A 72,089-nucleotide genomic window follows, 5' to 3' on the forward strand; every position below is an offset into this window, starting at 1 on the left:
AATATGTGCCTTCCTATGTGATAATAAATTTGAAACCAAATTCCACAGTTTCACTTTCTTTCATGTTTGATGTGCTAGTATCTTTAGGTTATCTTTGAATGAGAGAAATGAAATGATTTGTTTGGTTGGCTTTATATATATCTATATTTAATGGTAATTGGAGATATGTTTTGAGTGATTAGGAATATTAGTCCTTCAGTGCATCTGAGGTTTCTATTAGTAGTAGTAGTTTTAAGTTGGTTAAGTATTTGTGAGGCAATAGTGTGCCCCGAGATCTTATAGATGATGATTGAACCTTCATAGAAAAGGCAAAGATTGAAGCTCAAATCGAGTGCTGAAGCATTAGCAAAAATGAAGGCAGAGGTTGAGTGAAAAAGCAACGGAAAGAGAAGAGAAGTCTGGAATTACATTACAAAAGGTTTTTATCTTTTCTTGCGTTTTCTTTTTGTCCTTATTATGTTTATATAGTGGAGGGTTTTAGAGGCTAGAACACTGTAATACCATATAGTATATACAAAATATGAAACAGACCATGCCATTATTTATTGAACAGGTAAAAAACCAATTATTTTTTTCCTTTTTCTTAAATTAAAGACCATGCCATTAAGGTAAATGCATATTATTGTTAACTATTAATTATATTAACTATTTATTTTACATTAAATTAATGTTTAAACATAAAAAATAAAATAAGAAACAATCAAACCAACTGGTTTAACCTGTGGTCCAGTTTCTTTAACATTGGCATTTATGTCATTTAATGTCGAACTTCTACATTTATGTCTTTCATTTTGAATTTTTAGATGATAGTAGTGTCAATCAATTCTTTGTCCCTTTGTATGCTATTAGTTCCTTTGTTTTGTTTTTTCTTTTTTTCTTTTTTTGCCAAAGCCACTTGTCCCAGGTGTCATTTTTTTTTATGCATTTCCTTGGCTATGGGGTTTTGCTTGGTAGTTATGTAGCTATTTATTGAAAGTTGAAACTCATGCCTGTTTTATGAATGCTTACATGCATGGCAAGCTGTTGTTAGCCTTTCTTTCTATTATGTTTGTTGCTTTGTATTAGCATTCTCTATGCTACTTGCCCTGTAAAGTTCCAAGTTTCCATTTTTATTAAAGATGGCAATCGGGTATTTGGAAATGTTAATTATCTGATCTTTGGAAATTTTTCCCAGCAGAATTAAGCTAATTTTATGGTTCTATCTTTAATTAATGCATGACTGAGCAATGCTTCCTTTACAGGTCAGTTTCCTGTTTCTTTGTCATGGATGGATGTATTTATTGGAAAATGGGACAAAGTAACTTAATACAAAGAAATTTTACATTTGATTTTCTATGCCTTTTAGATCACCTCTAATTTTAAGATTGATTGCAAATGCCTTTTTTCATTTTTTACAACTTTTTCTGACCAACAATTTATTTGTATGTTTTATTTTATTTTAATCGTTAATTGTATGTCACTAATGCTTAATTGTTATAATTTTTTACATAAATGTTTTTTTTTTTTACTCGAGGCTAAGAAGTTAGCATCACAATATCAAAAGGAAGCGGACAAATGCAATTCGGGTATGGAGACGTGTGAAGAAGTAAGGGAGAAAGCTGAAGAAGCACTATCGGCTCAAATGAAATTAACAGCAATGTGGGAAATAAGAGCTCGTCAGAAAGGGTGGAGAGAAAAGGTCGCCAAATCTAATGCATTTCCTTATTTCATTTAAGTTACTTCATTATAATGTCTTATTTTATTGATATTTTTATATTTAATCTAGTTTTATTATTTATTTTAGTTTTGATTCTAAATTTTTATTTTTATTTTAATATTTAAGATAAATTGAGTTCTAACTTTTAGATTTTAATTGTGTTATTAATTTATTATTTTAAATTCTAAATTTAAATTCATTTATTTTTGTATTTAGTTTTAAAGTTAAAATTTTAATAGAAAATTTTTATATTTATATCATTCAATATTTTGATAATGAATTTTAAATTTTTATATTTTCACGACTTTTATAATATTTTATATTTTTTGAATTTCATGGCCTTTAGCGGCGTTTGTGGGAAAAGCACCGCTAAAGGTCGCGACCTTTAGCGGCGTTTGTGGGATAAGCGTTGCTAAAGGTCGCGACTTTTAGTGGCGTTTTTGGGATAAGCGTCGTTAAAGGTCGCAACCTTTAGCGGCGTTTTTTTCAAATAAACGCCGCAAACTTTAGTGGCGCTGGAAATAGCGGCGTTTTTAGCGACGCTTGGAGAAACACCGCAAATAGTTTTAGTGGCACTTAAAAGCGCCGCTAAAGGCTTAAAAAAACGCCGCTAAAAATCAGTTTTGCTGTAGTGTTACTTTTTAAGTTGCACTTTTTGATTTCCAAAAATCATTCATCCAACATTTTAAAAATATTTGTTGGAGCAAGTGACGCAACTTTTTTATTTGAAAAGGCTCACCGGAATGGCCATAATGCTTTTGTTGAATAGAAGTATTTTCAACTAATTTTTAAACAATGTCATCACCATTCAAAATGAGAGTAACTTTTCAATCCATTAATAGACCATTTCCCAAACGTGCATTTTCATTCCATCTTCTTTCTTTCTTTCTTTCTTGCATGATATATATGATATAATTTTATACCAATTATAATCACACATCTCAAAAAGTCATGCATACAATGAACTAGCATTTGAGTTTCTTTTTGTCAAGAAATTGGTGTATGAGCCACTCACATCTCTTGCATAATGCAATTCAATAAACACATGACAATTGAAATCTAATTATGCAATAAGAGTAAAATAATAAATTTGATATATTTTTTCTTGCGAGAAAGATTTCTTCTAAATCAAAATTTGACAAGATCACTGACTTTCATGCAACCACATTTGTCGATATCCATCATCATAGTACCATGCTTGTAGTGGCATGTGAATGCTGGTGAATAGACAAACCTTCTTTAATTACTCATAAATTGCGAAATAGAACCTTAAAATTTTTGGTGTGTGGGGATAAAAATAAACTTATGATAAATTAACGAAAGCTTCAAGGTGTGTATCAATGTCACTTTCTTTAAGGTTCTATTCTTCCCCACCTATATTATGGTATGCAAAAGAGTTACTAGCAAATGAACCTTGAAGATACAATGAAGCCTAATGTTTGTCTACGCTTTGCACTGACGGAAGTCCATTGAGCATTGAGCGGAGCATAGCAAGGATATCAATTTCTCTAAAGAATATTTACAGTAATTCTTTATAGAATAATCAATGAATATAAAATACGATGGGAGAATAGAAAGAAACTTGGTTTCTATGTTTTTGAGTATATCCTACAAATGAAATTCCTCTCCTATTTATAGGAGGTTTCATGTCTATTCATAGGGATATAACTACCCAAATGGATAGTCATATCTTTATCCATAAACATAATTATTCAATAGGTATTTACTTGAATAATTATGACAATTTATTTTTAATTAAGTGGTATAATATTCGGTGACAAGAGACATAATTGATCACTATGAATAGTGTCAACTCTTGCGTAATAACCAAGTGACATTATTTTTGGATCATTTGTATCTTTTCGTTTGTAACTATTGTAACTAAGGTCACTAAACTATTATTAAGTTTATGTTTTGGTTACTTAATTTCAAAAAGTTACAAAATGGTCATTGAGCTATTTGAATGTTTCAATTTAAATTATTGGATTGTTAAAATTACTATTGTATAACATTTATCATTTGCACCACCAACACCAATCTATAAACTAAATCCGAAGTTTCTTCTTCAATCTCTGACATTAACTATCAAATCGACATTAATTTATTTTTTATTCTAAAAATTCCAAAAAATAAAATAAAATATTCAAAAGAATTTAAAATTCATTTTTTATAAAAATACATAAGTTTTTAAAATTATTAAATAAATATATAGTGTTTATCCTCAACACTAACTCTAACTGTATCAACCAAAAAACCGACATCTATATACAAGAAATCAGACAAAATTTGGTTTCACCAAAAACTTACCTTAACTGTGGAAACTAAATCTTATTGTTCTTATTTAATTAAGTCCTGGGCTGATTAATAGATCCAAGAAAAAATACCTAAACTAAGGCCCTTAGTTGAATTGGATTAGCAAACCGCAAGGCCTAACTTATCAAGAGTAGGCGTGATTTAGAAATGGCAGTGAATATTAAGAAACGCCTAAACCTCTGTTTCCTCCATAACTGCTTGGAAAAGGAAAAACAAATACGAGAATTAATTGCTGTCGCAGAGACACTTATTTATAAATTATTATGTTTTGTTGAACTAATAAAAAATAAGTTGAAAGAGTGTAGGCGTGCGTTGGAGTCAAGAGGCTTGTGTAATACATACATTTGAGCCCCTTTTGTTTTTCGAATTTTTTTATTGATTTTTTTAGTCTTAACTGTAGGACTAAATTTATGCCCGAGACCAATAAGCAGAGCCCGGGACCAATAAGCACCCACTAAACTGACCACTAACTCCTAAACTACCCCACTAAGCCACCCCACTAAGCCACCCCACTAACTCCATCACCCTATTAAGCTATCCCACTAACTCTATTACCCTACTTGCCACCATGGAAGGAGGCAATCAGTTGTAAAATTTGGCTATAAAAGCCATTCAAAACTATTGTAAAGAGGGGTTGGTTTTTGGAGATTAATCAAAGATCAAAGCAAAAAAGATTTTTTTTTGTCTATTCTCGTTTTAAGTTCTTTGTTTGTCTATTTTTTCATTTCAATTTTATTTTATTTTATTTATACGAAAGTAAAAATAAAGGGAAGAAGCTTACCCATTTTAAAATTACCGAAAAAGGGTTTTTTTGAGGTTCGGCTGCCGTGTACGGTGGCGCCTATAGTGGCTCATGGGGGTCTGGTGACCGGAGCAAGGTCGGACTGATGGCCGGATTTAGATGGGAGGGGGAGAGTATTATTATTATTATTATTATTATTATTATATTTATTTTATTACTTTTACTATTATTTTATATATATATTTATTACCATTATTTATTTATTATTATTAGTAACATATTGTTATTATTATTATTATTATGGCACTATATTAACTAGTTTTGTACTGTTATTACATTCATCACTTCTGTTATTACTACTGTTCTTAATTTTCTTTATGCTTGCTATATTTTAGGTATTAATATATGTTATTAGGGTTATTATATTGCTATTTTCATATTGCATGTTATCATTTTTTTAGTTTCATTACCAAATTTATTTTATTCAAAGATTTATCCTCGATTGTTTTCAAAATAAAGGCAATGTTCGATATTTAGGATCCACGGGAGGATTGTGCCCTAACTTACTAGGTTCCAATTTTCCTCGTTGAATCTAAATAACCGAGTACCCTTTGTATAAGGTTCGAATAAAAAACCTATTCTTAAAAATTCGGGATGTTACACCCTAACTCATTGGGTGTGGCGTTGCGTTATATTGAGGATAATGATTTCCAAAATCAAGGCAATATTTGGTATTTGGGAGTTCTGAGAGATTGCGTTCTAACTTACTGAGCATCAATTTTTCACAAGGCTCGGATGATCGAATACCCTTCTCTTGAACCTCCTTACATGAATTGTAAAATCGAAGACCAACTTAATTCCGAAGGTCTGAAATGTTGGACCCTAACTTACTGGGCATGGCATTCTTTCCTTCGAAATGAGTAGGTCTTTACATTTTATTCGAATAATCCTGATTTTCTTTCAAATAAAAGGATCGTACTCTAAAATCTTTTCAAATTTCGACATCAAGACATCAACTAATCAAATAGGTACCAATTTCTGGGCGTTACGAGGGTGCTAATCCTTCCTCGTACGTAACCGACTCCTAAGCCCATTTTCTCAAACTTAGCAGACCAAAAAGAATTATTATTTTAATAGGCCCAGATGTTTTATTAAAACGATTGATTTTAAGGTGGCCCAATCTCACCTTGGAAAAGATTGGTGGCGACTCTATTTTTGTTTTTAAGTCGACTCCCGTTTTTCAAATTTAAAATGGTTTTGACAGTTTGGCGACTCCACTGGGGACCATAAGAGAGTCAAGCCGCAAAATTGATTATTTTTTGTCCTTTTGTCGAAAATTTAAAATTTAGTTTTTAACATACTATCATTTTACTGCATTCGTTTTGGTTCAAGTCCCATAGAATACTTTTGCATTGCATTGCATGACCGTTGTGGTCACACCTTTTAAGTGGGAGTGAGAAACTATTTCCTTCAGAGGTTTTCACCTCCGTGCAGGATAGTGGATCGCTTTTGGGATACATCCGTACCTATGTCTTCGTGAGGTTTTCACCTCTGTGCAGCCATAAGGAAATGTATTCCCCTGAACTGAACTCGGTCCATATGAGCCTATAATGGGTAAGGATTGAGGAATCTGCTAGTTCAAGTACCTTTTCTCTAGAACCGAACTACATATAGAGAGACTTAGGAGCCCACCTTAGGTAAAGCCATGTCCAAATTTAGTGGTCACCCCAATAGGTGCTTCATTTGTTATTTTTTTTTGCTTCTGTACTAATGTGTTTTGTTTTTGCTTTGTTTATGACTACATTACATTACATCATTATAGAAATGAGGTGTTGATTCATATTCGATTGCTAAATAGAACAGTTTGTCATGAGAAAACGGATTTCTTGATAAAGTGGATTATAATACGGTTGTCTGAATATGGTCCAAGTAAGCACAAAGAAAGCTGATAGTTCGTGGAAGAAAATAAGACTTTGCCGAGGATTTAAGCTGATGAAGATTGTTTGAAAGCCACCGCATCCCGACTTTCTTAAAGAAGCTAATGAACATTACAAGAATAAGTGAGTATTAGGTCGTGGCCTGAATCAAGCAAAAAGGAGCTAGTGGAGGCATCTATTGGAAGTTTGCGAAATTTGACTTCTACGAAGAAAGGAAATTGGTGTCTTCGCCTGGAACATGAGGGCAGGGCCGCATATGTAATCCGTTTTATGTAAAGGAATTTGTTTTCTAGAAAAGTTGTTCCAATAGAATTGAATTCAGAATCAACACCTTTCTTTTTTTTTTTTTGCATTCATTCCATGCATTTGCATTACATTGCATCATTGCATCATTTGTATTTTATTTTCATAAAAGGACCTTAATTAATTGAAATCATTTCAGTTAATCTGGAAACTGATAAAACTTACCAACCAAGCATCGTTACGGTACCCGTGCTAAGACAAAAGATATGGAACAAAGATTGAAAAGACTTAAACAACTTCAAAGAGATATGTATGACCAGTTACAAATGTAAATGCAAGAACAACTGATGAGGATGCGGCAAGATATGAGAAACCAAGTGCTAGAGTCTCAAAGGAATATGATGAACCAGTTGTCCCAATTACTAACTAAAGGGCTAGAAAAGAGGGAAAGCTCCATGATTAGTGCTGGGGTGGACAATGAGGAGCCTCTTTATCCTCCGGGTTTCACTCCGACAAATGCACAGGCATGTTCGCAAGGTCTACCAATTATCAGAGCTCAGCAAAATCAGGCTAGTACCTCAGCACCAGTGAATTATTTGATAGGCTCAGACTCCAATCCGGGGGGCAATCCAACTACCTTTGTAGTCCCTGATTTGAACAAAATAGGAAAAGCAAAGATGAAATTGCCAAAACAACTCGAGGATCGGTATCGGTGGTTGGAGGAAAAATTCAAGGTGATGAAAAATACTAATGATTATCGTCGAATTGACGTCAGGGACCTGAGCTTGGTTCCAGACTTAATACTTCCCTACAAGTTTAAAATGCCTGAATTTGAAAAGTATAACGAGACTAGCTGTCCAAAAGCTCACATCACCATGTTTTGTAGACGAATGACTGGGTATGTCAATAATAACCAATTACTGGTTCACTGTTTCCAAGAGAGTCTGGTTAGGGCAGCATCCAAATGGTACAGCCAATTGAGCCGTACCCAGATCAATTTATGGAAAGATCTAGCACAAGCTTTCATGAAACAATATAGTTATGTGACGGATATGACTCCTGATAGGATTACTTTACAAAGCCTGGAAAAAAAACCAAATGAGAGTTTCCGGCAATACGCTCAAAGGTGGAGGGAAGTTTTCATACAAGTTCAGCCACCTCTCCTAGAAAAAGAGACTACCATGCTTTTCATCAATACTCTTAAAGCTCCGTTTATTAACCATATGTTGGGAAGCACTACTCTGAGCTTTTCAGATACGGTAATGTCTGGTGAATTGATTGAAAATACAATAAGGAGCGGGAAGATAGATGCGGGAGAAAGCTCCAAGAGGTCAACTCAAAAGGGAAATGAAAATGAAGTGAACATCGTGAGCATGCTTTCCAAATTGGTCAATGTAGGCCAGCCAAGGGTTGTAACCACTAGCTATCTATCCCAATGACATATCGCTGAATCTGAATGATATTTCTCAAGAGGGAACCGGGAAATGAAAATTTCCAAACCCTTATGTACTTGGGAGTGTTTTGAATAATGGGTTTGTGAAAGAGATCCTTGTATTTTTAGAGCTAATCTAAAGTAATGTTCAAAATACGCTTATTGCTTTAAGCCTAGGGGCAATAAGAACCCTTTTGTGAAATAGGTTTGTGTTCAAAGCCTTTATTTCAATCAAAATGTATCTTTTTGAGTAAATGTTCTTTCATTCGTGACATATTATTTTATTCTTTGGACTCTCTTTTGAATATGTTTTATTTTTCATTCATGATCATGCCATATCCATAACATCCTTAGAATCATTTGTTCTTTGGAAATATGCCTTTGTACCTACAATAGGTCTGCAGATATCAACGCCAGGAGCAACACTGTAACTGACTCCATTTTGGGGTGAGATATGTGTTTAAGCGAATCTCGGGACTTTGAAGATGATAGAGATTGTAGCTTATCTCTTGATTTTGTTAAGGATGGTAAAATATGAAAAATAGACCTTACTTTACGAAAAGTCAATGGACATTGTGAGCAGGAGGCAAAGATTGGAGTCTGGAGTTATCGTAAAAACAAAGCGAATCGTCATTGAGTTATTCCAAGAATTCAAAGATGTTTTCTCATAACCATATCAAGATATACCTGGAGATACAGAAAATATCTATATGGGTGTCAGAAGGACATATGTTAATGGCTTCACAGTAGCCACACTAATCATGAGGTTTGGGTACTATTGAGACAAGATCCATGTGCCTCATTTATTTCTTTACAGACTTTCTCTATGTGGGGCATGAATGTTATCAGGTCATTCTCGACTAATATACATTGATTCATCTTGGCAATCGTCGATTACTTCAAGAGGAGGGTAAAGGTTACTTCATATGCCAATGTTACAAAGTCATCAAACCCCCTAAAAAAAACAAAGTGAAAGGCGACCGAGACTTATAAAGATTGGCGTAAAGAAGTTATAATTTACCCTTTTTGTTTATCGAATGTCGACCAGGACTCGTTGGGGCAACATATTGCTCATTGATTTATGGGATAAAAACGGTATTGAAATCGAGATTCCTTCTCTCCCAGCTTTGATTGAGTCGAGAACTGGATGAAGCAGAAGGATTCAATGAACTTAATTGAAGAGAAGAGGGTGAAAGTTACCCGTCATGGTCAAAATATACCAAAAATGAATGATGCGAGCTTACGACAGAAAGGTTCGTCCTAAAGAACTCCACGAGGGGGACCTGACATTGAAGATTTCTATACAAAAAGACTTTATAGGAAAGTGGATCCCAAATTGGGAAGGACCTTATGTAGTAAAAAAAGCCTTTCTTGGAGAAGCATTGATATTGACCGAGACTGATGGCAATAACCTGCCCAATCCGGTGAACTCAAATTTAGTCACAGTTAACAGTTTCAAAAAAAGGGAAAAATACAAAAAAAAGAAAAAGAAACAGGAGAGGCCAAGGCGAAAACCCGCAAAGGGCGCCTTGAGACCTTAAAAAAAATCAAAAAGAATAAAAAAAAAAGGAATACAAAAAAAAAAGAAAAGAAACAGGAGAGGCCAAGGTGAAAACTAGCAAAGGGCGCCTTGAGACCAAAAGGGATTTGAGTTGAAAACCTGAAAAGGGCGGCTCGAATTTGGATCAAAGTGGGACATACAGTAGTCTTGCTATGCTTAAATTAACAATGAAGAAGTATGCTACGTCTGGGGGCATCAACAAAGTGCTCCGGATCCCTTTAATACAGATTGAGCTCAAAGTGGTCCTCAAGAAGTTGGTACAGAGAAGCTCAAGCTGTGATATCTGGGGCACCTAGTTTTTAGTTTACCCATTTTTGGATTTGATATCTTTGAATGTCTTATTCTTTTCAAGATACATCCCAATAAATTTCCTTCTTAATTGCATTTTGCCATCATTGGTTAACTTACTTGCTTCGAGTTATGTTTCTGGTCCGTTGTTATGATATTTTTCAAGCATTTTGCATTTAAATAATGATTAATGGACTAATAACACTTTCATAAAAGGAGTTTCGCATATTACTCTATAAGTTTCTAAATAATACAGGAGCCTGAAACGGGACTATTGTTTAAAACTCACCAAGCTTAAGGGTTGGAAATATTTAAGTCCAAATTGAAATTATCTCATAAGGTTTTCTGCCAAAGGCATTGGTTGAGCAAAAAGGAAATTACATTGGTGTTATAATCCTGACAAAGATTATAAAGAGGATTATTCTCGAGAAAAAGAAAATGGTATTCTGTATTCATGCAGATATCAGGTATATACATCTGTTCATTACACCCAGGGAATGGTGTAACAAATTAAATTGATTGAAGATGATGAAAATCCTATACCTCTGAGTTGCAGCAGGATGGATAGGAAAAATCAAATGATTACTCCCTTGAAGTTACAGTGGAAAGTATAAACTTTATGTCTCAGAAGGTATAGTGGAATATACTTTGAAACTGCAGTGGGGCAAGCCAGTTGAGCAAAATGAGTTGTTTCTCTGGGTTTTCGTTGGAAATGCTAGTTGAGCAAAAAGACAGCGTAATACGACAATGATAGAACTCTGATGAATAACGAATGATGATACTTTAAGCTTTTAAAAAAAGGAATCATTCTCATGACATTTTTACATTCATATAATTCATAGCGCATTTGATTAGGGGCATCTAATTCATTTTAATCATAGCATCTTAATCATTTGGCATAAACATAGGCATATGAGACCAAGTCCACAAGGCATGTTCCCCAGAAGATAGTGTAGCGACATCGGTGAAGATACAGGTTTTGTCTTTCTGAAGTTGCAGGAAGCAGGCCGAAGATTTCAGATCTTATCTCCATGTATCGGCTATAGAGCAGATCAAAAGTGGCGAGTCTTAACTCCATGTATCGGCTATGGAGCAGATTTTAGCCATCAACCTTATCTCTCTGAAGTTACAGAGAGCAGGTTGAAGATACAGGTCTTATCTTTCTGAAGTTGCAGGAAGCAGACCGAAATTTATAGATCTTATCTCCATATATCGGCTATGGAGCAGATCAAAAATGGCGAGTCTTATCTCCATGTATCGGCTATGGAGCAGATTTTAGCCATCAGTCTTATCTCTCTGAAGTTGCAGAGAGCAGGTTGAAGATACAGGTCTTATCTTTCTGAAGTTGCAGGAAGCAGACCGAAGATTTCGAATCTTATCTCCATGTATTGGCAATGGAGCAGATCGAAGATAGCGAGTCTCATCTCCATGTATCGGCAATGGAGCAAATTTCAACCACCAGCCTTATCTTCACTGAGCAGGAGTAGAGCAGGCTATATACTAGATCTTATCTTCACTGAGCAAGAGTGAAGCAGATCAAATTTTGGCAAGTCTTATCTCCATGTATCGGCAATGGAGCAGATTTCAGCCACCAGCCTTATCTTCACTGAGCAAGAGTGGAGCAGGATAAATACTAGATCTTATCTTCGCTGAGCAGGAGCGGAGCAGATCAAATTTTGGTGAATCTTATCTCCATGTATCGGCAATGGAGCAAATTTCAGCCACCAGCCTTATCTTCACTGAGCAGGAGTGGAGCAAGCTATATACTAGATCTTATCTTCGCTGAGCAGGAGCGGAGCAGATCAAATTTTGATGAATCTTATCTCCATGTATCGGCAATGGAGCAGGTTCCAATCACCAGCCTTATCTTCACTGAGCAGGAGTGGAGCAGGCTAAACATACCAGATCTTATCTTTACTGAGCAGGAGTAAAGCAGATCAAATTACAGCAGATCACATCTTCGTGAAGCAGCAACGGAGCGTTTTGAAGCAATAAGGTACGGTGGGTTGTGGCAAAGAAGACAAGACTCAGCCAGCCAGGTAAATTTGGCCCTTCCAAAATCTTTGCTCTATTCTCGTTACACGACAATGAGCAAAGAGGGGCAGTTGTAGGACCAAATTTATGCCCGGACCAATAAGCAGAGCCCAGAACACCAACCATCCAATTAGCACCCACTAAACTGACCACTAACTCCTAAACTACCCCACTAACTCCATCACCCCACTAAGCCACCCCACTAACTCCATCACCCTACTAAGCTACCCTACTAACTCCATTACCCTACTTGCCACCATGGAAGGAGGCAATCAGTTGTAAAATTTGGCTATAAAAGCCATTCAAAACTATTGTAAAGAGGGGTTGGTTTTTGGAGATTAATCAAAGATCAAAGCAAAAGAGGTTTTTATTTTGTCTATTCTCGTTTTAAGTTCTTTGTTTGTCTATTTTTTTATTTCAATTTTATTTTATTTTTTTTATACGAAAGTAAAAATAAAGAGAAGAAGCTTACCCATTTTAAAATTACCGAAAAAGGGTTTTTTTGAGGTTCGGCTGCCGTTTATGGTGGCGCCTATAGTGGCTCATGGGGGTTTGGTGACCGGAGCAAGGTCGGACTGATGGCCGGATTTAGATGGGAGGGGGAGAGTATTATTATTATTATTATTATTATTATTATTATTATTATATTTTATTACTTTTACTATTATTTTATATATATATTTATTACCATTATTTATTTTTTATTATTAGTAACATATTGTTATTTTTATTATTTTTATTTTTATTATTATAATGGCACTATATTAACTAGTTTTGTACTGTTATTACATTCATCACTTCTGTTATTACTACTGTTCTTTATTTTCTTTATGCTTGCTATATTTTAGCTATTAATATATGTTATTAGGGTTATTATATTGCTATTTTCATATTGCATGTTATCATTTTTTTAGTTTCAGCCGCCCAAATTCATTTTATTCAAAGATTTATCCTCGATTGTTTTCAAAATAAAGGCAATGTTCGATATTTAGGATCCACGGGAGGATTGTGCCCTAACTTACTGGGTTCCAATTTTCCTCGTTGAATCTAAATAACCGAGTACCCTTCTCAAATTTAATTGTATGAGGTTCGAATAAAAAACCTATTCTTAAAAATTCGGGATGTTACACCCTAACTCACTGGGTGTGGCGTTGCGTTATATTGAGGATAATGATTTCCAAAATCAAGGCAATATTCGGTATTTGGGAGTTCTGAGAGATTGCGTTCTAACTTACTGAGCATCAATTTTTCACAAGGCTCGGATGACCGAATACGCTTCTCTTGAACCTCCTTACATGAATTGTAAAATCGAAGACCAACTTAATTCCGAAGGTCTGAAATGTTGGACTCTAACTTACTGGGTATGGCATTCTTTCCTTCGAAATGAGTAGGTCTTTACATTTTATTCGAATAATCCCGATTTTCTTTCAAATAAAAGGATCGTACTCTAAAATCTTTTCAAATTTCGACATCAAGATATCAACTAATCAAATAGGTACCAATTTCTGGGCGTTACGAGGGTGCTAATCCTTCCTCGTACGTAACTGACTCCCGAGCCCATTTTCTCAAACTTATCAGACCAAAAAGAATTATTGTTTTAATAGGCCCAGATGTTTTATTAAAACGATTGATTTTAAGGTGGCCCAATCTCACCTTGAAAAAGATTGGTGGCGACTCCATTTTTGTTTTTAAGTCGACTCTCGTTTTTCAAATTTAAAATGGTTTCAACATTAACAAAAATCTAAATAAATTTCTATATATATGAAGACTCATTTTTTTTCTTTCACACACCTCGAGAATTTACAGAGCATCTTGTGTTACAATATATTTTTAAATTTTTGTTTCCCACTCTTAATAGCATTGTCCAACATGCCTCAAATCATCCAACCCATTGTGATAAAACATTTCAACCTTTCTTAAATCAAGAAACTTCTCATTATAAAAAACTACACGATTTTTTAGCTTAACACCAACAGTTTGAAAAACTAAAAAAAAATATATTTGATTTTACTTTTCTTTCACCTAGGGGTCTTTTCGGCACTGTTCTAATAAAGACTTTTTAAAAGTATAATATTTTTATTCTAAATATATTTTATCTATTTTTATAGAAACATAATTTTTAAATTTTTTTCTATCCTATGAAAGTTTTTAATTTCTATTTTCCAGATTCAAGACTTAATTTACAAAATGCATAAAGTTAAAAGCGCTAAACTTTTAGAAGGGTTAATTATATAATTTGTCTCCTGAATTTGTCTCAAGTTATCTAGTTTGTACCTAAATTTTTTTAAACTTAGTTGGTATCCAAAGTATTTCGTCATATAAATTGATATTTATGCACTAACATGATTAGTTTGTGTTGATGTGGCCTTAATAGTTAATCTAATGGTGACACGTGGTAGTCTCTTATCATATTATGTGGCAAATATAAATAAAAAACAAAACATATTTAAAAAATATAAATTAATAAAATTTTTTTTTTCAGGTCAAGAAAAACCTGAAAAATAGCATTAATTTGTCCATATTTGTTCTAGATGTATTTTTCAATAAATTTATTTATTTATATTTTTAATAAAATTTCAATTTTAAAGTTATTAATGTTTTGAAAATATATAAAATATAAATTTATAAAAATATTTAAATATATAAAATCACTAAAAATACACTTAGAACTAGGCACGTTGTACAAGTACATTTTAATTTGGACAACGTGTCTAGATACATTTGAATTTGGGCAATGAATTCAAATTCATTCTTGATGTGATATATATTTTTATACTTTTTATTAATTTATATATTTAAAGAATTTAAAATTTTATATATTTTAGTTTCAAAATAATAATAACAACCTAATATTTTATTAAAATTTAAATATATATAAACTTAATAAAACACATATATGGAATGACTCTAGACAAATGAGTGTTTAGGCTCAGATGTATCTAGACAATCATTTGTTCAAGTTTATTTTTATGAGAAAAATTATACTTTTTTATTAATTTATATATTTTAAAGATATTTTATTTATGTTTACTACATGGCATGTTGAGAGTCTGTCACATGTCACCATCGATTGGACTATTAATGTCACGTTAGGACAAATTAACGGTGTTAATGCGAAGGTATCAACTTGTGTGACAGAATATAAGTCCATAAACCAACTAGGTTGAAAAAAAAGTTTAGGTACTAACTAAGAACTTTGGGACAAATTCATGGGCAAACTATAGATTAACCCTGTTTAGAATTATAACAAAGTTGATAGAATCTATAAACATTAAAGTTGTGTTTAGAAAACCACCTAGAAATTTGATTTGGGTGTAATTGTTTGCAATTAAACAATGACAACATGTTTGGATAACCATTGTAATTGGTGGATTCCACCAAATTAGATATAATCAGAGCACCCCAATTACACTTTTCGATTCTCAAGAGAGGGTGAGAATTAGAGTAATTATGCAGGTATATACACTCAAATCCAATTATAAAAAATTATTTTGTATACAATGTATCAAAATAATATTATAAGCATGAACATGTAAGGGTGCTTTGGGATGGTTATGACAAAAAATTCTTATATTATAAAAATATTTTTTGTATTTTATAAAGTTATAACAAAAAATTATATCAATTAAATCCTAAAATATTTCTAAAGTTATGGTAAAAGAGTTTATCATAAAAAGTAATTACTATAACACCCCATACCCGTACCCGAGACCGGGATAGGATACTAGGAATTACCGATATTTTCAGAATAATTTCAATTAATTTATATTATTTAGTATTCATTTTCATGTTTCATGTAACATCCTTATCATATATTCAATTCAAACATCATATAAAATACGATACAATTTTTAATTTGTCATATTTACATGCTCATTCAAGTTATATGAACCTACCTGACTAAATTACAGAAATACCAAGATTTTAAGGCATTTTGGTAATTTACCATTTGCCCAATTTTCACCCGATCTTAAATTGATAATTTCATTCAATTTATTAATTTAGATAATAAAACAATTCATTCCCTTCAATTTGGTTATTTTTTATATTTTTACAAAATTACCCCCTAAAATTTTACTTTTATTTAATTTAGTCCCTAGGCCTAAAATATGCAAATTAGCCATGCTAGCTGAATATTCATATATATTTTCCTCCTCCTCCTCTCCATTCCGCATCCTTAATTTACATAACTTGCTATAAATAACATTATCAATAATTTTACTATTTACTTATATGTATATTCAAAATTGTCCATTTGAGTCATAGTCACTAAATTATTTATATCTTGAGCTACAGAACTCGAAATTAAGATCCGAAAATTTTCCCTGAAACTAGACTTACATATCTTCTTACCATAAAATTTTCAAAATTTTTGGTTCAGTAAATAAGTACAGTTTATTCTTTAAATTCACCCTTATTCTACTGTCTGACAGTTCCGACCCTTCTTTACTAAAAATTAATTATCTCATTGTACAAGATTTGGATGATGTTCTCGTTTGTTTCTCTTGAAAATAAACTCATTAAGGATTTTAAACATATAAATTTAAGCCCTTAATTGCTTTCTCCAATTTTTTTATGATTTTACAAAGTCAGAATAGGGAAACCCGAAATCATTCTGACCTTGTCTCAATAAATTTATTATATCTCACAATTCACAATTCTATTGCTTACATCGTTTCTTCTATAAGAAACTAGACTCAAATAAGCTTTAATTAAATATTTTTTCGTCGTCTAATTCTATTTTCATAATTTATGGTGATTTTTCAAAGTTAGCCTACTGCTGCTGTTTAAAACTGTTTTAGTGCAAAATACTAATTATTAAGTTTATAACACCCTTATTTTCTTTCTCTACAATATTTCCCTCCACTTTCTCTTATTTCTCCTCACTAATATATCAAGAACATAGAACCATATATAAGAAAACTCTACTTTAGCTTCATTTCCATGCTTTTTCAATAATATCAAACTTAAAAATACATGGAAATCTTGATGCTCTTACCTTGTCTTATTGTTTCCAATCTCTAACTTGATTTTCTCTCTCCTCCAGCTTCTATTTCTTGAATCTAACTTGATATTCTAGCTCCCCATAGTCTTCTTGTCATCCTTCTCTCTTGATGGCTATGGAAATTCTTTTGATTTCTAAGTGAAAATGGTAATTTTTTAGTGAAAGGACCAAATTGTAAAGAAAACAAAACTTTCTTTCTTTCTCTCTTCTTCTCACGTTGGTTTGCATGGGAAAGATGATGAAAATTCTTCATCTTTCCTTTCTTTTTATACTTAATAAATAATAATAAAATAATAAAATATCTTATTAAAATATTAATAAAAATAATATTTATCTAATTAATAATTATAAAATATCATCAACATCATCATTACTTTCTAGATATCTCTCTCTTTCAATTGACCATTTTGACCTTTGTGATCTTTTAAAATTCCATCAATGAATCATCACATAATTTGGTAAAATTATGATTTAGTCCCTCATAATTCTTTTCCTATTCAATTTAGTCCTAATTCATCCATTTTTCTTAGTTTCTAGATCATTCCACCCTTAAAATATTTGCACTATTAGTCCTTCAACTTTTCATATTTACATTTTAGCCCCTCAAATTTGAGTATTTACTCTTGTGCAATAAAATTTTTCTCACTTTTACAATTTAGTCCTTTCTTGAATTATTATATCATAATATACTTATACTTCCCAATGTTAACATAACTCAGAATTTTTCCTTTTTGTCACTTTATTTTCTTATTTTACTATATTAAGGATAATATCTTACTATAGAAATTTTCGGGTGTTACAATTACATATTATAAAAGTGGTATAGTATTTTATTTACAAAATTTATGGTTAAGAAGTATGAATATTAACTTATTTACATGTCTATGCTATATATTATAAAAATATACTTATTCATAAAAAATATTATAGTTTTTTTTATCATAACTTATTGATAAAAAATAACCTTTTAAAATTATGACAAAAATTATAATAGTTATAAGAAGTGTTATGAAAGTTCTTGGAAAATTTATAAAACCTGATTTATAAAGGTTATGTAACACCTCTGACTCGGTCTAAGAGTTTCAACTATGTCAAAGGTGTTATACTTGATCACCGAAGTGATCCTGTTAGCCTTTCCTTTGTTTGAGTTGTAAAAAAAAAAACGCTCATTAATTTAAACTGACTTTGCTTGGAATTTCAATTACAATATGATTAATGCGAAGTTTTGAAATTTAAGAAAATGCTTTTCAAAATTATGAATATTTTATAAAGCATCGGAAACATTTATTAAAATTATAGTTTTCTAAACCACATAGCATGCAATTATTAGAGTATTAATTAAGTGTCATACTTCAAAATAAGTAAACTAAACAATCTCAAACTTAAAATATTAAAGCAAGAATTTAATAAATTATAGTCCCGAAAATAAATAATAAAGAGAAAAAAACTTTAACAGAAACTTCTAAATAATAAAACATGTTGCTAATCTGAAGTCCCTCCGATGCTATTCCAAATCTTAGTCTTCTGCGTTACCTAAGAGGTGAAGAAAAAAAAGGGAAATGAGTTTATGATGGATCAGTGTCAGTCTAATTTTTAAACTATTATGTATAATCATCAAACAGTAAAACATTCAATTCATGACATAATAGCAAATTTTAACATAACATAAGGAACATTTAGAAATTAATGCATATATAGTTTAAGTATAATGCAATGCAATTATAAATTTTAATTTCCCACCCGTTCATCCTATATGCCCTCGAGCATTACTCGACACTTCAAAACCCATATCATTAACTAACCATCTCGGGTTTTTTTTCGGTGACTATGGTTATTCACTTGTCATCTATGACGATGACTTTTACTACACTAATTTATCATCCTGGTTTTAATGACTTTTTAAACTATCATCCCAATATTGTCTGGTTTTTTATGGCTTCTATTTAAACTATCATCCTGGTTTATTCGATTTTGATGACATTGCTGCCTACTTCGTATAGTACTGACTTTCGATGTGGACTTAAATTGCCACTGTCTTCTACGGAACTCCTTTGTCCTTCATACCCAATTTCATGTAATTATGCACATATATTTAGCATGTTTATTTTTTTTTATCATCAATTGATTCTACATTCAATATTTCGTACTTAGGATTTATGGCTTGTGTTTATACATTCATGCATATCAATTTCATATATTTACATATAATTTGTGCAAGTAAAAAAAAAAGTGTCACATGTAAAGGATTTTCATGTAAATTATCAGCCCTAGATATCTAACACATATTTGGGTTCACAGGTAGGGCTCACACCTAGGTACCTACAAAGAAAAAGCATGTAATATTATGACTCGCAAGTATTGACTCGCATGTAATAATATGACTCACAAATATAGTGGTTCGCATGTACTAATCAACAGTTGATTCACATGAACAATAATATAAGGTTTGCACATAATAATTGGGGTTTGCATGTAATGTCCTAAGGTTCACATGTAATAACAATTTAGGGCTCGCTTAATAGTACATGTAGGGTTTGTACATATAAACACATAGAGTTTGCATGATATTCATATAGGGTTTGCATGGACATACTAAGTGTTCGCATGAAGAATCTTTTATGTTCTTACTTATGGTTTCGCTGTAGGGGGTTTGCTAGCAAGGGCTGGCACATATAGGTGGTTTGTATACAAGGGATTTTCTTATACAATGGAGGGTTACATACAAAGGGGTTCACACATGCTAGGGCTGATACTCATACAAATTAATCATATGCCAGGAACCAGATTTGAACTAGTGACACGAGGATTTTCAGTCCTCTGCTCTACCAACTGTGCTATCCCAACCACTACCGACGCATTATCCTTATAATACTAGATAACTTGGGTCTATGTCAATTAAAAATGAAAAAAAAAAGTATTAAATTAAAAGTCTCGAACATGAATTTCTTGAATCTTCAAAAAGAAGAATTGGTAAATTTCCATATGAGTAATCATATGTATTATGAATCATTCAAATAGGTATTCCTTGCTCAAGAGATTTCTATGTATATCATATATATATATATATATATATATATATATATATATCACAATATATCACACTATATCACAAGACTTGTGATAAGAGAACAAAATTCTGCTATGCTAGGATACGCTTGTAAAACGGCAAAGAATAGGATGAATAAGAAACATAAGGAACTTTGAACCACTAACAAAGAGGGTAGGATAAAATAAATAGACAGCAAACGGGCTTTTTGGGGTTAGGGATAGAAGGACTTGAACCCTCACGATTTTTAAAGCCGACGAATTTTCCTCTTACTATAAAATATTCCATTGTTGTCAGTATTGATATTGACATGTAGAACGGGACTCTATCTTTATTCTCATCCGACTAATCAGTTTTTCAAAATATTTATCAGATTATGGAATGAATGATTTGATTAATGACTATTCTATTCAATTCTTTCTTCAACTTGGAATCGATTCACAACAATTCTTTTTATTTTTCATATTTTCATATAATTATAAATTGATTTTGCATATAATATAATAGAAATAAAAAAAATACGGGTTCGGTTTGTCTTTATTGAGATAGTTTTTCATAAGTATACCTATAAAAAAATAGGTATATCTTGCATCCTTTCTAGAGTTTCGATATTCGATATAAGGATTCCTTTACCAACAGTCAACCCTATTTGTTAGAATAGCTTCCATTGAGTCTCTGCACCTATCCTTTCCTTTTTTCTATTCTCGCTTGCTGAACCTTCATTCATGTTTATTTTCCATATCAAGGCCCAATCCAGTTAAGTCTGTAGCATCTACCAATTTCGTCATATCCTCTCTTATGTCTTAAGATCAGGATCTCATTAGGATTCCCCTCCTTCCCTTTTTCTCCCTCCTTTCCCCCCTTTCCCCCTTCTTTCATTTGTTTATTTTCTTTCGTTTATTTATTTGCTTTCTTTTTATGCGAAACCATTGAATTTAGTAGATATAAATATAGATTCTTATATCGAAGGGTCTTTACCTATTTTCTTGTTTGTTTATCGTCTTTCGTCTCTATCGGAGACCTATATTATTTTTTATTTGGTCTAATCAGAAAATATTTTATCATTTCTGTATTCGCAATTCAATATAAATGGGTATTCCATAACATATTTATGTGTCTCTTACTCTCAGTTTTCTCAGGCAGTTTGGTGGAATATTACTCGAAGGGTCGATTCTTTTTTTCGTCTTAGCTTCTGTCTTTATGAATAAAAACAAAAGAAAGGAGTCTCTCATTATGATCTAGATTTCATTTCTATGGGTTGCATCTTTTTTTCTTTAATTTCATTTTTATTCTTTTCCTTTTATTAGACTATCCTATATAACTATAGGCTCGCACATGGGCTCACACCTACAAGGGTTCTTCCTAGGTTCGCGAGTCCTCTACTTCCTAATATTTTCAATTATACACAAAGATTTAGGTTTAGATCCCACACTTGATTTTGAAAAGCACAAAAACCTTAATTTGGAAGAGAAAGTTGATTATCTTCTTTGAGGACTAAGTAAAAAAACAATTTTTGCCTAGATACTTTGAAATTTCAACACTTTTGTGGAGTAAAAATAAGGAAATTTTTTTTTATTTGAAGGCACACTAAAGGTTTGAATTTGGGATAAGTGAGTACTCTAAGGCTTTACCACTAAACTAACAAACTCATTCCTGTTAACTTTTAACAAAAATAAATTTGAAGGCATTCTAATTCCCCGACCTTATGTTAAAAAAATACTAAAAATCAATCCACCAAAAAAAAAAACTAAAAATCTAAATTTTTACTCCTATTCTTCTAAGCCCAATTTTGGGATGTGGCATGTTATATATTATACCTTTTATATTATTTTGACTTAATTTATGTATTATGAAAAGGGATATAACTTAGAATAAGTATTTTCTAAATTAAGTTTATAAAAGTTTTTATAGTTAAAGCTAGAAACTGTTTGGCCTCTAAACTCAAATATTGCAAGGTTAATGTTGATTATACAAATACAAAAAGTTTTCTTGTTCTATATCACTAGTATGATACCATTTAAGAAAATCGTGCCTAACACAAGCACCATAGCCAACCAAACACGTCTAAGTAATTTCAATTCTTTGTAATTACAAACAAGTGAGTATAATTACTATTCTAGTAGTTACACTTCCATTTAATTACTTTGTGTTATCGAAATAAACCCTAAAGAACTAAATTTATTATTATACTAATAAAAGGGACCATCTCAACATTCTATTAATAATTTAATGAAAGAGTGAATAAAATATCAAATGTCTATAACATTAACGAATATATAAAATATTTTTGAAATTAAGTAATTGATGCCCAAAATAATAATATATAAATAATTATGTGACTATTGATGGAGTTTATCCTATAATTATAATAATGTATCATTTCATTATTTCTTTTAAATTTTATCTATTTATTATTTTAAATTTCTTTTAAAATTACAAAAAATAATTACAAATATAATTCGAATAACTATAAAAATACAATTAGATAAGGGGAACTCAACTCCACCACCCATTTGCACACTTTTTATTATTAGTTTCAGTAGGAGCCAAGCCAGGTGACGCATGTACTCTACATTTCTTTATCCCACAAAATGTAGACCCCTTTTTACTATTATTATTAGCTGTCAAAAGCTGTTTTCCAATTACAGTATTTACCTTTTTTTAACAGGTTTAAAAATACGGAGAATTAATTATTAAATTCGCTTCTATAAATATTTTTGAGAAATAAAAGGAATTGTTTTTAAATTTTCTTGAAGATGAAATTTGATTGTTGGGGAAAAGTAGAATTAAGTTATATATTTTTATTAGAGTTAAAATATAATTTTGTTATTTTAATAGTTTATATTTTTATAATTTTAAAAATTAAATTAATTTTATTATTTTAAAATTAAATTATAATTTTACCATGTACAAACTTAAAAATTATAAATTTCAAAGAGCTAAATGTTTATGTCATTAGTGAGTAAACTTTTTTTGAGAGTTGAGCTATTGGTGTCCAAAATAATGACATTGTAACGCCCCAATTTTCGAGAATCCTGTGAATGTTGGCATAGGTTTAATTATGTTAGTGGGCCTCTAGAAGGCTCAAACTTAAGATAGAACTCGGCAATTTTAGTTAATTTTTGTTCCATAAGAAAAAGGGGGTGAAATGATGAAATAGGACCTATGTGAAAATGTTTGAAAATGCTATAGGCTAAATTGAAGTGGCCAAATAAATAGGAGTGCAAAATAGGAGGATTTGCATGACAAACCTCCCATTTTACATGAAGTGGCCAGCCATCATGTTGTTGTAGACAAAATGTACACTTGATATCCATAATTTATGGTACAAATTGATACAAATTGATAATAGGTTAGGTAAATGTTCCATGATAATGAGTTAGGTAAATGTTTCATGATAATGGGTTAGGTAAATGTTTCATGATAAGAATTTCATGTCTTTTGTATTAAAGAATTAAATGGATGAAATTTGAAGTTTTATTAAAAGAAAAAGGGGTGAAAAGAACAAAGTTTTGTCCATTTTTGTTCATCATAGCTGAAAGTTAGAGAAGAGAAAGGAGAGGAGAAAGCTCTTGAGTATTCGGTCATTAGGAGGAGGAAAATTGAAGGTAAGTTCTTGGTACCTTGCTTCTATTTTGAGGTTCATGAGTTCTTCTTGATTCTACCTTAACTCTTGAAGTATATTTTGATTTTTAGTTGTGTTGTGAGCATTTAGTCATGAATTAAAATGAAGGAAATGGTTGTTGTTTCATGTTCTTTTGATGAAAAATGGAAGATAGGTGAAGTTGAGCCAAACAAATGAGCATGCATGTGCCTTAGATGTTAAAGGGAAAAATCAGCTAACATGTTGTGCTTTAAAATGATGAAATGGAGATTATACTTAAGTAAAATCATAGATATGTAATGATTGATTGGTGATATACATGTTTAAATAACATGCATGCAAGGTATGTGTGAAAGAGTGATTTGGTAATAAATCTGCTTGGGACAGCAGCAGTAACGTGAATTTGGAAAATCACCATAAATTGTGGGAGAAGAATTAGAAGTTGAATAAATTATGTAATTAAAGCTTATTGAGTCTAGTTTCTAATGAAATAAACAAGAACATATTTTGAATTCTGTACAATAAGAAATTTGATTTGTAATGAAGGGTGGTCAGATTAGTCAAACAGTGAAACATGGGAAACTTTGAGAAAATTCTGGTATTGATTGGCTAAACCAAAAATTCTGAAAATTTTATGGATAGAAGATATATGAGTATATTTTTAGGGAAAATTAACGGCACTTGATTTGGAGTTTCGTAGCTCCAGTTATAAATGATTTAGTGACTGTTGCTCAGGAAGACAGCTTGTAGTGAAATTATGATTATGTGGTAAACATTGACAAAAATTTGTTAATGAGTTGCTTATTTATTTCTTATAAGCTTACTATGATCTGTAGGTGTGGTTGGCTAAATATTGTAAGGGGTTAATACGTAGTTCGTATTTGAATAGTTAGATTAACGTGTTAGTAATCCAATTGTAGGCATTTCGTGTGTGGATCTCGTCAGCATATCGTCGCAAATAGGTGTGTGTAACTAACACCCTCTTTCTTAGTCTGGATCGGCAAAAGTCGAAAAGCCGAAATGCCGAAAACCGTATTTTGTAGATTTGCGAAAAGCGAATGCTCGTGAGGTAAATCGATTAATGTTTTGGTAAGCTGCAATGTTTGGACCGCAAAGTGCATGATTTCTGTGCCTTCGATATTTTTGGGCTTAATGGGCCAAAATTGGAATGATGGGCCAACGGGCCCAATTCGGTAAGAATCCTCTGTAGTGATTCTGTTAGTACGTGAAAAGTAGGAATATGCATGAAAAACCCTAAAATAGATAAATTACTGAAATACCTTTAAAAGTGGAAAATTTACAGTTTTACCCCTAGTAGATAAATTTCCAAATACCCTAGGGTTAAATTGACCTAAATGCATGTTTGACTGTTGTTATTTACTGCATGCCATGTTGTTATTATCTAATGCATGGGATTGGGATATTGACGGAGGAAGTACTGAAAGTGGCTTGTCCACGTACTGGAGGCTTTGCCTCAATTTATCGTTAATCGGCAAAAGCAAAGGTCAAGAATCTTTGGAGGTGGGTGGGTTGAGCTATCCCCACATGGAGTGTATGGCTGGTACGGGTGGAGTGTAGTGGTTGGTGGGTTGAGTAGTCTCCCCAAATGGGCTTGCATATGTTATTGATGTTGCATGTATTTTGAAATGGGCCTATGGGCCATACTGTTATCTGAATAAGGGGCTAAGGCCCAGTTTATTGTAATCTGAAAAGGGCTCTGGCCCAGTACCACTGTTACCTGAATGGGCTTAGGCCCAATAGGCTTGAGCTGACTTGGGCTTTGAATGGGTTTTCCTTACACACTGAGTTTCCCCAAACTCACCCTTTTATTTTCATCCACGCAGGAAATCCCCAACCATAGTGGGCTTAGAGCTGTGAGGGAATTCGGAGTGGCCACCCGTTCTGAAAGTTTGATTTTCTTCTGGTGAACTGGACATCCTTTTATTTACGTTTGAAGTTTTGGGTTTTTAAATGTAATAAGGCCGCTTAATTATTTTTAATGGTTTTAATATGTATTACTAAGATAGGTATTACTTATTTTAACTGTTGAAATTGGATAGCTTTAGGGCGCATTTTCAAAAACAACAGTTGATTTCAAAATAACACGAAACAAGCAAAGCTTCCGCAATGAAAGTATTTTCCAAAATTAATCACTTTTCCTAAAAATGACTTAATCAAATCGGTTTCCTAGAAATATCCATGACGTTAAGGTGTGGCAATGGCGGTATGCATGTCTAGAATTGGATCCGAAAGGAGCTTGGTACTTAAGCAGTCCGATGGACTCACCATCTCTTTTCCGGTTTCCTACCTGGTGCACAGCTTCCATTCAGTTTAACCCTTAATGAATTAATCTTTTGAACATCAAGTACGATTTTCTAGACTTAGAATGGAATTTTTTTTTTTTACGTTTTTGATGTGGCATGCCGGATCCGGCCATAACTTCTGGGCCGGGTTTGGGGTGCTACAGACATGCTAAGAGTTACGTGACTATTGATATGATTTATCCTATAATTATAATCATGAATCATCTAACTACTTTTTTTTTTTCACAATAAATTATCTATTTATTTATTGTTAAAATTTTCTTTTAAAAATGTTATAATATAATTGCAGTTATAACTATAAATAAAGCTTATATGTCAAAAAAAAAAAAAAACCTTAAGGACATATAAAAAGAATCAATTAAGTTCCATTGGTTAACGATTTTCATCATTGATCATGTTGGTGTTAAAATAAATTGATTGACTAATCATATGGTGACATATATCGGTTTTGATTTAATCTAATATTTTCCCATAAAATTATAAAATTATTAAAATAAAAATATTTTAAAAATATTAAAATTTATATAAACTTATAAAATTTATAAAAGATATAATAAAATCTGAAATTTATATAAAAATTATAATTTTTCCAATTTTCTTGAGGAGAAGTTGGATTGTAAGTACAAAGTTGAGAAAAAAATTTTGTTTTATATTTGGTCTAGAGTTAAAATTGTTTATATTTTTAAATAGATTAAATTAAATTTTTATTATATTTGGAATTAAATGGTAATTTTACTATACTAACTTACAAATTATAAATTTTAAAGGGCGAAATGTCTAAAACGTTAGTGAGTAAAAAAAATGTGAAGTTAAGTCATTGGTACCCAAAATAGTGATATCTTGATAATTACGTGACTATTAATGTAATGTAGTTTATCCTATAATTAAATCATCCTACTATTTTTTTCCAAAATAAGTTATCTATTTATTTATTTTTAAATTTTCTTTTAAAGTTACAAATATAATCATAAATATAATTACATTTATAACTATAAATAAACTGTATATATAAAAAAGTCCTTAAGAAAATGCAAAAAAAAAATCAATCAACTCCTTATATTATATTCGCACCCAATTAATCCCTAGTTATTGTTTAAAAAAATTCAATTAAGTCCCTTTGTTAATTTGTTAATGATTTTCATCATTGACCACATTGAACTTTAAAATAAATTGACGGGCTAATCAAATGATGATATGTTTTAACTTTGATTTAATCTAATATTTTTCCATAAAAAATATAAAATTATTAAAATTTAAAAATAAAATTGATATAAACTTAAAAAATTATAAGAAAAAGACAATAAAAGCAAAAATATATATATAAAAATATAACAAGCAATAGAAATTCAATCATGTAAAAAAAAAGAAAAGGGCTGTCATGCCATATCACTAGTGGTACAGAAATGGAGCCCCATCAAACAAAAGTGGTTGACAAATTGGGCAACAGAAAAGGCCCACTCTCGGCACTCAGGCACAAGACACCCAAATTCTAATACCATGCAAAAATAATTAGAACAAAGGGAGGGGTCATACCTTATAAGCCCAAAGGTGATCAATCAAAGAACCACAATCTTAACGCAATAAGCAACTAAAAAGGGAACAAAGTCCCAAATAACACCGAACTAGAGACAATTTTATAAAAATTTCTCTATTTCCATAGTTATCATTTATCTCTTTGTTGATATTTATTTATGATTAAAGATAATTTTATAAAAATTCTATGTGATGGCATAATGATCAACGGCATCCACCGTCTCACGTGTTCGAATTTGAGTTGCATTAATTATATTTATTATTCAAGTTTTATCAAAAAGAAAAAAAAATAATAATTTTGTGAATTAAATTTATATTCTACCCCAAATCAAATATAAAAATTTAAAATAACCTATCAAAAGCTGAGCTCCTTCGCAACATAACTCTTTGGCTTATTAATTATTTTTTGTACTATAATAAAAATAAATAAACAAAATGCAAAGATGGAGCTAAGGAATCAATGGAATTACATGATGATTTCAGGCCAAGAAGCAAATTTGTTGATTAAAAATGAAAAGGTTCTTCATTAGAAACAATAAGCAATTAAAAATAAACATTTTATAATATAGTGGGCACATGCATTGCCATTTTCCTTTCTTTTATTTTGTCCTCATTAATTAATTTATTATTCTTAGTCAATTCCCCAAATTTAATTGGTAAATATATTTGTAGTTTTAAATTGTGGCCAGTTTTTAACTGCTTTCTTTTTTTTTTTTTTATATGGAAGTTTGGTCACAATGGTTTTCAAAAAACAATAATAATTATATACTAATATTATTATTTAACTTGAACGGAACGGTGGTCCGTTTGTAAAAAATTATCTGTCACTGTGAATTGATTTGTATTACTTTACTTGGTTTATGTGTACAACTGTTAATGTTGAAGGAGAGAAAACAGAGAACAAGATGAAAAACAAGCAGAAGAATACATACAAAACTAATCTCACATCAATTTTATCAAGAGTTACATCTTTTCAAAGTCAAACATCACGGAATGCTAACTACTACCGCTGACTATCTTCAAAATCACACAACTTCACAATTCAGTGCATAAGTAAACTAAGGTTCAAACTAAACAATATGGAGCTACATTTGGACTAAATCAAACCAGCATGCAACCAAGCTAAATCAGCAGCATAATTGGCCATCCTGCAACAACAACAAACAATTAATCGTTATTTTTCTCAACCTTTTCTACTCTCATTTTGTCTTCATATTTCTTGCAAGAACGCAAGATGCCTTTGCTTGAGGCCTTGGCAGCTATACGAGAAGTTGTTGTTTCCAAGGTCATCGACTTTCTCCTTGACAAGTTGGCCTTGTCCGACTTCCTGCAATTCCCTACTGAAAAAGAGGTTCAAGAGATGATCGAGAAGTTGAAGGAGGAGCTGAAGGCGATCCGTGCGGTGCTTGATGATGCTGAAGAGAGACAGTTGAAAGAGCAGTCTGTGAAAATCTGGTTGACCAACCTTCAAAACTTGGCGTACGATGTGGAGGATGTTTTGGACGAGTTTGAAACCGATATTTGTAAGTTCAATTTCATGATGGAACGTCGAGGCAGTTCAAGTAAGAGACCCAAACTCATCCCTGATTCATTCAATGTTTTTATGTTTCATAGAGATATGATGTCCAAGATAAAAGATCTGACAACCAAACTGAAAGAGTTGGAACCTCAAAAACACCAGCTACAGTTTAAAGTGATTGGTTCCGAAAGACCCAAAAGATTAGATGAAAGGCTGCATCCTACTTCTATGGAGATTGAATGCCATGTGTATGGCAGAGACAAAGACAAACAAACAGTGCTTGATTTGCTCTTGAAGAGTGATAATGAAGGAAATTTTGTGATTCCCATTGTTGGGATGGGTGGAATTGGTAAGACAACCCTTGCCCAGCTTGTTTACAATGATGCTTCCATTCGAAAACATTTTGACCTCAAAGCATGGGTTTGTGTCTCGGATGATTTTGATGTTAGGAGGATAACAAAAGAAATCTTGCCGTCAATTACGTCCAAACCATGTAATGATGATCTAAATACGCTTCAGGAAAAGTTAAAGAGGGAGTTGGAGGAGAAAAAATTCTTGATTGTTTTGGATGATGTATGGAATGAGAATTATCATAACTGGACCATTTTACAATCTCCATTTTTAACAAAGACGAAAGGAAGCAAAGTTATTGTGACAACAAGAAATCATGGTGTTTCATCAACAATGGGTGCTTTCCATGCTCATTCTTTAGAGGTTTGTCAGATGATGCTTGCTTGTCTATATTTGCTCAACATGCATTGGGAGCAAGGGACTTTGGAGGACATCCAAACCTAAAAGAAGTTGCTAAGAAAATAGTGAGAAAATGCAATGGTTTGCCTTTGGCTGCTAAAACCCTTGGTGGCCTATTGCGCACTAATGTCGACCTTGATGCTTGGGAAGATGTATTAAAGAGTGAGATATGGAAGCTATCAGAACATCAATCTGGTATAATCCCAGCTCTACAATTGAGCTACCATCATCTTCCTCTGCATTTGAAGCGATGTTTTGCGTATTGCGCCATTTTTCCCAAGGACTACGAGTTTGAAAAGGAAGAAATAATCTTGCTATGGAGAGCACAAGGGTTTCTACAGGAAGCACCAGAAAAACAAATCACTGATGATTTGGGTCACAAGTACTTCAGAGATCTAGTATCCAGGTCCCTTTTGCAAATATCCATCAAAGACAATTCTCGATTCGTTATGCATGACCTTATTAATGATTTGGCTCAATCAGTTGCTGGAGAAATATGCTTTAAGATAGAGGGTAATCAACAAATTTCGAAGCATGCTCGTCACTTATCTTACATTGCCAATGAGTATGATGGCATCAAAAAATTTGAAGGCATTTATGAAGCGCAACATTTACGAACCTTTTTGCCATTGAGGTTATGCGATAATTGTCAAAGCCATATAACCTATAGCTTTTTGACCAATGATGTTCTAATGTATTTGTTGCCAAATTTAAGATGCTTAAGAGCGCTTTCTTTAGAAGGGTACCATATCACCAGGTTATCAGATTTTTTGAAAGATTTGAAACATTTAAGGTACCTAAATTTTTCTCACACTTCTATAAAAAGCTTGCCTGAGTCAGTAAGTACCCTCTATAATTTAGAAACCCTCCTATTGAAGGAATGTAAATACCTAGAGAAGCTACCTTCAGAGATGGAAAAGCTAGTCAACTTATGCCATCTTGATATGACTGGTGCAGATAGGTTAGAAGGTATGCCAAGTAATTTTAGCATGCTAACTAATCTTCAAACACTTTCCGTTTTTGTTTTGGGTAAAGGCAAGGGATATCAAATAGAGGAGTTAAAGGATTTGTCAAATCTCAAGGGTGAACTTTGTATTTTAGGATTACAGAATATTGTTGAACCTCGAGATGCATGGATGGCTAAGTTATGTGATAAGTCAAGACTTGAAAAGTTGGAATTTCAGTTTGAATGGTCATCAGCTCGAAAATTTGAGAATAGAATAAAAGAAGTCGAGAAAAAAGTGTTGGATGGACTTCAACCTTCAAAAAACCTCAAGGAGCTTACCATTAAGTACTACTGTGGTGCAATGCTGGCAAATTGGGTAGGAGATTCGTCCTTCAATGGTTTACAATCTTTATGCATTGATGATTGTCCAAATTTATTATCACTGCCATCAATTGGGAAGTTGCCATTGTTGAAGATGGCATGCATTAGGAGATTGGAAAGTGTAACTAGTGTAGGAGATGAGTTCTTTGGAGAGAACACGAAGATAGCATTTCCTTCATTGGATATTCTAGAGTTTGTCGACATGCCTGAATGGGAGAACTGGAACTTCTTTGAAGTTGACAAGGAAGCTAGGAAATTCCCTAAACTTCGTGAACTCCTTATTCAAAGTTGTCCTTCATTGTTGGGGAGTATACCGGAATACCTTCCTTCTTTGGAGAAACTTACAATTCGCGACTGTAAGAAGATGATAATTTCCATTCAAGGCTTTCCAATGCTTTCAGAAATAGAAATTCATAGGTGCCATGAGGTAGTGTATAAAGGCTTTGCAAATGACAGTTCATTAGAAAGAGTTTTATTTTCGTGCATTCCTAAGTTCACTTGTGCAGTGGAATGCATGAGGTTAAGACCAATAAAAGTGGAATCTCTTGAGATTGATGATTGTGAGGAGTTGTTTTCTTTCCGAGAGAACAATTGGAGATGTCTTACTCAGTCTATGTCTCTCGGCATTTTAAGAATTTCTACTTGTCCGCAACTTGCCTCCATAGGAGCAGAAGAGGAAAGACAAGAATCCATGCAATTGAAGATCCCTTACAACATTGAGAAACTGATGATAAGGAATTGTGAAAGGCTAGAAAAGCTATCAACAACCTTACACTGCCTCACATCAGTTAGGGTGATAAAGCTTAACAATTGCCCAAAATTGATTTCTCTTACAGGGAGCAATTTGCCTTTGAATTTGAAAGTGCTGAGTATTCGCTCTTGCAAAAAATTGCAATGTTTGTTGTTAGATGGAGGAGGGAATGTGAACTCTAGCAATGCATGTGCTCTTCGGCGGTTGGTTATTTCCGATTGTGAATCTCTAAAGAGAATAAACAGAAGTGAGTTACCTTCCACCCTTAAACAACTTACCATAAGCTGGTGCCAAAAGCTAGAGTTGGTAGCCCAAGAAATGCAAGATAACTCCTCTCTTGAATTACTTCATATAAGTTCCTGTGATAATATCAAGGAATTACCTCAAGGATTGAGCAAGCTCAAGCATCTCCAGAGTATATGCATATCAAGTTGTTCAAATTTGATTTCATTTCCGGAGAGTGGTTTACCCACCACAAACCTCAAAGTCCTCCGCCTCCGAAGTTGTGAACTGCTCCAAACTCTACCTAAGAATATGTACTGCTTCAACTCTCTAGAAGAGTTAACAATAACAAAGTGTCCAAATGTGACATCTTTCCCTGTCGAAGGCCTTCCTACCAACCTCCTATCACTTAATGTTGAAGGACCTAATATTTGTAAGCCAATAATTGAGTGGGGATTGCATAGGCTTACTTCTCTTAAATATCTCTGGATAGAGAATGGGTGTCGAGATGCGGAATCGTTTCCACAAGATGAGTTAGGAATCACACTGCCCCCCACTCTTACCCGTCTCTGCATCTATGGATTCCCAAAGCTGGAAAGCCTATCCTCCTATGGATTTCGTAACCTCACCTCTCTGGAGTGGTTGTTCATCTATGATTGCCCAAATCTCAAGTCTCTTCTTGGAAAGAACATGCTGTCTTCGCTTTTGCTGCTACAAATTCATAAATGTCCGGTGCTAAAAGAACGATGCAAAAAGGAAGAAGGACCCGACTGGTCCAACATAGCCCACATACCTTTTGTCTACATTTCAAACTAAAAGATGTGAAAGTTGGGAGGCTTGAATTATTCTGTTGATGCTTCAGCTGATTCTGTTTTTGAATCAAAGTCGCAGGTATGTCTATTTAAATTTCATTATAACTACTGATTCGTGGAATATAATATTACCAAGAAAGATAATCATAAATCCAAAAGGATTAACCTTCATAAACTATAAAAAAAAAAACATGAAGGATACTTCAACTAAAACAAAAAAAGGAAAATAAAAACTGTTTATATATTTGATAACTTCTGAAATCCTTCTATTGTACAATAAACTTTTCGTCTTTCATAGCTATTTACACTTTGAATTTTTGTTTGCAGACACTTATGAAAGTGACTACAAGACTTGTATATGCTAGTTTTGCATGGTCAAATTTGTTAGCAGTGGTTCCAGCTCCTGAATCTCAGCTTCAAAGTCGATCTCTGTTGTTGGAATTTCCTGACTCTCATTTTTTATTATCAGTTGACGATAGCTAAAGTAATGTATTTATTGTGGTGGTTGAAAATTGTGATCTTGTAGCCACTCTTTCATGTTATAGTTGCTAAGGGAAGTCCTATTAAAGTATAAATGACACAAGTAACTTACAGTGCAACTAGCAGAGAGCAATTTGATAAAAAAACAGCCAAATGAAGGGACAACAGAGTGTTTTTCCCATATCCGAACTCCAATTAGGTTTGAATACGTGAGGCCATCTCCGCTGAAGCTATACTCTGCTTTCTTAACGAGGCATCATAGACGGAGCTTGTAATCCTAATATTTAACTGTGCTAAAGATGGATGCTGTAAATCAACTAGTGTTGAGAGGATTAATAAGACATATTACATCCTCAAAGAGAAACGCGAGTTAAAATTTGGAGGTGACATTGTTAGAGAGACAACCCCAAATCTCAAATATAGATCGTAAAACAGACATGTAGAATACCAAAAAAAAAAAATGGACACTGCAGTCATCAAGCTCCATCATACATGTTCTCTGCACTAAGTTGTTCATGCCTCAGAGAAGCCAAGTAAGGTAAGAGGAAATGAAAGATTTTAAGAGAGCTTTGAATAAAATTGTACTTTTTTTATTAACTAAAGAATTGAACTTAAATAGACAAAAAAGTCCTAATCCTAATTGGGAAAATAGTTCCTTATTCTAATAAACTACTAAAACATAAAAAGAAAATAGTTCCTTATTCTAGTAAACTACTAAAAGATAAAATAAAATATTTCTAGAATATGAATAAAACTTATCTATCCAAATAAGATTTATCTACCTAATTAAATTTAAAATATATACATATTTCAACACCCTCCCTCAAGTTGGTGCATATATATCAATCATGCCCAACTTGCTTACAAGAAAATCAAAGCTTGTCTTAGAGAGTCCTTTGGTGAGTATGTCGTTAATCTGTTGTTTTGAAGGAACAAACGGCATGCACACTTAGCCTTCTTCAATCTTTTCCTTGATAAAGTGTCTATCAATCTCAACATGTTTAGTTCTCATCATGTTGGATGGGTTGTGAGCAATGCTAATGGCGCTTTGCTATCACAAGACAACTTCATTGGTGAAGTTATTGGTTTCTCACTCTTCCATAATTCTTTTAACCAAACCATTTCACAAATTCCTTGAGCCATTGATCTAAACTCAGCCTCTGCACTACTTCTTGCTACAACAGTTTGTTTTTGCTTCGCCAAGTCACAAGGTTTCCCAAACAAATGTACAAGATCCGATGTAGATCTTTTGTGCATTATTGAGCCCGCCTAATCTGCATCTGTATAAGCTTCAATTCCTCTTTGTTCGGATTTCTTGAAGAAAAGCCCTTTCCGTGAACTCTTCAAGTATCTTAGAATTCAAACACCGCTTCTTCATGTTCCTCCATTGGGAGTGCATAAATTGACTCACTAAGCTTCTCGCAAAAGCTATGTCCGGCCTTGTATGTGATAAGTAAATTAACTTACCAACTAATCTTTGGTACGCCTTTATCAACTAATCGACCTTCTTTATTTTCAAATTTTACATTTGGATCAATTGGTGTGTCAGCTGGGCGGCAACCACTCATCCCAGCCTCTTTTAAAAGATCAATCACATATTTTTTCTGAGAGACCACAAGACCTTTCTTTGATCGAGCAACTTCCATTCCAAGAAAGTATTTCAAAGGACCCAAGTCTTTGATCTCAAACTCCAATGCTAGATGCTCCTTGAGACGTCTTATTTCATCCACATCATCTCCTGTAAGAATGATATCATCGACATAAACTATAATAACAGCTATTCTACCTTTTTGTGAATGTCGATAGAACATTGTGTGATCAGCTTGCCCTTGTGAGTAACCTTGTTTTTTAACAACTTGAGTGAATCGTTCAAACCAAGCTCGAGGAGACCGCTTGCATCAGATAAAGATTTCTTGAGTTTACATACTCGAGTTCCAAATTTTTCTTCAAAACCTGGAGGAGGATCCATGTAAACTTCTTCTTCAAGTTTTCCATTTAGGAAAGCATTCTTCACATCTAGTTACTATAAAGACCAATCAAGATTAACAGCAATTGATAAAAGAACTCTGACGGAATTTAATTTGGCCACTGGAGCAAATGTTTCAAGATAATCTATCCCGTATGTTTGAGTATACCCTTTTGCTACCAACCGGCTTTGTATCTATCTAAAGATCCATCTGGTTTGAATTTGGTTGTGAACACCCATTTACAGCCCAATCGCTTTTTTTCCCTCTTGGTAATTCCATTGTTTCCCATGTACTGCTTTTTTCAAGAGCACGATCTCCTCTAAAATAGCCTCTTTCCACTCGTGAACCCGTAAAGCATCTTTCATATTTTTTGGTATTTGGACAGTATCGAGACACGAAACAAAGGTTGAGAATGTCGAAGATAAAGCTTTATAGGATACAAAGTTAGACATGGGATATTTGACAATATTTCTAACACCTTTTCTTTTGGCAATTGGAATATCTAAATCGAAAATTCATTGGTGGATTATGAGCTTTACGGGCTTTTGACAGATCTATGGTCGATTCTTGGTGATGAATCTGGTGGATTCCACTTTCTTGATTTCGATTTCTTCTTGAGTAAACAATTAACTCCTTTGTTTGTTCTTTATTTTCATGATCAGACTCTACACCTTCATCCTCCTTTTCATTAACATTAACATCATTAATTTTTGTGTTAATTATAAATTCACCTTCCCCATTATTAGAATCCCTATGTTGTATATTCCTAGTCTCTTCTTGATCAATTATAGAATCTTCTTTAGTATAATTCCCTCCCTGAAGATTAGAATGAAAATAAGATTTTGTTTTAACAAATGTGACATCCATGGTAACTATAATCTTCCTATCAATTGGATCATAACATTTGTAACCCTTTTTATTAGAAGCATAACCAACAAAGACACATTTTTTTGCTCTAGGATCTAGTTTACCTTGGTTGTGAAGATGAACAAAAACACTACACCCAAAAACTCAGAGGGATAAATCTGTAATCAATTTAGAGTTAGGAAAGTTATCTTTAAAAAGACTAAAAGGAGTTCTATAATTTAGAATTTTACTGGGCATTCTATTAATAAGATATGTAGCTGTTAACAAGGCTTCGCCCCAAAGATAACGTGGTACTTGCCTAGTGAACATCAAGGCTCTAGTTACTTCCAAAAGATGTCGGTTTTTTCTTTCTGCAATCCCATTTTGTTGTGGTGTATTTGTACAAGAACTTTGGTGGACTATTCCATGTGTGGTTAAGAAAATACCTAATTGGTCGCTAAAAATTCCCCACCATTGTCAGTTCGAAATACTTCTATTTTCACACCAAATTGTGTTTTCACCATAGCATAAAAAGACTGAAACACATTTTTAACTTCGGACTTATCTTTTAATAAAAACACCCAACAAAGTCGAGTATGATCATCAATAAATGTGACAAACCAACGTTTTCCTGAAAAAGTCGAGACTCTTGAAGGTCCCCAAACATCACTATAACGAAAAAGGTTTGGAGGCTTTATATTTTTGAGGTGGAAAGAATGACCGATGATGTTTAGCCAATTCACAAAATTCACAATGATATGAAGGAGGATTTTTATTTTTAAATAGATTAGGTAACAAATATCTTAAATAATAAAAATTAGGATGTCCAAGCCTATAATGCCAAATCATAACCTTATCAAATCAGAAACAGAATTTAAACATAAAGTAGTTGTTGGTTGACTTAGATGGTCGTCTTCAAGAAAGTAAATTCCACCAAATTATTTAGCATTGCCAATCATCCTCCCCGAGACCATGTCCTGAAACTTACACATAGAGGAGTCAAATATAACATGACAATTTGAGGACTGGGATAATTTATTAACCGATATGAGATTACAAGCTAGATTTGGCACATGTAAAACATCATGTAAAACCAAGGAAGATGAAATTTTAACAGTGCCTTTCCCGGCTATTGCCGAGAAGGACCCATCTGCTACTTTGATTTTTTTGTTTCCTGCGCAAGATGTGTAAGTTGAAAAAAGAAAATGACTACTAGTCATGTGATCACTAGCTCCAGAATCAACGATCCATGTGTTTGTTTTACAAGGCTTGACACTGAAAAAATAAAAATCAAGACTGATTGGGCAAAAGAGGAAGAAGGATTATTGGATGAGTTAAGAATAGAAGAATTCATCCGAAATTGTGGTGATTGAAAAAACTTGTGTAGATGCTCCAATTGTTCCTTAGTGAATAGAGACCCTTCCAGAGAACTTTGGCCTTCATAATTTCCATTAGTTGTTTGGAAAGCTCTGCTATCCCCTGATTGTGAACCACGACCATTGCCATTCTTTTTCCTTCCATTTGTCGGTTTCCCATGGAGCTTCCAACACGTTTCACGAGTGTGCCAATATTTTTTTCAATGATCGCACCAAGGTTTTTTCTTTTTTTCACTATCATCATTATTTTTAATAGTTACAAGAGCAGAATTATCATCATTAGCTTCAAACCCTGGCTTTAACATTACTTTTCTCCTTGTCTCCTCTCTTTTAATCTCAGAAAAAATCTCACGAAGTTTTGGAAGCGATTTTTTCCCTAGGATCCGAGATCTCACTTCATCAAATTCTTTATTTAAACTAGCCAGAAACAAATAAACTCTTTCATTCTCTTCTTTTTTCATAGCTTTTACTCCATCTCCGGGACACTCCATTCATCATTATAACACTGATCCAATTCTTGCCAAAGAGACATCATCTCATTATAATAAAGAGTAACTTCTTTTTCCCCTTGTCTAGCTTTCCACAGTTTTATTTTTAACTCAAAAATCTGTGAAGCATTTTCTAAATTTGAATAGGTGTCTTTCACAGCGTCCCAAACATCTTTAGCAGTTGGGAGAAAAAGAAAAGGTTTACCTATGAAAGCTTCCATGGAATTAGTAAGCCACGCAATTACCATAGAATTTTCTGACCTCCACTTGCTCATCTTTGGATCACCCACCTGTGGTTGCTCAACTTCTCCATTTAAATGACCTAGCTTGCCGCGCCCATCAATTGCTAATTTTACGGACTACGACCATTCCAGATAATTCTTGCCATTCAACTTGTGAGATGTCAGTTGAAAAGAAAGGTGAGACGCCTCTGTACCTTGAGTAATTGTACTCTCGATAGTTGTTTCAACTGTAGAACTTTTTTCCTCTGTTTGATTGCTGGATCTCTTATCTCCAGTGAAGGCTGTTTTAACCATAATGTTACTAGAGATTTTAACCTAGCTCAGATGCCATGAAAGATTTCAAGAGAGCTTTGAATAAAATTGTACCTTTTTTTATTAACTAAAGAATTGAACTTAAATAGACAAAAAAAAGTCCTAATCCTAATTGAGAAAATAGTTCCCTTATTCTAATAAACTACTAAAACATAAAAAGAAAATAGTTCCCTTATTCTAGTAAACTACTAAAAGATAAAATAAAAATATTTCTAGAATATGAATAAAACTTATCTATCCAAATAAGATTTATCTACCTAATTAAATTTAAAATATATAGATATTTCAACAAGAAACACAACATTAGACCCGGCCATTTATTCTTGTGATGAAATAGTTACTTTCCGAGCAACACTGTTACCAATCTGATCTCAGGTTGGGCCCGTACAGGTCGGAAAAAGGCAACTTTTAAAACCAGCATCCTTAAGACCAAAGACCACGTTCATGGTTTCACCTTAATACTTCAAATTTCGAGCTGCAAGAAGATGGTATGTTCTCAATGTAAAGGCTAACTTGGAGGAGTTAAATTAATTTACACTAGCTTTCGATAATTTACATTCATTTTCATGAACCTAAGGTGGGCAGATTCCGACATAGGGAGAGAAACATGGCCACCCAAGACATGAAAACAAATGTACAACTAATTCCCTATTCTTGCCATTCCACGGAACCATACTCGACCAGAAATTGTGGCCTTCGAGTCCTTTGACTTGATTTCCTTCTTTTGCAAACCCAACACTGAAAAGGAGAAATACTGCAACATATACAACTCAAATATTCACTTCTGATTCAAAATAAAGATACTTGAACTGCAAAAAGAATATTGTACTTACATCAAGCATGGTTCAAATTTCTTGACTCCAATTATCAGAAATCATACAATCTGAACCCATCACAGTATGCAAAGTGGTATGCTTCTTTTCAGTGAAAGGAAGAAGCTTCCCTGAGTACAAGCTCCTTAGATCCAACTACTTGGCTGCAATAAATAGAGGATTCCGTTACAAATATATAAAAAATAGAAAATCAAAACAATAAATAGAATGGAAGGGGAATGGTGGAATGGAATAGTTAAATATCTTTTGCAAAAGATGTTTCTCTGTGAGAGCTTAATATAAACCTTTGAATCAGTCTGTTAATTCACCACCAACCTACCTTGATAACTGAAACTCGTACAAACAATTATAAATTTATAATGAAGCTGGAAGGGAAAAAAAAGGCACTGACCATCATGGGTATCATTCTCTTTGAAGCACATTGTCGTAGGTGACAAGACGCCCTATTCTCTCCTTCACAAACTATAACTGCCATTGATATTTTCTCAGCATCAAGATTTTGAATTAAGCACAGGAGAGTTTTGAACACGTGTCCCCCTCCATGCTAGCCAACACAAAAAGAAAATGGTAATAGTTTTAGACTATTTTGACTATCGAAGTGGAAGAAAAAGAAAAGGATTTGTTAAAATTGATTGCAACTAAACCAATTACAAAGCATTGTTCTATAAGCTCAGAAGCTTAAAGGGTAGCAAATAATTCACACTTATGACAAGAATTTCAGCACCCTGACTACTATTACACTATATTGACATCAACTATAAAGCAGCTTTTACAACAAACTGAACTTTGAATCACTTTAGCAAAATGAAGTACGAACATAGACTGGAATATGGCATCCCAACGTGATCAAATTGAATTGAAACCTTTAAAAGTGGCCTCTTTAAGGATAGCTCAAACCATGATGGAACATTAACCATTTGCATACATAAATTTCATTACATTAACCAAAATGTTAAAGAATCTATGAAGTTCTCAATAAGACTAGAAAACGGCTATGTTAACTGAGCCCTCCTCCAAGAACGCCTGCTGCAAAGTATCCTTCAAATATGAATATGATCTTGCCAGGGATTTAGGGGTATTTGAAGAAACTATTTTATATGCATGGCTCTGGCCTTTCTAAGGAACCGACAGACAGCATTTAATCATTAAAACCAATAATGATTGTAAATGTGAATCATTCTTTGCACTCTGACACACACACGCACTCAAAAGAAAAGTGTGTGAAACAAATGTTTTACTCGTCAGGACTCAAGTAAATTATCAATAAGCAGCCTATAACCTAGTGAGAGCAGCTTTAATATGAACAAGTCACTGCAATAATGTGCTTAATAAAAGACACAATCAGAATAACCAAGTAGATGCAAAAAGCTGTTAGCACTATCTGAAGTTCCTGAAACTGAAAATAGCATTTACCTGGATTACTTTTGCAAATTTGGTACAGAAATGTGGCCTCCCATGAAGCATAACTCCTACTCCATCAAAAAAATTGCCATTGTTATCATGACGTACAGGCTTCCCAATTCTTGTAAGCCTAGTTTCTCATTGATTCAACAGAACCATGTATCTGCAGGAAAAATAAATAAAATTGAAGTTTTCATCAGAAACAATATAGAGGAAAGAACATGGGTAAAAGCCCTTACAAATTAAAAGATGACAGACGTCACTAGAAAAGGCATGATTATTGATTAGAGGCTTGAAGTTTTACTTTGAATCAATTGTGGAACCTAGGTGCTTATTAGGAATAATTCCAATTTATATTTGTATATATCCAGAAATCAGGAACACTTACACAAATATACATTTTTTTTTCCTTTTGAAACCATATATGCCAGAACTCAACTGAATTTTAATTTGATAATCTAATGAAGCATTTACTAGTAGGGAAGTGTAAAGAAATTATTATCCAGTTAGCCCCAAAATTTCCCTGGAAAACAGCCAAGGAGCACGAAAGTAGACAACAGTAAATCAAGGAAAAAGTACTTAATTATAAAGTTCCAGAAGAAGCTAAAATTTCTAAAAGGCAGTTGCACAAACAAAATTCTGTCATTTTAACACAAAACCAAGATTAACAAGTGGCAAGTAAAACTAAGATATGAAAGAACCTACTGTTCAGGTGCTAACGCAGAACCAGCTGTAACTGAATCAGTAAGCCGCTTATCTTTTAGAATTAATGAATTCACCGCATATGCATCAGGAATTTGTTTGTTTGTAGCTGGTAGTGAAAAAGAAAAAATCTGTCATTCAAAATGCCAACACACAACAAGATCATGCAGACCAAACTTCTAAAAGTCTGATGGCCCTAATCGACTTGACAAACAAATTATACCTAATAAGTTCTAACAATACCTCACTCAGTCGCTATCAGAAACAGATCCAAAAAAGATATATATATATATAAAATAACATAAAAAGAGTGACGAAATTAACAAATAACAAAAATTTAGTATCTTAAGTAAACACTAAATTAGCAAGATTCTTAACAACTTTTAGGGGGCCGCGGGAATTAAATCTTTGATCTTTTAGAGAAGGACACTAAAGGTCTTTAGCATTGATAAAGGAAATTGTGAACGAGACAAGGTGGCTAAACCACCCAATTTTGTTATATAAAAGGTGGAAATACAGTAATCTGTTAGGTTATATTTTGGAACACTTGCAGCACTGATATAGCATGGTTCAAAAACTGAACATTGTTGTGGCTCTTGCATGATTGAAAAGAAGCGTCCATCATGGCTCTTATAGAGAGGAGTTTAGCAGCTACAGTGTGATCCCAAATTAGAGCACTTGCACTTCAATCAATGTTCTCATTGGGATGCAACTAAATCTGATTAGAACCAGTTTTCATGTAGCACAACTTTCTGGTTATACTTAGCTACATCTAATCCCTACATGCATTAGTTTCGAACTAGCCACAAGTTATATAGATTTAAAACTTGTGGCATAACATCATGTCTCCTGAGTTTTGGCTGTCGTGCTTTGTCTTTTTTCTTATTTTTCTTTTTACCACACAAGCACTTCCTCCGATGTCATACTCAATTCACCTTTCTTTCTTGACTTCCGTAACACCTAAAAGATCGTCCAAGGTGATAACCTTCAATGCTGAAAGAAAACTTTAGCTGTACCATACCTCTTTGCACTGGCATTAAATGGAGATTCAGAAGCATCTTAACTAACCTCAAAAGAAAATTGATGTTTCGTACATAGACAAGTCAATTGGCAGGGCCGGTTCAGATTTGAATCAGGTCGATTCAATTTAGGTTAGGGTCATCTAAGGTTCAAATCATTCAAATTTAGGTCATTTCAGATTCAATTAATTAAATTCAAAATCAGACCAAATTTAAACAAATTTTTTGGTCAAATCAAATTCTTTTAGAACATTAATGGTTTAGATCATTCAAGTTTAGTCAGGTCAGTCAAATTTGGGTCAATTCATGTCCAAGTTGATTCAAGTTCCAGACTTCGGGTTTTTTCAGGCTCCGTTAGGTAGTTTCAAGTTGTTGTTAACTTTATATGATCAATTCATAATGCATGCCAATCAAGCCAAAAATTCCATTCAAAGACTTTAAGTTCGTAGCTAACAAACTTTAATATTAAATGCAAATATGTTTCATAAGTAAAATCTTATCAAACAAAATTTCTTCTGCAAGTCTAAACAACAGATATAATTTTTTTCTAATTTGGAAAAAAAAAAAAAAAACTCAAACCCGAATTTTCTTTTCTAATACTATAAAACATAGATAATAGATAATAAAAACAACTTACATCCTTGGAAGAAGGAAAAGAACTAATTGGTGAATTGTCTTCACCTGATAAAATTAAACAGCAGCAATTCTGAATCTTCTTCTTGTATACATGAAAACTCCTATTTCAAAAAGCATAATTATTATTTCACCAAATTTAACGCACAACAGTTTCAAATTTCAACCAAACAAGATAAAATTATCATCTGGCAGATAGAAAAGAAAAACTTAAAGTTACACGAAAACTCAAAATTTGCAAAAGTAATAACGGCAACTATTTCGCCAAATTTCAACCGAAGTAAGTAAAATTATCTTCTTGCGTATATGAAAGAAATGCTCAAAAAGAACAAGAACAAATCAAATTGTAAAAATTAATCCCAAAACAGAGAACATTAAATTGTTGGTGAGAAGGGCTTCTGGGCTGCACTGAGGAATCTGTGATTCGTTGCAGACAAGCTGGAAGCCAAGCCAATTCCTATTATTACAACAACATTATTTGGTTTTATTCTCTTAAACTCAGAATTAATGTTAAATTATTAACAGATTAAAAGTACAAATAATAAAGGGAAAATATTTATCTTCTTTTGCTAGGAAAGAAAACTTGAAGAAGAAAAGAGATTTTCACCTCGGAAGATTGGGGAGGACGAAACCCTAAGCTTCTCATTTGGGCCCCAATCAAATCACAGAGAGATTTTTGTCACACTCTCAACTCATAAGTTTCTTTTATGAGTATTTTCGCGCCAAAAAAATCAGATTAAATAAGGTGAAAATACCTTTTGGGATTGAATTAAAATAATCCTTTATTATTGAATAAATCAATTTTCTCTTTCTAATATTAAAAATCAATTAATGCCAAATCTTCTATTAATGTAATTTTTTATGTCTGAATATCACAATTAGGTCCATTTGGATATTTGAACTTAACAATAATGTCCATTTTTGTTTTGAATTTGAAAAATGGTGAATTTTATACCCTTAATTCTTTAAATTAATATTTCTATATTTCAGAGAATATTTGGAAGCAAAAGGAGTGAAAAATAAACAAAAATTGAAAAATCGGAGTAAGTTTTAGGATTCATACGGGCTAGGTCATTCCACACGAGTTAGACACACGGTCGTGTGATTCATACTGGTTGTCACATGACCATGTGTCAGACCGTGTGGAAATCGCGAATCTTACTCCAAACCTGCGAGAAAACGTGTTTTTTAAGTTTTTCAGGCATTTTAAGAATATATATGACAAAAATAAGAAGAGAGAAAGGAGTCATAATAGAATATTTAAGACAATAATTCAGAAAAAAACCATAGAAATAGACACTGAAGCAGATTTCTATCAAGATTTTAGATATCCTTTTGATTTCTTTGAAATTTATTATGATTATGCGTGCTTAATTCTTGTTTAATATTTCTAAGCTATTAATCCATATTCGATGTGTTGAAATTAGGGGAGAAATAAACCCTGTTTAAGATTAGATCTAGCGTAATTGAATAAAGTTGCATGTAATCTTATTAGCATAATTTAGTGATTTCTACGGATTAAAATACTAATTGAATTCTTTCTTAGCTATTATTTTGCTCCTCATTTGTTTTTTGTCACGTTCATAATCAATTATTTCAATTTCTCAATTAAATAATAAAAAGACGATAATTATTAGATGCATTTGTCTTAGTCAAATTTTTAGTTAGTTTAGGATTGTACGATGGAAACCATCTATTTTTCCTAACTTCAACTAGGTTTGTATGCTTGAGGCCATCTACTCTGCTATCCTAACTCGACGTCGTAGATTGTGCTAGTAATTTGTTAAAAACATGGAGGCTGCAGTCATCGAGCTCCAACTTTCATGTTATCCTCACTATGTGAAGATCATACCTCAGAGAAGCTTAAAGAGGTAAAGAGGAAGTACAACATCATACTAAGGCCAGTGATGAACCTCAACCTTCTAAAAACCTCAAGGAGCTTACCAGTAAGTACTATTGTCTCCATAGGAGCAGAAGAGGAAAGACAAGAAACGATGCAATCGAAGATTCCTTACAATATTGAGAAAATAATGATAAGGAATTGGGAAAGGCTAGAAAAGCTATCAACAACATTACACTGCCTATTGCGAGGCTTGAATTATTCTATTGATGCTTCAGCTGATTCGGTTTTTGAATCAAATTAGCAAGTATGTCACTATTGTTTTCATGGGTTTTTCTTTTCTTTTTTTCTTTTTAATAATACAATTACGTGTGTGTATTAGTTCCTTCTATATATTACTAAATGGAGACGTAAAAGTTGAAACCTTATGAATGATCTACCATTGCAACTTTGTTAAGACACCCTTATATTTTGTTGCTGAAGTTGTTCCTTTGTGATATGTGAGAAAACAACATTTCTGACAGAATCTGGCTGATATCAAGAGAATTGGGTTCAACATTGCCCACTCTTGTAGTCCTAGTTGACGTTACAGAGGAATTTGGCTGTATCCACCAATCAAAGGATATCTCAGGTATATATGATAAATTACAAATGCATCTGAATTTAATCGTAACATTTAGAACTAGGAAAACTTTGATAATAGTTAATTATTTGTATGTTCAATTAAAGTTGTTGTTTATATCAAGTAATAAGACAGATTGCACTCTTAAGAAGAGAAGTCATATTCGAATTTTAAAGACGAAATTATTGGAAAAGACAACCACAAAACCAAAAAGATTAATCTTAAACTATAACAAAAAAAAAAAAACCTGTTTATATAATTGATAACTTCTGAAACCCTTCTATTGTACCAAAAACTTTTGGTCTTTCATATCATGTCTCTATTTCAGTTTTAATCGTGTTAGCTATTTACACTTTGAATTTTTGTTTGCAGACACTTGTGACAGTAACTACAGGACTTGTATATGTTAGTTTTGCATGGTCAAATTTGTTGCCAGCAGTTATAGCTTGTGAATCTTCAGCTTCAAGTTCGATCTCTGTTGTTGGAAATTCTCAACTCTCATTTATTTTTTTTTAAATCAGTTGATGATAGCCACTTTAAGGAATATGGCACCTCAATGTGATGAAATTGAACTGATACCTTTAAAAGTAGCATCTTTAAGGATAGCTCAAACCATGATGGAACATTTGTTAACATTAATGGAAGACAATTAATAATGGTTGCCATTAACATTAATGGGAGACAATCAATAATGACAACCACCAACTTTGAAAAAGTGGCATGGGATAATTTTTTTTTTGGTCCTTGAGATAATGGGCTATTTATTGTTTGGTCCTTGAACCTCAACTATAAATAGGCCTTCTCATTTCTCATTTCAATTCATCCCAACCAATCTTTTCTCTTAGTTTTCTCTTCTCCCATTTGAGAATTCTTAAGGAATTCTATTTGTTTGTAATATTTTGGAGATAGTAAAGTTATCATCTGGTGTTAGTGCCCGAGGACGTAGGTATAATTTACCGAACCTCGTTAAAACTCTTGTGTTCTTTTTGTCCTATTTTTCTTTCAATATTTGAGGATATAATAGTAGTATTTAATTGTGCTATTAAATTACTATAGAAGGGATATTCTGACTAAGGAAAGACTTGTTATTTAAGAGATCCTTGTGATCCACCTCTCTTCTTTGGGAATTGAACTTTGTGTGATTTTTTAGTATAATAATTTACACGCTTCCGACCCTATTGGAACAACAACATTAACCATTTGCACACATAAATTTCATTACATTAACCAAAATGTTAAAGAATCTATGAAATTCTCAATAAGACTAGAAAACTGCTATGTTAACCGAGCCCTCCTACAAGAACGCCTGCTGCCAAGTATCCTTCTTCAAATATGATTATGATCTTGCCAGGGATTTAGAGGTATTTGAAAAAACTGCTTTATATGCATGACTCTGTCCCTTTCTAAGGAACCGACAGAGAGCATTTAATCATTAAAATCAATAATGCTAGTAAATAATGAATCACTTAGAAGATGATTTGCACTCTGACACACACACACACAAAGGAGAAGTGTTTGAAACAATTGTTTTACTCGTCAGGACTCAAGTAAAGAATCAATAAGTAGCATATAACCTAGCGAAAGCAGCTTTAATAAGAACAAGTCACTGCAATAATGTGCTTAATAAAAGAGACAATCAGAATAACCAGGTAGAAGCAAAATGCTGTTAGCACTATCTGAAGTACCTGAAACTGAAAATAGCATTTACATGGATTACTTTTGCAAATTTGGTGCAGAAATGTGGCTTCCATGAAGCATAACTCCTACTCCATCAAAAATATTGCCACTGTTATCATGACGTACAGGTTTCCCAATTCTTGTAAGCCTAGTTTCTGGTTGATTCGATAGAACCATGTATCTGCAGGAAAAATAAATAAAATTGAAGTTTTCACCAGAAACAATATAGAGGAAAGAACATGAGTAAAAGCCCTTACGAATTAAAAGGTGACAGATGTTACTAGAAAAGGCATGATTATTGATTAGAGGCTTGTGGAACCTAGGTGCTTATTAGGAATAATTCCAATTTATATTTGTATATGTCCACAACAGCAAACTTATCAGGAACACTAACACAAATATTTTTTTTTACCTTTTGAAACCATTAATGCCAGAACTCAACTGAATTTTAATTTGATAATTTAATGAAGCATTTACTATTAGGGAAGTGTAATCATCAATACTTAGAGAAAGTTTCTGACCTCAAATTTCCTATATATCAGTCACAAACAATGTAATCCATGGCAGAATACTTATCAGTTCCCAGAAATTATACCAACTCAACACTTGTTGAAACAAGTAAGCATAAAGTAATAACTTGAGGGATCAGGAAAAGAAATAAAGTTTTAACAACCAACCTTCTTTGGGCATAGAATGATAGAAAGCTGCTGGAACTTATGCCTTGAACATCTCTTTCCCCTGCTCGAAGGAGATGGAATATCAGCCAGAACAACACCACCATATTTCCAGATCAATCATTCAATTTCCTTTTCCTTCGCTCTTGAAAATCCTGTAAGCAGAAATTTTATATCCTGAAATTAAAAACCCTTCTGATGCCTGAAGTGCATTGTTGGGCTCCTTTTACCATCTTCAATTTGAGCATCTGGTTTAAACCTTTTGCCAGGTCTCGAAGCAGAGGCTATATTAAAAAAATAAAGATTCAAGAGATCCACAAAGGACAAGGAAATGCTATGTTTGTTTTCCATATAGAAGTATTACATTTTTTGTGTGAAGATTGTCATCTGGTGAGCTCCTTGTTTTTTTTGAAATCAACTTCAATTTCTGACAAAAACCCTTTTTCTTGCTGGAACCTTCATATCATTATTGCACTCAGATAGCATCCCTTGAATATTGCTGCCTGAGTTATGAAAGACAGAGACATCTTCTGCAACAATCTGTTCAGCATTTGCCTTCGAACCACAATCCAAAAGTTTGGCTGCCAGAAGTCGTTTTGCGCAGCCTTTGTGGTAGAATAAGGAAAGAGCTCTTTCCCATGGATGGCTGGTCCAGCAACGGAGCCCTATCTTTAGGATGTTTATAGTTCTTATTGATCATTCCTTCTCCATTTGGATTATTCACAGCAATATTTTCTTCAGCATCTCGACCAATTGTACACTCAGATAAGGAGCTTTGAGCCAAGGACATCTCAGAATTTATTTTATCACAAAATCTAATTCCACTGTTTTTGTCTCTGAAGTCTAAAGAGGTTAATTGATTAACCCAAAGTCTTTGACTTCCCAAAATAGAATCATTTTCATGAAAAACTTTACTAGATATTTTAAGTGAGGTCAACTGCCTCCGAAATTTTGTTGTAGAATATTCACCATCAAATTCGGGCAGATCTTGCTAGGTCTCAGATATGCATATTCTCATTTTGAGGTTCTACTGAGGAGCATGGACAATTTCCAGCACTATCTTCAGTTAGTACAAATATTCAGTGAGGAAAATCTCAACACACGAATAGAACTTGAACAGCAAAGAAAGAAATAGGACAAGGCTACAAGGCGTATATCAAGTCACTAATTTTAAGTTTATATTTGTCTAATACTTTATAGAATAATCTAATATTATTAGAAAATGGAGGAAGGAAAGAAAGAATTTTAAAATTGGTTGCACTGTTTTCCAAATGAAATCTCATTCTTATTTATATGATGTCGAAATCGTTTTTTTTGAAAGTCGACTTTTTATTTGAAAAAAATAAAAATGAAAATAAAAATGGGAGTCGCCACCAATCACATTTTATGAGGTGAGTTCAGGAGTCGATTACGCATGAAAAAGGATTAACACCCTCGTAACGCCTAAAATTAGTACCTAGTTGATTAATTAATGTCTTAGTGTCGAAAGTTGAAAACTTGAAAAGAGTTTAAAATACGATCCCTCTTTATTAATGTTATTTTTACTTAAAAATTGCTTAAATAAATCGAACCGTATGTTAAAGACCCTCTCATCTCGAGGTAACAAAATGCCACATCCCGTAAGTTAGGACACGACACCTCGAATCCTTGAGAATGAGCTTGCATTTTATTTTTTATTTAAATCTCATCTATTTTAATTTTAAAAGGATATTAGGTTATTTAGGTTCAACGAGAAAATCAAAATCTCGTAAGTTAGGATACGACTTCTCAAATCTCCAAATACGAAACATTGCCTATTTTAAATTTTCTTTTTTGAATAATAACAAATGTAATATTTAAAATGATATGTATTCAAAACGGTAAAGTAACTTAAAATAAAATGAAAATGGAAAATGCATATTTAAAAGATAAATAAACATGACATGAAAATATTAAAATAATACTAAAATAACAAGTGCACAAGACAAAAAATAAAATCAAATAATAACGAAAATAAATAACAAATGCGCAAATAAAAAGGGTATAAACAATTTAATTTTTAAGTGTAAAAAAAGGAAGTAATAAATAAATAAATGAATAAATAAATAAACAATTTATAAAAGTTGAAATTAAATAAACAGAGGATTTAATTGAAATCTAAATGAAATTAGGGGTCATAAATTGTAAATAATAAAAAATAGACTGATAAGGATCAATGTGCAACGCGCTAAAAGGGACAGGGACCGAATAGGAAAATATCCATTGTCCTTATGCTCGCCGTTTCTCAGAAGGACCAAAATATAACGCGCATAAAATGGCGGGGACAAACTGGGAAATTATTCCCAGGCCCACTAAACGCACGTTCAATGGGGACCAAAATAAAACAAAAATGAAATTGTATGGTAAAATTTTGAATACGTAAAAAAAGGATAGGACTGGATTAGTAAATAAATAAAAGGCGGAAGGGTCGAGACCGCAAATAACCCATTTGTCGCGAAAACACGTGGATCATACGTACTTTTAGGTCGGATCTCGGGTCAAAGGCCAAAACGTTGCCGTTTTGGGGCTATTGGAATCAGCCTAAAATGACGTCGTTTTACAGGGCATATAAAAGTTGAACTTTTTTTTAAAATTTCATTCTGCACATTTTCTATAAAAAAATTGAGAGCTTTCTCTTTGCTCTCTCACCTCTTCGAGCTCCGGTCGTCGGGCCACTGTTTACGACGGCAAATTGCTAGTTATACAATGACGAGTTCACGAAAAAAGGTTGTTTTGGCCATTTTGCTCTCTCCAATCCCGATCTGAGGGTAAAACATCCAACAACCCACCAAAATTTCAAAAAAGAAAGAACAAAAACAAAAGAAAACGGAGGGACCTTTCGGTTCCCAATTGCCGCCGACGAGATTTTCGGCGAGCCCACAAACTCGGCCACCCTTTAAATCGGAGAACCCTCTGACTTCGGCGGTTAAGGTAACCGGTTTTGTTTCTTTTTATTTACCTACTATTTTTTATTTACCTACTATTATTTATTTACTTCGAAAATAAAATCAGAAAAATAAAATTGCTACCTTTTGAAATTATCTGTTTTCTTTTGATTATTCTCGTGTGTGTTAAAAAAATATACATGGTGGCTGTTATGGCTTTTATAGCCGAACTACAACACTGTCCGTTACTATTCTTTTATTTTTTCTGTGTTGTTTCTACTGCTTTTCGTGTTTGCGCTTGCATCGGTCCTTGTTCTTTTTCTTGTAGGTGACAGTGGCAGAGGAGTGGCAAAAGGCACATTTGCGATGTGGAGATGCTGCGGCGTGAATAGGTTTAGGGTTTTCTTTTTTGGTTTTTACTAGAAATGTTTAAGTTGTTGGGCCAACAGGCCGCCTAGGGTTTTCTTTGCATTTTGGGCTTGTATTTTTTGTTATTTGGGCTTGTAGTTTTGTTAATGGACTGTTATTTATTAAGGCCTGATCAAATTTGAGCATTTACATATGAATTTTTAAGAATTTTCATATCTTTTCATAAAGATATCTTTCCATCGGCATAATAATATCTTTAAATATATATATATAATTATTCATTTAATTTTATAATTATTAAGTAATATTGTTTGAATAGTTATAATTTTTTCAAAAATCAAACGATATAATTTTTAACAAATGACCAAAAATTTATCTTTTGATTAATTACATAAATTTATTTATAGTTATTAGAATAGTATAAATATTTAAAATATTCAAACAACTTCTTCAAAATTTCCATCCTACCTAATGCAGTACCAACATTTTCTGAAGAAATACTACAAGGAACAATAGAACAAAGAGGATCCACCAAGGACGGATAAGAGGATCTCACATCTTGAGAAACCATAATGCCCTCGTCAACTTGGTTAGGTAAACTCACAAAGTGTACGCTTTTATCCGAAGCTATTTTAGATCTCTTGTTTGCGCGCTTCCTGACTAATGAGTTTTCATCAGGTGCAACATCAGCAGATTCAGAGAAAAAACTAGTCTCAGCAGCAAAACACTTAGTGATATTTTTGGTTTTTAGTTTCAGCTGTTCAGAATCAGCTTCCTTCTTAAGATAGAAACAAAAGAAATGAAAAAGAAACAAGGAAATTTTAAATATTAAAAGAGAGGAACATCAAGTGCCTAGTTAACATACATGTACGTGCCCAAAATTAAGAGACACTAACGACAGTAAAATAATTTTAGACAAATAGACCTGGATATAAAAGAGATAATAACAAAATAACAAGCAGCCTGCCAATTTAAACAGAAAATACAGTGATAAAACCTCAAAAACTAAACAAAGCAAAACTAGCAAAAGTAGTAGCTCCAAAAAGTGCAGAAGAAAGCATATGAAATGCTTATAAAGCAAGTTAGAGATGAGCAGAGCAAGCATTAGCATTAGCATTAGCATTATGTATAATGGTAGGCAAATTAAAGGAAATCAAAGATCTAGTATCCCAATAACTAGACCGAGTCAAAGTTTGACGAAAGCTAGATGTGGAACGGCAAAGTTACCTTACAGATTGGCCATCAAATAATCTTACTAACAACCTTTTTTCAAAGAAATTTATGATATTATCTATTTGTCCCTCCCAACACGACAGGTCTTTAATTCTTCTAAAGCTTCTTATTCTTAAATTTTGTTTCATTTTCAGTCCCCCCCTACACCCCCAACACCCACATCCACACTAAAAACAAGGACCGTTGCGCTCTAGACTACCTATAATTCAGAATCTACTGGGCAAATACTGCCGAAGAGCGTGAAGACTCATTTTGATAAATTACTATGAAAAATACAATGGCTACAAACAACCCATTCTTTCCTCCTGTTTATTAAAATTGTAAACTTTGTTATGTATAAGACAACATGTACAAGCTAAAAATCAAACTAAATAACAAAAGGAGGTGTGAGATTCGAAGATCAATAGAATGAAACAAAGTATGCACCTTCCTGTCCAACCACCTAATCAACGACTTCTAAATCCATCAGTGACAAATGGATTGGCATTACTTTGCTAAAATAGTGAGACATTAATAGTTATGTGATTATGGATTATATTTTTCAGTCAAATATCTATTTGGCACACATTGTGTTATCTCCGTCTTCTATCTTTAATATTATATAAAAAGATTATATTTAAAAAAAATAGTTTTAAGTATAAATTATATCATCACCCACTCCACATCATTATCAAAAATTATCAATCCAACACAAAAGTGGTTGGGAAAACAAATTTCATTATCAAAAGTAATCAATCAAACATTTTAAAGAAGCAAGTTGTTTTGATTAAAAAACGCAAAGATGGAGGTGAGGAGTCATTGGAATTACATCATGATTTCAGGCCAAGAAGCAAATTGTTTGATTAAAAAAATGAAAAGTTAGCAATAATAAGCAATTAAAAATAAACATTTTTTAATAATATGGCGGGCACATCCACTGCCATTTTCCTTACTTTTATTTTGTTTTTTAATGCATTATCTCTATTTGCCTCATTAATTAATTTATTGTTATTAGTTAAATCCCCAATTTTAATTGGGACATATATTTGTAGTTTTAAATTGTGGCCACTTTTAACTGCTTCATTTTTTTTATTTGGAAGTTTGGTGACAATAGTTTTCAAAAGAATAATAATTATATAATAATATCATTATTTAATAATATTAAATATTTATTTATATTGTTTTCACTTGAACAAAATGATAAGTTAAAATTTTGTGAGATACCTATTTGTAAAATACTATCATCATGAATTGATTTGAGTTGACTTGTATTACTTTACTTGGTTTATGTGTACAACTATTAATGTTTGAAGGGGAGAAAACAGATAACAAGATGAAAAACAAGCCGAAGGATACATACAAAACTAATCTCACATCAATTTTATCAAGAGTTACATCTTTTAAAAGTCAAATATCACCAAGTGCTAAATACTATCACTAACTATCTTCAAAATCACACAACTTGACAATTCAGTGCAATATAGAGCTACATTTGGACTAAATCAAACCAACATGCAACTAAGCTAAATCTGCAGCATAATTGGCTATCCTGCAATAACAACAAACAATTAATCGTTATTTTTCTCAACCTTCTCTACTGTTGAGCATTGGCCTACAATGCAACATGTGACCAGCACCTTACCAAGCAGACCAACAATGGAGCAGAACCGAGTGCAGCAGCTAGTTTGGTCTATTTTGTTCATTTTGTTCCTATGTAACTTAGTTTAGTTTCTTTGTAACTTGTTACTAAAGTTAGTAAGATTAGTTTTTGATTTGTACTTGATGTAATGGCTGATGTATCAACTAGCTTTAGTTTGAAATTCAACTTGTATTAGTTGTGTATTGGTGGGAACAGCTACATTGTTAGGTAACTGTCCAATTTCATGTAACTTACACATATATTTTGATTTCAATCAATGGAAATGGTTGTCTGGTGACATTTTCAAACTCTTTCTTTTATTTTGCTTTTGTTCCTTTTACTTTTGTTCTTTTTTTGAGTCTTGAGTTACTTCCATTGTTCCAACAAATGGTAATCAGAGCTTGTCATATTTGAGGGCCTCTGTTGTTGGTTGTTTCATTTGAGAAAACAAAAGCATGAGAAGCAAGAGTTTGAAGCTGTTGAGTTTGTTTCAGCAGTATGAGTTTTACACCACCTCCACCTCCAGTGTTTGCTGGTGAGAACTACCATATTTGGGTAGTCAAAATGAAGACATACCTTCAAGCACAAGACTTGTGGAGTGTAGTTGAAAATGATATCGAACCACCTCCATTGAGGGCTAATCCCACAATTGCTCAAATGCGACAGCATGTTGAGGAGAGTACTAAAAAGCAGAAAGCCTTGGCTTGCTTGCAGAATGAAGTGTCAGTATAATCTTCACTCGAATCATGGCTTGCAACACACCTAAGGAAGCATGGGAGAGACTGAAGGAGGAGTTCATGGGATCGGATAAGACTAGGCAACAACAGTTAATCAACTTAAGGAGTGACTTTAAGAACTTAAAGATGAAGGAATTAGAGATTATTAAGCAATATTCAGACAGGATAATGGCCACTGTCAATAGCATAAGGCTACTTGGTGAAGATTTCAGTGAAAGCAGGGTTGTTGAAAAAGTTATCACAACTCTCCCTGAGAGATTTGAGTAAAAAATCTCATCACTCGAGGACTCAAGGAATTTAACAACCATTTCTTTGTCTGAGTTGGTGAACTCCCTTTATGCACTGGAGTAGAGAAGGGCCAACAGGCAGGAAGAGTATTCTTAAGGAGCTTTCCAAGTAAAGGCCAAAGAGAGCTCTAGTTCAAGCCAAAAAGGAAAGAAGCCTTGGCTTGATAAAAGGGAGAAACCAAGGAGAGATGCAGGCAAAAGGAGGTTTCCACCATGTATCCACTACAAGAAGACCACACATTTGGAGACATATTGCTGGTATAGGCCAGACATTCAATGTAGGAGTTGCAAACAGTTTGGCCATGTTGAGAAAGTATGTAAGAACAAAGGGAAGGCACCAACACAATAGCAGATCCAAGCTCAAGCTGCTGAGGACCTTCAAGCTCAGGAGGAGCATGTTTTCACAGCCTCATGCTTTGCAACCTTAAGCAAAGTCAAGTGCAATTGGCTTGTGGATAGTGGCTACCTACATCACATGGCTACTGATGAAAGTTTGTTCAAGACCTTGACAGAAGCTATGCCTCAAAAATTAGAATAGGCAATGGGAATCTGATTGAAGCCAAAGGCAGGGGCAATGTTGTGATCAACACTGGTTCAGGTAACAAAGTCATTTTAGATGTGCTTTTTGTACCTGACATTGATCAGAATCTACTAAGTGTTGGTCAGTTAGTTGAAAAAGGGTACTCACTAGTTTTCAAGAATGGTTCTTGTGTTATTGAAGACTTTCATGGCCAGGAAATGATTACAGTAGGCATGGTAGATAAATGCTTTATGCTTGATGTGAATTAGCTTGAGAAGAAGGCTTATACAAGCTTAGCTGATAATGTTGGCCTATGGCGTAGAAGACTAGGCCATGCTAATTTTAGATCACTTGATCTGTTACACAGACTGAATTTGGTAAAGGATATGTCCAAATTTGAGGCAAGGGAGACTGTTTGTGAAGTATGTCAACTTGGCAAACAAACTAGACTGCCTTTTCTAGTCAACTAGGAATGGAGGGCTCGAGAAAGACTTGAACTTGTGCACTCTGATTTGTGTGGACTAATGAGGTCCCCTTACTTGAATGACAGCAAATACTTTGTGCTGTTCATAGATGATCTAACCAGATTTTGCTGGGTTTACTTTATGAAACAGAAGTCTGAGGTGTTTGAAGTCTTTAGTAGATTTAAGGCACTAGTGGAGAACCAGTCAGGTTGCAAGATCAAGACCTTGAGAACTGACAATAGAGTTGAATACTTGTCTGAAAAGTTTTAAAAACTTTGTGAGTAGGCAGGGATCCACCATCAATTAACCACAGTTTATACTCTACAACAAAATGGAGTTTGTGAAAGGAAGAACAGGAAAGTCATGGATATGGCCAGGTGTTTGCTATTTCAAAGCAAGCTTCCAGGAAAATTTTGGGCTGAGGCTGTCAATACCTCAGCATATCTACTAAACAAGCTTCCTACTCGAGCTGTGAAGGACAAAACACATTTTGAAGCATGGTATGGACTCAAACCATCTGTTTCTCATCTAAAAGTATTTGGATGTGTATGTTATGTTCTCATTCCAGTAGAGAAAAGAACCAAGTTGGAGAGAAGGTTTGCTCTTGGCATATTTGTTAGCTACAGCAGCATTAAAAAGGGTTACGGAATGTATGATCCTTCAACAAAGAAAATTTTGGTGAGTAGGGACAACAAATTTGATGAAGAGACGGTTTAGAATTGGGTTGGTTTAGATGCAAGTCATGTTGATGAAGATCAGTTTGATATTAGCTTAGAGCCAACTGAAAGTGAAGCTGGAAATGCAGACATTGATGATCCTCCTGTGAGAGGCACCAGAACCATTGCAGACATCTACCATAGATGTAATGTTGCAATAGTTGAGCCTTCGAGCTTTGAAGAAGCTGTAAGAGACAAGTGCTGGAGAAAGGCTATGGAAGCTAAGCTTAATATGATTCAGAAAAACGAGACATGGGACTTGGTTGATAGGTCAGACCAGAAGAAAGTCATAGGTGTCAAGTGGGTTTTTAGAGCTAAATTCAATACTGATGGCTCATTGAACAAGAACAAGGCAAGGCTAGTGGTGAAGGGCTACAGTCAGGAATATAGCATTGACTTCATGCAGACATTTACTCCAGTAGCAAAGCTTGACACAATCAAGCTCCTGTTTGCCTTAGCAGCACAAAAGCAATGGGGAATTCATCAACTTGATGTCAAGTCAACCTTCTTAAATGGTTTTCTTAAGGAAGAGATTTACATTGAGTAGCTAGAAGGATTTAAAGTCCTAGGAGAAGAAGATAAAGTCTATAGGCTGAAGAAGGCTCTTTATGTCTTGAAGCAGGCACCTAGAGCCTAGTATGGCAGGGTCGATGCATACCTGTCTAGACTCGGGTTTGAGAAAAGCCTGAGTGAGCCAACATTCTATGTAAAAAGGTCAGAAGATGAAACTTTGTTAATTGTTTCAATCTATGTGGATGATCTGCTAGTGACTGGAAGCAAAAATGATTTGATCAATGATTTCAAAACACAAATGCAAGAAATGTTTGATATGACAGACTTGGGAATCATGACATACTTCCTTGGAATGGAAGTGAACCAGTCTGATAGAGGTATCTTCATCAGTCAACAGGCTTTTGCCTTAAAAATCTTGAATAAGTTCTGCATGACAAATTGCAGAGCAGTGAGCACACCATTGGCTCAAGGAGAGAAGCTGACTAGCCTTGGAAGTCAAGAGAGAGTTGATGAGAAGGAGTACAAAAGCTTAATTAGCTGTTTGCTTTACTTAACAGCAACAAGACTTGATCTCATGCATGCTGTTAGTATACTGTCAAAATTTATGCATTGTTGTGACACAACACATTTCAAAGCAGCTAAGAGGATACTCAGGTATGTTAAGGGAACTTTAAAGTTTGGTGTCATGTTCAATAAGGAAAAGGAGCTTAGACTGGTGGGATACTCAGATAGTGATTGGGCTGGCTCTGTAGATGACATGAAGAGCACCTCGAGTTACTTCTTCACACTTGGCTCAGGAGTATTTTGCTGGAGTTCAAAGAAGCAACAAACTATTGTTCAATCCACAGCTGAGGCAGAGTATATTGTAGCAGCAGTAGCAGTGAATCAAGCCATTTGGCTTAGAAAGTTGTTATTTGATTTGAATGAAGATCAAGGTGAAGCCACTAAGATTATGGTTGATAATCAATCAGCAGTTGCCATAGCTAAAAATCCAATCTTTTATGGCAATACTAAACATTTTAAAATCAAATTTCATTTTATTAGAGAGGCTGAGCAATCAGGAGAAATCAGCCTTATTCATTGCAACTCACAAGACCAATTGGCTGATATTTTGACTAAGCCACTTGGTGCAACAAGGTTCGAGGACTTAAGAAGCAAGATTGGTGTATGTTGCATACAGTCCAAGGAGGAGTGTTGAGCATTGGCCTGTAATGCAACATGTGACTATCACCTCACCAAGCAGACCAGCAATGGAGCAGAACCGAGTGCAGCAGCTAGTTTACTCTATTTTGTTCATTTTGTTCCTATGTAACTTAGTTTAGTTTCTTTGTAACTTGTTACTAAAGTTAGTAAGATTAGTTTTTGATTTGTACTTGATGTAATGGCTGATGTATCAGCTAGCTTTAGTTTGAAATTCAACTTGTATTAGTTGTGTATTGGTGGGAGCAGTTATATTGTTAGGTAACTATCCAATTTCATGTAACTTACACATATATTTTGATTTCAATCAATGAAAATGGTTGTCCGGTGACATTTTCAAACTCTTTTTTTTATTTTACTTTTGTTCCTTTTGCTTTTGTTCTTATTTTGAGTCTTGAGTTGCTACCATTGTTCCAACATCTACTCTCATTTCGTCATCATATTTCTTACAAGAACGCCAAGATGCCTTTGCTTGAAGCCTTGTTAGCTATACAAGAAGTTGTTGTTTCCAAGGTCATCGACTTTCTCCTTGACAAGTTGGCCTTGTCCGAGTTCCTGCAATTCCCTACTTAAAAAGAGGTTCAAGATATGATCGAGAAGTTAAAGGAGGAGTTGAAGGCGATCCGTGCGGTGCTTGATGATGCTGAAGAGAAACAGTTGAAAGAGCAATCTGTGAAAATCTGGTTGACCAGCCTTCAAAACTTGGCGTAAGATGTGGTGGATGTATTAATTAATTTATTATTGTTAGTTAAATCCCCAAATTTAATTAGGAAAAAGATAATGGACGGGTTTTGAAATATATTTGTAGTTTTAAATTGTGGCCACTTTTAACTGCTTTCTTTTTTTTTTTGGAAGTTTGGTGACAATAATTTACAAAACAATAATAATTATATAATAATATCATTATTTAATAATATTAAGAATGTATTTATATTGTTTTGATTTGAAAGAAACAATGATTAAAGCTTTTGTCAAACACCTGTTTCGTATGGGTTCAAATCATGTTACACCCATCTCCTATCCCTAATATTGTATCGAAAAAAATCATATTTAAAAAGCTAATTTACTTACGAGGGTAAATAACACCAACTATAACACCCCTATCCCATAACCGTCACCGGAATAGGTAAGGGGAGTCACTGGACAGACAGAGCATTACAGAACAACAGAAATTCATAGGTATTATAAAACATTAATACATTTGCATTCATCCACAATTCATCCATTAAAATGGTCTACGAGACCCAAAAACATACATTTAGGGAAGATCGGGATTAAACCGAACCCATTCAGAATTTTCAGAACTTAAACAAACTTTTCAAACTGCCAAAGTCTCATGCCCATGTGACTAGGCCGTGTGACTCACACGGGCACTAGGCACACCCATGTGGTCCAACCGTGTCAAAAATAGATCCTATACTGACTTATTCACACGGCCAACAGACACGGCCGTGTGCCATGACCGTGTGAAACTTATCTAGCTACTGACTTTTTCACACGGCCACTAGACACGCCCGTGCGTCTAACTTGTGCAAATTATAAGAGGTTACTTCCAAACAAACACGACCACCAGGCACGCCCGTGGCCTCTGACCTTGTGCCACAATGTAGGCTTAGTTTAAGCCAATTTGCCACCCTTTATGGGTCCAATCCTACAAGCATTAATATGCATCATTTATACAACATTTCCAACCAAATCCATGCTCAAAGACGACCAAAACACATTAGAATATAACACATTTCAAAACATGCATCAAAACTATTCATAATCCTATCATTTGTTGGCCAAACTCATATGACATAACTTATACATACATATCAACTAACCATTCTAGCCTATACACGCCATACTTAAATATGTACATTTCCAAAAGTACCAAAAAAGAGTTTGATAGTGTGATGACAATCCTCAACTATCTCGAGCCTTCAGTAGCTACGATAATTGTAAAACAGACAGAAACCACATAGAGTAAGCTACATGAGCTTAGTAAGCCAAACACAATGGTCTAATTACCAAAGCATAAATAAGTAGTACAAAACAATAATAAAAATTCATAGCCATTGCCGAAAGTGGTTCATAAACTTAACCATACTTCTTTGCTTGTGTACCAAATTCACTTCCATGATTACAAACCTACTTCATAATCACTAATTCGTAGAAACAGAGTTTTTCATATTCAGAAATTAAGTATGATACAAACGTACCTGTATCGATTATACATTTCACATATTCATTTTCATAACTCATACTTTGTCATCAGACGTTTCATAAACGTTACAGATATTCATAAATGAGTACAATGCCAACGTCCCAGATGTGGTCTTACATGTAATTCAGTATCGATGCCTCTGTCCCAGACAAGGTCTTATACGAAATCAAATACGATGCTGATGTCCCAGACATAGTCTTATACGTAAATTTCAAATCGAGGCCTGTGTCCCAAACACGGTCTTACACGATAATTCAGATCAATACCAATATTCTTTTATCAGGCTCTCAAGGCCGTCCAATGCAGATAACAGTTTATAAACACAGAAGTTAATCAACTTAACACACAAGTGTAGTTTGACTTACCTCGGACGGATTTCGGATAAAATGAGTCGACTATTTGACTACTTTAGACTTCCCTAGATCTAAGTCCGATTTTCTTTTTTCTTGATCTAATACAATACAAATTCAACCATTCAATCATTCATTTCACTCAATTCAATCCATATACACATATTTTGGGCACTTTTCACTTTACCCCTTACATTTTCACACTTTGACAATTTAGTCCATTTTTCACAAGTTCACAAATATACATAATTCACCAAGACTATAGCTTGGCCAAATATACATGGCTACCATACAAGCCCAGATAACACATTTATTTTACAATTTAGTCCTTCAAAACCTCATTTTCCCAAATTAGCCCAAATAGCTCTATTTCATCAAAATTAAAAGACAAAACTTATAAATCATCTACCAAGCCTTTATAATTCATCCAAGAACATCACAAAACTCATTATATCAACAATGGCATTTCATGAAATCTTTAACAGAAACAGAAATTCAGACATGGGCTTTGAAGAACACGAAGCAACGATCACAAAAACACAGAAATTATCAAAAACCAAGCAAAATGGACTAACCTATTTACTCATACAAGGGCCGAAAGTTTTGAAGCTTCAATGGCTTCTTCTCCTTTTAATTTCGGCTGAACAAGGTGGAGGTATGGCCACTTTTATGTTTTCATTTTATTATTATAACTTTAATAATCATTTTTCCCATTTTGCCCTTTGTTATATAATTATCCATTCACCTAATACATGTCCAACATTGTCCATCTAATAAAGCAATGGTCTATTTGCATCTTAAGGACCTTTATTTTAAAAGACAAACCAAAAAGGTGCTTTAACATCTAGCACTCCACTTTTACATTTTACGCGATTTAATTCTTTTTCATAATTAAACACAGAGACAAACAAATTAAATCACAGAAATTTCACAGATGTAAATTCACATATCACAGACATAGAAAATAATATTAAAATATTATTTGAACTCAGATTCGTGGTCCCGAAACCACTATTCCGACTAGGGTCAAAACCGGACTGTTACACCAACAGTCACCCAACTTTGGGGTAGCTGACAAAACAGTCACCTAAGTTTCATTTCAGTTACTCAACTTTTGAAAAGTTACAAAACAGTCCTTTTTGCCATTTTTCGTCACAAACGTCACGACAAAGTGACATGGCAGGTGATGGTGTCCTTGGTGTCAAAAAACCGTCTAGTTGGCCAATTACTCTCACTTTAACAGCCCTACCAGCACCATTTTAGGGTTAGAGAAAAAGAAAAAAAAGAAGAAGAAAAGGTGGAGGAGAAAAAGAAGAAGAAGAAGGAGAAGATGAGAAGTAGAGATTCCCGAAGTGATTCCGGTGTGCTATTGTGGGACCCAGCTAAATTAAACACGTTTTGGTCCAATGATAACCCAGGTAGGAGGTTTTTTGGGTGTAACAAATTTGGCATTGGATTTTTAAAACCATGTCAGTTTTTCAGCTGATTTGATCACCATTGACACCCCGTTCACGAATTGTGTTGTTGGTTCTGAAAAAATTGAGGACATTGGAGGATGCAAGGAGGAGGGAGAGAAGAACCTAGTTTTTGCTGCTTGCATTTATAACTATTTTGTTGTTTTTAAAACCTTAAAAATCAGCTTATGTTGTTGTTGTTAGCATTGAAACCAGCTTATGTTTTGTAATATTGTTGCTGGTATATTGTTGCTTATGTTGGTATACATGGCTGCTGGTATATTGTTACTTAACATATGCTATACATGGCTACTGGTATACATGGCTAACCAGCTCATGTTGTTGTTTACAAACACTTGAAAGGCTTGAAATGGGATATTTTCCTTGATTACAAATTGTTTTGTAATATTTTTGTTACTTAGAACAATTAGAATGTTTAATCTTCATTTCATTTGTATTTCTCAATACTCATATATCAGAAAATATAACAGATGGAAAAAAATATGTATTTCTCAATTCTCACACATTTGTTTTTTCAATACTCATAATGTAGAAGTTAATAGATAACAAAAATAGCATGGATCAATGCTAATATATTAAAGCCAAAACGCCAAATTGTTTACAAAAGGAATAAGTGGCAAAATATTGCCAAATTTTCCTACGCTTCAACACAATTGAATAGATGTGAAATGTAGGGAAATTTACAAAAAATTTAAGTGACTATATGCTTAAGTGTATCAACAGTAGCAATCATAGGCAAATTTAGAAAAAAAATTTATCTGTCTAAGTTAATAAATCAGTAGCAGGCAAATTTACACATTTTCAAAAAGTTAACAAAATAAGGTTTGTTCGCATTGTCATCAATGGTCTGCCATGGATGACTCTTGAGTAGGAGGCATCCATCTAACAGTGGTTGGTTTTCTCTTGAATGGAAGCTTTTCTCTTAGGGTAGCTTGTTGATGAGTTGGGGCAGTAGGTAACTGAGTTGGGGCAGCTTGTTGAGTTGGGGTACTCTCTTGCTGATTTGGGGTAGCCTGGAGTTTAGACACCAAATTTATGTCTTTTGACCTACAGAAACAAGAGAAATCTGTTAAACAAATTCATAAACAGAAGTATACTAAAACTTAACTTAAGGCAAATGACTGATTGGAATGTTTTGGCCAACTTCCCTTTTGTAGCTCCTCTTATTGTGGCCTATTCCTTTGCATTACTGCACCTCATGTCCACCCCTCTCTTGCTCAACCTTTCTGTTGTTTGTGGTTCATCAGGTTCTTTCCTTCTCACTTTAGTAGATCTGCTAGGTGGCCTTCTTAGTGTAAGAGGAAGTATTGGCAGCATGCTTGACAAAGAGGCCCATTGTTTAGGACCTCTTACTAGAATTATAAAGTTGGAGTAAATTTGAAGCTGGGTTTGCTTGGTGTACCAGGTTTGTACATAGGTCTCTGAGAACTTATTTTTTAGATGAATAACAGCCAATGCATGCATGCAAGGGATGCCAGTGAGATCCCAATTCCTACAAGAGTAGGAATTCTCAACTAAGTCTACCACATGCTGGATGCCAGAACCATATTCAACCTAATACTTGTCCCCACCAGTATGTGATGCAACACACCTAAAATATAGTCAGCATGCTTGGTTAAAAAATAATCACTAAAACAACATTGTGAGCAGCCCTACCAACAATGATACACACACACACCCCTAATAAACAGTCACTACATGCATATTATAACAAAATACTCACTGCATGCATATTAAAAAATAGTCAACACACCAACAATCACTGCATGCATATTAAAAAACATTCACTAAAACAACATGTGACTGGCAACAAGAAGTCAGAATAAAGGCATCAGAAAGATTAAAAATGGTAACTTTACCTCAAGGAATCTTTTATATTTACATCCAGCTTTTTCTTGATCTTTGGACACAACATTCCTTTCCATTTGCCAGTTTCTTATTTCTTCTTAACAATAAGCAACATAATCTTGGTCCTTATTGTTTCTATCATGGTCAGAATAGGTTTCTCTCTTGCTTCCAGTATCATCTGTCAATAATCAACATAAATGATTAGTGAATTGCTAATGATTAGTAAGAAACATAAAACATAGGGGTTTACCTTGTTAAATAATTCAGAAAGATTATTCACCAACATGTCAAAATGGCTCCTAATTGAGAAGTGAGACCTTAACCAGTGAGTAGGGTTCTTTTCCTTCAACCAATCATAAGCATGTTGATTGGTTTTCCTCAATTTATCCATAGCATCCTCAAAATCCCTTGTAGTGCTTGCTCTGACAACTTTCCAAAGCAAATTTTTCAATTCCTTTGTTCGGAAATCAGCCTTCTTAAAATTGGTATGGAGTTGTCTAACACAGTGTCTTGTTTCTGCATTAGGAAACAACATACATATTGCTTCTAAAAGTCCCTGCAATTAGAAAAAAATAGTTTAATTCTTTGACAATCCCTAAATAGAAACAACATAAAAAATAAATAAATAGAGTTTTACCTTTTGTTTGTTATATATAAAAGATATTTGGTACGAGCTCACAATTTCCAAACCAGGTAATCTACAAAAATAGTCACTTTTGTTTGCCTCATGTTACATTTTAGTCACTTATGTTTGAAATGTTACGTTTTAGTCACTTATGTTATTATTTTGTTACAAAGTGATCACTCTACCGTTAAGTTCCGTTACCTCTCTAACAGTAATCCTACGTGGCAGTCCAACTAAATTTTAGGTGCCAACTTGGATTTCTAAATAGGATGAAAATAGATTTTTAATTAAAAAATTAATTAATTAAAATTTTTAAACCTAGAATTTCTTGTTCCGGGTGTTTGCTTGTTATAAAACAATTTCAAAAAGTTGAAGAAAACATCAAGAATTTTAATTAATTAAATATTTTTAATTAAAAATCTATTTTCATCCCATTTAGAAATCCAAGTTGGCACCTAAAATCAAGTTGGACTGCCACGTAGGATTACCGTTAGAGAGATAACGGAACTTAACGGTAGAGTGACCGTTTCATAACAAAATAATAACATAAGTGACTAAAACGTAACATTTCAAACATAAGTGACTAAAAGGTAACCTGAGGCAGACAAAAGTGACTATTTTTGTAGATTACCCTTTCCAAATTTATTGCAAGCAACTCTAAGAACCAAAACCATGATGCCTGGTTTTCGCTTTCGACAGCAGCATATGCAAGAGGATAGATGCTATTATTTGCATCTATCCCAACAGCTGCAAGCAAGTAGCCACCGTAATAGCCCTTCAAGAAACATTCATCCAAACCTACTATCCTCCTACAACCAGCCTATAGCCATATTTGCATGCCTGTAGACAGACATACATCCTTTGAAATAACTTGTTATCTAGATAACAAATTGTTGTTGTTCCCTCATTTTGTGTCCTAACCTCCAACAAATACTCATAAATCTTCTTATATTGAGCCTTATGAGCTTCTTCAATTAATTTCAATGCCCTAAGTTTAACCTTCCTACATTTGTTTAGTGAGACTATGCAACACAAATCTCTTTTGACATCTTGTTGTAATGATTTCAGAGAATAATCAGGATCAGCAATGAATTTTTCTTTATAATGTTCACATATCCAAGCTGAGGTTGTATTCTTATTTTTATATACTTTAGAACAAGTATGGTTAGGGTTTGAACTCGTAATTTGCCAAGTCTGATCAGTAGTCTAGAAGCCCATATGAACCAAGAACATTTTCCACTACAGACTGCCTTTAACCTTTTTAAGTCATTTTTGGGAAGCTTAATAAAATAACTATTCAACCTCCCATACTACTTGGCAGCTTCTTTTAGACTGTCTTTAGACTTAAATAACATTCCAACCTTAAGTCTAGGATTACGCATGTTATTCTCTAGGTTGAACTTAGGCCAATTTTGGCCATCTGAGTCAGATTCATGTGCACTATCTAACCTCCCAGAATCATCACTATCACACAATTCATCTACTCCTATACCATCCATGTTTAAACCATCTAAATTAACTCTTATCCTATTAGACACATCATTTTTAGATGCATCACTACCAGACATGTCTTCTTCATTCTCATTAAAATTGTCATCAATTAAACCTGCTAAACAAAGTACTCATCAATAGAGGCAGACAACATAGGCAAACACTTTAACCATTTCTATTAGACAATAACCAATAGAAAAAACCCAATAATTTAATACAAACACAACCATTTCTGTCATGTACATGGCAGACAACAACCAATTTACCCATAATTTAATACAAACACAACCATTTTTGTCATGCACATGGCAGACAATAACAGACAATAACCAGTACAATAAAGAAGGTAAATAACAAATTTTGGTTTTGCCACATACAATATAGCAGCTTGGATACAAACAATGGCAGATATACACAACAAACATCAGTTTGATAATGGCATTCATACAATGGCAGATACAAACAATAAACATCATGCACATGGCATACAATACACATTATATGTCATACACTTTAATAACCAAACCCTAATCTGTCATGCACATTAATAACAAATAAAATCAAAACCAGAATCAGTGAGTGTTTCAAAATTGAAATCAAAATCAAAATAGAAATCGAAATCAAAATCAGATTCAAAATCAAATTTGAAATTGAAATAACCCTAAATAACCCTAAATCGAAATAACAACATTGAAATCCAAACAATTTAAACCTAAATGCAATAACTTACCCGTTAAAGTGGATGTAACAGCATTGGTAGCTTTTTTTCTATTGCCTATTGTCGCTGAGAATCAAAAACACTGAATGGTTTCTGGTTTCGTCTTCTTTTCTCCCCAAACAAAAAAGACCAATCATACCCTAAACCCTTATACACTGTTAAGTAATTATTGAATCAATTTCTAACCCTAAACCCTTCTTAATCGATTTCCAAATCATTTTCACCCCTAAAAAATCCTAAATCACAACTGAAAGATCCCCAAATCGATTTTTCCCCCCAAACCCCTTTAATCCTTGTAATAACCCAAATTTGACCGGGCCTTAAAACCCAAAACCAAAATTAAATAATAATAAATAAATGTTTATTTATTAAACAGTCCCTTGACAGCCCAAAAGTTAAAACCCAAATAGACCTGTTACACCTGGTAGCCCAAATACCCCGTAAGCCTATCCTATGCCCATTACCCCTTTGACCCAATACAACGGCCCAAAATGAACTAGGCCCAAAACCCAAAATTTCCAGCTAAGGTTTCCAACCCTAGCTCTGCTCCCTTACGCCGCAACTGCTTCTGGAAGATTCGGGGAGCGTCTGTCCAGCTCCTCAATCGAGGCCATCACTCAAGGCTCTGCCTCTGTAATCAGCGCCTCACTAACACCATCACCAGACTTCAGGCCTCCATCAACGCCAACAACCCTTCCATCGCTGAATTTTTCGCAAGTACCTGCAAAGAAAGAAAGAACCACAGCAGCAAAACAAATATAGAAGGAAAGAAAAAGATTTCTTTCCAGAAATGTAATGATAACAATGGCTATAAAAGCCCGAATCAAAACAATTGTAAAAAATGGATTTTTTTTTACGAAATAAAATACTCAAAATACCAACATTCTCTCAAACAGGTGATTTAATCGCATATCTCATGCTTTATTTTTTTAAAACATATATGAATTATTCTAGCATATCTGAGTAAAGAGTTAAGGGAAAAGAGACTACCTGCGGAAGGGCGAAGGTTTTTAAGCCTTCAGGCCACCGTATACGACGGCGCGTGAGGCACGTGTGCAAGCACTGCACCGTGACCGGAGGCCAGGGCTGGGGACCTCTCTTTCCCTCTGCAGAGCATTTCAGAAAATTTTTTTTTAGACTGGTGCTAAAATGATTTTAAAGCTGCGAGAATGGCTTATATAGCCTTGACAAAACGGCGTCATTTTCAGACCCTCAGGGTCCGCGTGTTGACCCGATTACCCGGGGAGGATCCGCATATTTTTAAAATTGGGTTAATTTCCCAATCGGTCCTTCTACCCCTTTTTATTTACAATGAAATTTTATTTTATTTATGATTTGGCCCTATTATTTTATTTTAGTTTTAATTTGGTCCTGACAGTTGTTAAATTATATTCTGGGAAACGTGGCCGTTTTGGGAATAGGGCAATTTGCCCAGTGAGTCCCTCTAATTTTACGCGCGTTTTAAATAGGGCCTAAATCCAGTTTTGTTTCTTTGAAATTCGCCCTGTCATTTTGCTGAATTTTAAATTTAGTCCTATATTTATTCTATATACATATATTTTTTTATATATTGATATTTATTTTTATCCTTATTGTTTATATTATATACTATAAAATTATTTTATTGTATATATAAATTATTATTCTTCATATTATCTAATATTTTTCAAATTATTTTACATCATTTTTAATATATTATTATTATATTTTTATTTGTATTATATGTTAATTATTTATACATATCAAACTATTAATTAATTATTATTTTATTTTAAATGATATTTTATATTCTTTTACATACTTCTATTTATATTTTTAAAAACCCAATATATTTTACATGTAATTATTATAAATATTTTGTTATAATATTTATATATTATATAGAAAATACCATTTTAAAATTATTTTTAGGTCTTTACTCGTGTTATACATATTTGGTTAATAATAATTCATTTTATTTTATTTTGTATATACCATGTGTTAAATGTTATTTTATCTATTATTTGATATTACATTTCATGAACATGTACATTGATATTATATTACTCTTTTTGTATATCATGTATTATTTAATTATTACTTTGTATGTTTGTATGTTTATTCATTCTTAATACATGATATATACATCTTTGTATGCATATCGTTAATACTTGCTATATATGTATTATTTTATATGTATGTATCTAATGCACGATCTTTATATTGTTACCGTTACTTTGTTTAAAAGTATGTATTATTTACCCACTACAATAATACGTTATTATGTATGATTTATAATGCAATATAATTCCCCACACATCACTTTTAAGAAGGGGCACCAAAGTTTTCAAAAATACAAAAAGGCAATGCTTGATGTTTGGAAACTTCGAGAAAGTAGTGCCCTAACTTATTGGGTTGCGACTCTTCTCGTTGAGTTCGAATAATCAAGTATTCTTCTAAGTTTTTAAAGGTTTTCAAAATGTAAGCGACTGTCTCGAAATTTCAAAGCAATATGTCCTAACTTACTGGATGTGGCATTTTGTTGTTTCGAGATAGGGATTTCCAAAAGGCTAACTCAGTATCAATATTTTGATACGAGTGAACTCCAATTTTCAAAATCAAAAATATTTCAAAGAGGATTGCATCTTAAAATTTCTAAATTCCGACCTTAAAGACATTTGAGAATCAATTTGGTACCAATTTTTGGGCGTTACGAGGGTGCTAACCCTTCCTCGTACGTAACAGACTCCCGAACCCGTTCTTTTGATTTCGTAAACCAAAACTGATGATTTTTAAAATAAAAAATGTTTTAAAGGTGACCCAATCACACCTAAAAGGATTGGTGGCGACTCCCATTTTCGTTTTTTAAAGTCGATTCCCATTTTCCAAAAAACTCGATTTAAAAAATGGTCTCGACAGCTTGGCGACTCCGCTGGGGAACCTAAGAGAGTCAAGCCATGTAATTGATTATCTCTTGTCTTAATATCAGAAATTAAAAATTTTAAAATTTAATCCTCTTCGAATTACATGTGTTTGTATTTGCATGTGTTGCTATATTCTAAATATGCATTACATTTGCATGACCGTTGTGGTCACACCCTTAAGTGGGAGTGAAAAGCTACGCCTTCGTGTGGTTTTCGCCTCCGTGCAGGATAGTGGATCACTTTCGGGATACGTTCGTACCTATGGTTTTGTGAGATTTTCATCTCCGTGTAGGTATAGGGAAATGTATTCCCCTGAACTGAACTCGATTCAAATGTGAGGATCGAGGAATCTACTGGTTCAGGTACCTAAAACTTTAGAACCAACCTCATATAGAAAAAACCGTAAGAGCCCAACTTAGTTAGAGTTAAACTTTAGATATTACCCTTATAAATTATTGTTGAGATTTATTGATATCGTGCGATACTGACTATTTCTTTTCTTTTGTTTATATTTTGCATTTACAAAGGTATCAATTCACTGTCAGTTTCTAAGTTAGAGAGTTTTGTTATGGAGAACGGACTTCTTGATAGAGTGGAGGGCAATGCCAACGTCCATAGATGGTCTGAGGAAACTCAATTAGAAAATGGAGATAGTATAGCTACGGGATATATGTCGGAGCTGTCGGGATATACTCGTATTAGTGTCACAGAGAACAACCTCTAGGAGCTTAAGGAAATTTGGGATCAGTGGGGCGATGAGACCAAGCAGTTATTCTATGGTAATTATAGAGATTTACCTTACTTACTTGATGTTCAGGTAGATGAGCGCTTGTTCCGAGCCCTTGCCTAGTTTTGGAATCCGGTATATAGTTGTTTTACTTTTGGGGAAGTAGACTTGGTACCTACCGTGGAAGGGTACACTGCCTTACTTCGTTGTCCCAAATTTCAGGTTGATAGGATCTATTCTCGAGCTGCTAGTGTCCCTGCCTTTTGGAAGAAATTGATGACTATTACGGGGATGAGTGAGCAGTGGATTACGACCAGAATTAAAGAGAAGGGTGAGTGCAAGTGCATTTCCTAGGACTCTTTGAAGGGTCTGATTTTGACGCATCCTGATGAAACAAAGAAGGTAGATGTTTCTACCTTAAGTTTGTATGGATTGATAGTGTTCCCCAGGGCTTTGGGATATGTGGATGGGCAACCACAGATCTTTTTCATCGGCTCAGTAAGAGGGTCACTTCTGTCCCTGCGATTTTGGAGGAGACATTCAGGTCCTTAGGCACATGTAGGAAGGCTAGTGCAGGCAGGTTTGTTGGTTGTGCCCAATTACTTCTAGCTTGGTTCTATAGCCATTTTCGGTTGATAGATAGGGTCATTTGTTAGGTTTTCTTTGAGGATTATTCGCTGCTGAGGAGAATTGATGTTTCAGAGGTGAATTGGATAGCATTACTTCAGAATCTTCAGTCGAAGGAAGTTGAGTAGAGAGCTCCGTGGATGATTCCTGGTGAGATTCTTTACCGGTGCGGCAGTTTCTATTGGGTCCCTCTATTGGGAATTTGGGGTGCCATTGGTTATGTCCCCTTGTTTGTGTTAAAGAAATTTGGCTTGAGGCAGTTCGTGCCAGCAACTCATGGGCTGGCTCAAAGTGAGTTCGCATAT

General features: G+C 33.6%; 3 protein-coding genes and 2 long non-coding RNA genes across 5 annotated transcripts; 4 read left to right on the top strand and 1 right to left on the bottom strand.

The window, feature by feature from the left end:
• The first annotated feature begins 7,263 nt into the window (after nt 1-7,263).
• Nucleotides 7,264-8,370, top strand: LOC108455406 (uncharacterized). The gene has a single exon (XM_017753964.1). The coding sequence runs from the start codon at nt 7,264-7,266 to the stop codon at nt 8,368-8,370; it is 1,107 nt and encodes a 368-aa protein (XP_017609453.1).
• A 15,390-nt stretch (nt 8,371-23,760) lies between these two features.
• On the top strand, nt 23,761-25,894 carry LOC128282613 (uncharacterized). Its single transcript, XR_008272944.1, has 3 exons — nt 23,761-23,905; nt 24,822-24,863; nt 25,746-25,894. It is a non-coding gene; the product is annotated as an uncharacterized LOC128282613 (long non-coding RNA).
• Nucleotides 25,895-28,992: 3,098 nt separating this feature from the next.
• Nucleotides 28,993-30,072, top strand: LOC128282140 (putative disease resistance RPP13-like protein 1). Its single transcript, XM_053020313.1, has one exon. The coding sequence runs from the start codon at nt 28,993-28,995 to the stop codon at nt 30,070-30,072; it is 1,080 nt and encodes a 359-aa protein (XP_052876273.1).
• A 100-nt stretch (nt 30,073-30,172) lies between these two features.
• On the top strand, nt 30,173-33,714 carry LOC108465773 (putative disease resistance protein At3g14460). Its single transcript, XM_053020747.1, has 2 exons — nt 30,173-33,218; nt 33,467-33,714. Exon 1 carries the CDS (start codon nt 30,477-30,479, stop codon nt 33,141-33,143), a length of 2,667 nt encoding a protein of 888 aa, XP_052876707.1. The 5' UTR covers nt 30,173-30,476; the 3' UTR covers nt 33,144-33,218; nt 33,467-33,714.
• A 7,382-nt stretch (nt 33,715-41,096) lies between these two features.
• LOC128282614 (uncharacterized) lies at nt 41,097-44,251 on the bottom strand. The gene is made up of 4 exons (XR_008272945.1): nt 44,046-44,251; nt 43,487-43,895; nt 41,790-41,895; nt 41,097-41,247 (listed from the first exon to the last, which is right to left on the bottom strand). It is a non-coding gene; the product is annotated as an uncharacterized LOC128282614 (long non-coding RNA).
• Between the last annotated feature and the right edge of the window lie 27,838 nt (nt 44,252-72,089).

This window comes from Gossypium arboreum, chromosome 10, assembly GCF_025698485.1.
Source record: "Gossypium arboreum isolate Shixiya-1 chromosome 10, ASM2569848v2, whole genome shotgun sequence".
Lineage (NCBI taxonomy): Eukaryota > Viridiplantae > Streptophyta > Magnoliopsida > Malvales > Malvaceae > Gossypium > Gossypium arboreum.

Bases quoted from the DNA above. Each gene is read 5' to 3' on its own strand.
- LOC108455406 (XM_017753964.1), top strand. From the start codon at position 7,264: ATGCAAGAACAACTGATGAGGATGCGGCAAGATATGAGAAACCAAGTG.
- LOC128282140 (XM_053020313.1), top strand. From the start codon at position 28,993: ATGCCTTTGCTTGAGGCCTTGGCAGCTATACGAGAAGTTGTTGTTTCC.
- LOC108465773 (XM_053020747.1), top strand. From the start codon at position 30,477: ATGCATGACCTTATTAATGATTTGGCTCAATCAGTTGCTGGAGAAATA.